This window comes from Pipistrellus hanaki (assembly GCF_964339955.1).
Source record: "Pipistrellus hanaki genome assembly, chromosome: 8".
In the NCBI taxonomy this organism is placed as follows: Eukaryota; Metazoa; Chordata; class Mammalia; order Chiroptera; family Vespertilionidae; genus Pipistrellus; species Pipistrellus hanaki.
The window spans coordinates 20040323-20110250 of NC_140510.1; the positions used below are offsets into that span (position 1 = coordinate 20040323).

General features: G+C 37.9%; 1 protein-coding gene across 3 annotated transcripts; it reads left to right on the forward strand.

Moving 5' to 3' along the window:
* The first annotated feature begins 13221 nt into the window (after positions 1-13221).
* Positions 13222-59738, forward strand: SPOPL (speckle type BTB/POZ protein like). 3 transcript variants are annotated; one of them, XR_014795795.1, is made up of 12 exons: positions 13223-13512; positions 39115-39251; positions 39430-39551; positions 39790-39941; positions 42407-42534; positions 47924-48101; positions 48182-48237; positions 50177-50299; positions 54468-54610; positions 54696-54749; positions 55550-55840; positions 56799-59738. XR_014795795.1 is itself a non-coding variant. In XM_084892848.1 (11 exons), the coding sequence occupies exons 2-11, from the start codon at positions 39174-39176 to the stop codon at positions 55692-55694; spliced, it is 1092 nt and encodes a 363-aa protein (XP_084748974.1). In that variant the 5' UTR covers positions 13222-13512; positions 39115-39173; the 3' UTR covers positions 55695-59738. The 3 variants fall into 3 exon arrangements, 2 of the variants coding, with proteins under 2 accessions (XP_084748974.1, XP_084748973.1); XM_084892848.1 differs by having other exon boundaries at positions 13222-13512; positions 47924-48014; positions 55550-59738; XM_084892847.1 differs by having other exon boundaries at positions 55550-59738.
* The last annotated feature ends 10190 nt before the right edge of the window (positions 59739-69928 follow it).

The window sequence follows — 69928 nt, forward strand, 5'->3', positions numbered from 1 at the left end:
TGGAAAGAATGATCAAAGAAAGGACAAAAATAATGTATACTTTCTTTTCCTCAAAGAGCATGAAAAATCTTTTCTACCCACCTTTCATTATCCTTTGAAATAAGTTGTAGGAGAATAAAAGCAGATGTTTGGAGAAGTCATCAAGAAAAACCACAAATCAAAAAGAGATTTCAAACAGAAATGTTTTTAATGAACTGGCTGAAGGTTTTGTGTGTTTTTCCCTCGTTCCATCCCAATTGATCTGAATGTTAGTGGGAGGGTGTTCTATCAATCAGTACTTTTCCAAATCTAAATGTGCTGTCCTTCTACTAGTACTTTCTTTCAGGAGAGAAGACTTTCTTCTGCAATCCAGGCCTGCTGCTTTCCTTTTAGTCCACAGTGCAGCAACCTGGAGCTGGAAAACTTGGAATAAATCCTTGGCCATCCTTCTGTTACATTTGTAAGGAAAAAATATGGTGTCGTGCCTTTCAAGAGCTGTCTTAACTCACAAAACATTAACTCCTTGGCTCTTCTTTCCTTTCCTTCCTTCCTTCTTTTCTTCCTTCATTCCTTCCTTTCTTCTTTCTTTCTCTTTTCTGGAGTCATGGTATTTAACAATGAAAGTAAAAAGATCTTTTGGTGGCTTTGATACTTTTTTTTAAATTTCCTTTTAGAAGGATAGGTTTTTGTTTTGTTTTTAAATCTAGCTAGTGGTTTCAGATAAATAGACATATTATTTCAGGACAAACAGGTCTCTACCCAAAAAAGACAAGTTATTTCTACAACTTTCAATTCTTAATATGAGTGACCCTGATTCTAAATCAGCCAATGGTTTTAGTGTTAGAAGGGACCTGAAGCCTGGCCAGCCTGGCTCAGTGGTTGGACATCATGGTTCCATTCCCAGGCAGGGCACATTCTCAATGATTTTCTCTCATCATTGATGTTTCTCTCTCTCTCTCTCTCTCTCTCTCTCTCTCTCTCTCTCTCTCTCTCTCCCTCCCTCCCTCCCTTCCTCTCTGAAATCAATAAAAATATATTTTTTAAAAAGAAGGAAACTGCCGGGACTGGTTTGGCTCAGTGGATAGAGCATCAGCCTGCAGACTGAAAGGTCCTGGGTTCGATTCCGGTCAAGGGCATGTACCTTGGTTGCGGGCACATCCCCAGTAGGGAGTGTGCAAGAGGCAGCTGATCGATGACTCTCTCTCATCGATGTTTCTAACTCTCTATCCCTCTCTCTTCCTCTCTGTGAAAAATCAATAAAATATATATTTTTTTAAAAGTAAAAAAATAGAAGGAACCTGAAGATATCATCTTGCCCTCTCTTCTGTGTTTCAACCAATAAAATGTAGTGATGTCATTGTCTTAATTTTATGGAGTGAAGTTCAATGTTATGCTGAGGTCTCACTGATATTCAGAGGGCATGAGGTTCAGGACAACTGCCTCTCCTGGAGAGCCTTGATCTAGCACCACACCATGCTGTTTCTCTTCTGGAACAGTGGCTGATTTAAGCCATATTATTATAAACTAGGTCATGGACATTAATTTAGTAATTCAGTTCTGTGACATTTGCAAGCTAGATGACGATGATTAAAGAGTATCTTCACAATAATAGCTTCATATTTAAAAGAAACAATGGTTTCATAGAATATTGTGGCAATAAAACACATCTTTTTCTTTTAAGAAAATAGTAAATAATGTTAAGAAGCATTCTTGGTAATTATTAGATTCTCATACCAATGCATAAAATTATAGAATTCCTTTGTGTCATAGTGAATCTATCCTGAGTGAAAATTCTAGAATCAAGACTTGTAAACAAAGAAATAGAAAAATGAAACAGCATACAGAAAGATGTGGTAGCACACGCTGGTGCGATATGGGAAAAATTTGCTGTTGCCCCTGTGTCCCTTGTTGAATGGGTCTAGAAGGGGTGGATAATGAAGGATATGGGAAAGCTAGGATTCAACACATCCAAATAGGGATGATGGGCTTTACACTATTGTTAGTTACCCTTGCTGCAGATAATGCCATCATTCTCAGTCAAAACCCTGGTTTTCCATATAACCACACAAATGCACCAAGAAGAGGGAAGGGATATGTTCACAAATACCCTGAAGAAGGTTGGGTGGCCATCTCCAACTAGCTTTTGAGAAATCTTCATATCCAGTGGAAAATGGGAATATGAAAAATACAGTTTACTATTATAAAACTGCATCTTGTTATAAAACATTAAATTAATTAAAGAATATGTTTCTATATTATGGGTTCAACATTATTTGTAAAACTGGAGATGTGATTATTTGCATGAACTTTGTAGAAAAGGCCTCTATCTGGTAAATTAACACCACCAGCTCCCTGTGCATGTGACCATGTGTATTTCTTTTTTGTTTTAGAATAAAATCTTTGGTTTTAATATTTTTTGTAAAAATGCAAACATTTAAAAAATAAGATTCAGCCTGGCCAGGTTGGCTCAGTGATTGAGTATCGACCTATGAACCAGGAGGTCACAGTTCAATTCTTGGTCAGGACACATGCCTGGGTTGTGTGCTCAATCCCTGGTGGGGGTTGTACAGGAGGCAGCCAATCAATGATTCACTCATCATTGATGTTTCCATCTTTCCCTCTCCCTTCCTCTTTAAAATCAATAAAAATGCTTAATAAATAAATTCATAAATAATATCCAAAAATTGATATTTTAAAATATATATATTTTTTTTCAGAAAAAGGGAGAGGGATAGAGAGTTAGAAACATTGATGAGAGAGAAATATCGATAAGAAGCCTCCTGCACCCTCCAACTGGGAATGTTCCTGTAATCAAGGTACATGCCCTTGACCGGAATTCAACCTGGGTCCCTTCAGTCCACAGGCTGACACTCTATCCACTGAGCCAAACCGGTCAGGGCTGTAGTTATGATATTTTAAAACAAATAAATATAAATTCTATATGATTGCTAGAAATTAATAATTAAGAAATTATTTTTATTTTTTATAAACAATAGTTTTTAAATTTTATACTTACAGGTGAGAATATTTCTGGGCAGCATGTACAGAATATATAGCAAGTATAGAATATACATACAAGCCCCTAAACTAAACTATTTACATTATTGTGCTTTCTCCCTCCCCTTCCCTTTTTCCTTTAAAACTGTTCCAATGACCTATAAAAGCATTTAAAACTAGCATTGATTTTGGCTATTTCAGTTTGTGTTCTCCAAACAATACTTGTTTAAAATAAAATAATTTCAAAAAATCTCTTAAATATGAAAGAATTATAAGAATCTGAATGTAAGACAACATCCTTTTATTCTGAGGCATACTTTGTGTAAAATATTAAGAATTTCTTATATTCTAGGTATTATACTAAGTACTAAAATGAAGATAACACAAAGAGTCAGAGGAGAAATGGAAACTGGGGGTATGGGTAGAGGTGTGTGTGTGTGTGCCATTTTGAACCTGAAGGGAAGGGGCAGCCTCTCTCTTGGTGTGACATGCATGCTGATGGCCAACTGAGGGAGAAATAAATCCTGTGACATATTCCGTTCCAGTCGGAAGGAATGTTAATCACGAAGCACAAAAGCCATAGACACAACCAAGTTCAGCTTGTTCAAGGGTCCGAAAGAAGATTATTCTCTAGACAGAACAATAGAAGATTAGTTCGAAGAAGTAAACTGGATGTGAAGTTTAGATTTAAATGTTCTGAGAGTAGCCCTTGGGGCATTTTTAATAGGGTTGTAGTATGATGTGATTCATATTTTATCAAGGCCACTGTGTCTTGTAGAGAAAGAATGGTATCCAAGAGGCAGGAAGGAAAGCAGAGATTTGGTAGGTTTGGTTGGAGCTGATGGAGCCTTGGTCCAGCAGTGGAGTTAGAGAGAAATAGACAGAAATCCATAAAGGAATTCCAAAGATATACAATGAACTGGAAAAACATTTACACCCAGTAAAGGGTTGATTTTTTACAGCTCAATTAGAAAAAGACTGATAACCTCTAAGAAGTGCAGTTTTCAGAAAATAAAAAAAGGCTTCTATGCATATGTTAAGATTGTCAACTTTACTCCTAATTAAGATAAATTAAAATTACACTGAAATGCTTGTTTAACTAGAAGATTAGAGTTAATTAAAACAGACTTCAGGAGGATATGAAGAAGTAAACACACATTTTTAATATGGATGTAAATTTGTATACTCTATGTGATGGACAATTTGAAGAGGCCTATTGAAATTACAAATATACTTGTCCTCAGACCCTGCAATTCTGTTTATCATATATGTTCTACAGATAAACCTTATTCTACATCCCATTAGTACCCTGCCTATATCCTTCAGATACGCAGTCCTCCATCAATAACTCTCAGATGGTGTGTATCTACCTTAGCTCTTTCACCCTTGAGATTGTGAAGAGTGTGTTTTGTTCTTTTCTTAGGTTTCTCCATTTTTTATTCCCACAAGGTTTTGCTCCAGTTACCCACTCTTGGTTGACTCCTTTTCCATAGATCATTTTCCTCTTCCTTCACTAGTTTCCCCAGCACCTCAATATAAACTACTTACAATCAATGCTGTTTTCTCTAGGCACCTGACTAAGAGAACCCTCAGCCTCTTCTCTCAAAGTGCCTTCCACCTTTAGCTTCCCTGTGTGTATTCTATTTACATTTGTCCCTCCCTTTTGGGACTTTTATCACATCCCTCTTACCTCGACACTAATTCTCTATAGCTTTCAAGTCACTAGTCATTGTGACAACCTAAAACTTAGTCCATGCATTTCCACATGCCCCTATCTCTTCCCTGGAAAGCAGCTTCCCCTGTAGTCCTCACAAGTAGAGTGAATTTCTCTCTCGGGTGTCTCATAACACTGGGCCTGGTGGGGACCTAAGTGTCTTCCTGACTGTTCTTTATGGCTTCTAGATCTTTTTTATTTTGCCTTTTTTACCCAAAAGTTCAGCTTTGAATCTCATATCTCTCACCATAATACCACTATCCCTCATTGTAGGGATACCCCTTGAAGATTTCTTCTTATTCTATGTAAATTCCAAATGGGAAATACCTTTGTTGTTAAATTTTAAAATTACATGTTTCAAAAAAAAAGGTAACTAGTCTTAGTTACTATTTTTAAGTAATAACCTTTTACATTCTTTTTTTTATTTTAATATAGTAGTAGACCTTTTTTTAAAAAAAAATATATTTTATTTATTTTTTACAGAGAGAAAGAGAGAGGGATAGAGAGTTAGAAACATCGATGAGAGAGAATCATCGATCAGCTGCCTCTTGCACACCCCTCATTGGGGATGTGCCCGCAACCAAGGTACATGCCCTTGACCGGAATCAAACCTGGGACATTTCAGTCCGCAGGCCAACGCTCTATCCACTGAGCCAAACCAGTTTCGGCAACCTCTTACATTCTTACTGTTTTATCATTTACAAAATCCTTTCATGTGCTCTATTCTCATTTGTTGCTCATTTTTTTCTTGGTTTACTCTCAAAGGCACTGGTGTGCAGGAAGAGGCTCGGTGATTCAAGCAAGGTCACACAGGCTCAAATTCTGGATGGAAAATCTAGTGACTTTGTTGCTATCCCACAGTTGTGATATTCTTGTTAGAACATTATATAAAAATGGTTTTGAATTTCTTTTAAGTAAATTATTTTGGGTCTGTGGGATATGACTAGAGAAGACAGATGCCATTTGCTCTAAGGATGATGAGTGGGAGAGGGCAGGCCATAGGTTGGGTATTATGGGAGGAAGAAGCAAGTATGGGAGGTAAGGAGCAGAAAGAACAATGACAGTCAAGTCATATGGAGAAACATAGATCCCTAAGTTTAAAGTGACTACTTCCCTGTGAAAAATCATTTCTTCCCCTTTAAACAGGAAAAGACCCTATGAAAATATAAAATGTGCTGAGTCCAAGCAGAAAAACAGAAACCACATGCATTACTTGCAACTGAGAATTTGAGAGAAGGAATCTATTGCACAGGGGATGGGAACACTGAGAAGAATTAGGTTTCAGCAACGACAGGAAGCTAGTACACTTTTAAGGAGGCTGAAGGAAGGAGGTGATACTGCTAGGATTCAGGGCTGATTCCCTGCAGGAGATGGAGCCTGAGAGCAGACACAGCTACTACTGGAGATGGTGCCTAAAGCAGAAAGAAAGCAGAAGAAATAAACACTCTGGCTTTTCCCTCCCTTCACCTTCCAGGTTCCAGACAGTGCTTTCTACTAGCCTGGCCCAGCTGGAGCCCAGAAAACAGCCTGTAGGAGCTGGCTGAGATGTGAAGCAGAGGAGAAGGCAGGGATGGATCTAAAGGCAAACAGGCTCAGAACCATCACATGCCCTGGGACAGTGGTCGGCAAACTCATTAGTCAACAGAGCCAAATATCAACAGTACAACGATTGGAATTTCTTTTGAGAGCCACAATTTTTAAACTTAAACTTCTTCTAATACAACTTCTTCAAAATAGATTCACCCAGGCCATGGTATTTTGTGGAAGAGCCACACTCAATGGGGCCAAAGAGCAGCGTGTGGCTCGTGAGGCACAGATTGCTGGGACATTATGCTAATGGAAGGACATTGTGAATTAGCTCAAAGCATCAAGTGACTATTCCAGGACTTAAATCAAAGAAAACATGTCTTAAGTCTATCCTGGACCAAACAAATAAATAAGTAAAACAGCCTTGAGTCAGTAGCTCAGTTGGTTAGAGCATTGTCCTTATACCCCAAGGTTGTGGGTTTGATGCCATCAGGATGTATGCAAGAATCAACCAATGAATGCGTAAATAAGTGGAACAACAAATCAATGTTTCTCTTTCTCCCTCCATTCCTCTCTCTAAACTCAATAATAAATAAATAAATAAATAAATAAATAAATTCATTAAATAAAAATAAAACTCAGAAGACAGAAGAAATTTGACAAATGAAGCATAATGATATGTTGTGTAAATATCCAGACTTTTGCCTGGCCAGCATGGCTCAGTGGTTGAGAGTCTACCTAAGAACCAGGATGTCACAGCTCGACCCGGTCAGGGCACATGCCTGGGTTGTGGGATGTGCAGGAGGCAGTCAATCAATGATTCTCCCTCGTTATTGATGTTGCTCACACTCTCTCCCTCTACCTTCCTCTCTGAAATCAATAAAAATATATTTTTAAAAATATCCAGACCTTGTATGATTAAGTGATTACAACTGAGAGAAATAAGAAAAGAGAGAAAACAGCTCTTAATAGATATTCAGAAAGGAAGTTGAAAGTTTGTGACATGCTTTGCACACAATAGGCTCCACATTCAAAATAGAAGCAAATTCTTGCTGAGCTCTTGACAACATAAAAATAATTTTAAAAATAATTTAAAAATCCCCACAAACATTCATTACCCTTTCTCTCAAAACTGTAGACTATAACCTGGCTGGCAAAGTTCAGGTCATGGACCAGGAGGTAAAAAAACTGTAGGCTGTAGCAGAACACAATTTGTAAAAGCTTGCCTAATTTTCTTTCTGGGAGGAAAAAAATGAAAAGGGAGACAAAGAGACAATAACATATTGCTATAGATTCCCTCTTAACTTGCTAACTCTTGTGCTCTGAATATGCATAATTCATTTCTTAAAAAGTATTTTGAAATTGTAGAACCACTAGTGTAAAAACTGGAAATCCTGGAAAGTAAAAGCCAAACTTCCAATGGTTCTTTCAACTAAGTAATGGTTAATATTTAAAGAGAAGTAATCTGGGGTAATTTCTGGGACATTTTTGTTTTCTTGTGTATATCCAATTTGCATAATGAGTGATCAGGAGAATGTCCAGAGAAGTGTATCAGCAATGCTATGTGTAACTAGGCTTAAAGGGCCTCCTTTACAGAAGGAGACACCCAGAGCTCAGAGAAATGTGAGCAGGCACTTAAGTAGGAAAATGTAAAGTGTGACTTCTGGCAGCTGTCTTGCTTCGGACACAAGTGAGCTTTGTGGGTTAGTCCCAGCAGATAAGGTAAGAAGGAAGCCTCCAAAATACAGGATTGGACCTGAACTGGAGGTGGGGTGGGGGATGGGCAGAGAGCTTGCTGCAGCTGCAGACTTACCAGAGCCCAGTGTGTGGAGCACATCATGATATCTACAGGGTCAAGCAAACAAATACCTTAGTCCGAAGCTGCAGTCTCCTGGCGATAAGAGGCTTGAAGGCAATAACCCTTTAATTTTTATAAGGCACAGGTTTTCACTACAGGCACAGTGCCAGAGGCCCGTAAGCTTTTCCAGGTTTTATCAAATTGCTTAAAAAGAAAACATCTTGGCTCTCAAATACAAAGAAAACTGTAAAATGAAACTAATAAATATTTCAAGAGAAACATTATATAAACCTTTCATTTTACATAACAAAGCATTGTATTTTTCTTGTGAAATATGGTTACGTTTTCCAATGTTTGTTATTATGTGAGAGGAGGCCTCATATCCGAGGTTTATATGGCCTTGAGCTGGCCCTTCTCCAGCCTGGCATAGTTCAGACAGAGAAGGTCAAGAGTGTGCTAAACTTTTGTCAAGGATGGGCGGGTCAGGAGGGGAAGCCAAAACCCAAACCACCAAGGACAGCAAAGTGAGGGAGGGAGGAGGAGGCTTGGGGGATGGGTGCCAGAGGTTGGGCTTTACCAGGTGCTGGGAGGTGCAGAGGCAGTGTCTCCAGAGATGGCACAGTCCCGTGTCTAATTTTGGAAATGGCCATACCAGGGTGTCCAATCCAGCAGGCGCGCTGGCAGCAAAGGGCTCTGAATAGCAGAGAGAACCATGTGGAGACAGGTGGCCTCTCAGCTTTGTGTTGGGGTATGAGTGCAGGACTGGCAACAGCTAGACAGCAGGGCTTAGTTTCCAAAGCCAGCAAGTGGCAGAAAGGGAGGGAGGGCTGAGCCGGAGAATTCAGGTTTTCTGAGGCAGCAGAGTGGGAAGTCAGGGAGATAAGGTCCCCTAAGGCACAGATGTTCCAAGAATCGCAGGTTCACTTAGTATCTGATTGGCTGCAGGGCCATCCCAGGTGCTGGTCTGAGAGCAAGGGGCCCAGTCTATATGCCTCCCCTTGGGGAGGAGGGGTGTCTTAGTCTGAGTGAAACAGAAGGTCATCTGTTATGCTGCAGGCAGGGCCCCTTTATGTGACCAGAGAAAACAGCCACAGAGTTGCCATTTCTTTTTTTTTTATTCTTTTTTTAAAATATGAACTCATTTTATTTTTATTTCTTTTAGTCCTCATCCAAGGATAGAGGGAAAAAAAAACAAAACACACACACACACTGATGTGAGAGAGCCACATTAACTGGTTGCCTCCCACATGTCCCTGGACTGGGGCCAGGGATGGAACCTGCAACACATGCCCTTGACCGGGAATTGAACCCGAGATCCTTAGGTCCCAGGGCCAACGCTCTGAACCACTGAGCCAAACCAGCCAGGGTGGAGTTGCCATTTCTTGAGTCAAGGTCAGAGGGTAGTGGAATGGAGTGACACCAATTTTTAGGGAGAAGAAGAATAAAGAGACAGGTAACCACCCTGTGGGCTTGCAAGGTCAGATCTTTGAATTAAATCCTCTGGCCAGAAATTGCCCTGCTAGGCAGAGGGTGTGTCTCTCTGGGAGGGGACCAAAGCCCCTGACCCAGAGACATTGTGATGACTGAGCAGAGATAAAAGAGGAGGAGGCTGAGTAGCTGCACCTCCTGAGCCCTGTGGGGCTGCTGCAGAGGCTGGTGACCTCTGGCTGAAGAACACAGTGGAGAGCTCTAGACTTGCCCTGGGACTCTTTCCAGGGTCCAGAATCAGCAGAAATGGCTCGGGTTACTTGAGTACACCGAAGGGGCAGGTCCAGGGCACCAGCAGAGAGAGCTAGCTGGCCAACTTAAAGTAGAGGTCATCAGAGACTACTAGATCATGGCAACAACGGCGGATCCTGGCACAGTAAAAGACTTCCAGCAACTGTAAGTGACCTTGAATGAGAGTTCTCAGGGCATGGCTGGAGAGATGCAGGACTTTGGATAGTCTTTTCATAGAAGAGATCATTTTTGTGGTTTTCTCCTATTATATATATAAAAGCCCAGCAACTGAACAGCAGAACAACCAGAACAACCAGTCAACCAGTTGCTATTACGCACACTGACCACCTGGAGGCAGATGCTCAATGCAGGAGCTGCCCCTTGGTGGTCAATGAGTTCCCACAGTGGGAGTGCTGCTCAGCTGACCAGAATGAGCAGCACTCCTACAGCGGGCCAATCCCCGCAGGCCATGCCCTCCACCAGTGCATGAATTCAGTGGGAAGGTCTGTTGGCTCTTCAGACAGAGCCTCATAGGGTTGAGCCAAGAAGATCCAAAGTGTGGTCCTCATCGGAGCTCATTAAGCTCAGACAATGGCTTTTCTGATCTTTCCTAACTGCCAACCTATTAATTATAATAAAGTAAAACTCCCAAATCAGCCACATACATTGAGGAGTCTGAATGGTTTCCTATAGAAAATTGACAAAGGAGCAGCAAAATGAGTATCATAGTTTCTTGATGTCTAAGGAGTTAGTTGGGTGATTATAATGCTAATGCCTTAAGTGATTTAAGCCTGATACAGGACAAGTGGAAGTACACTATGCTGTACACCCATGATAAAGCTCTTGTTTTTATAGTAGCAATAAACTAAAGCCTATTATAATAGTCTAGTTTACTGAACCACTCCCTGACTAGAACTCAGACAAGTGTCAAGGGTCATCAGTACCACTCATTCCTTAACTCCCAATTGGAAATCTACTTAAAGGTTTATGATAGTTTGATTCCTTGAGTGTTTTACATTTACTAGTGCCTAATGGTTGGCCAGTGGGAGAGAGAGCAGGGTATAATGTTAAGGGATTGAAATAATTAAAAGGCCTAGGCAAAAATTACATGTACTAATTTTTGCTGTTTCTGTCACATATCATGACGTTAACAAAGGCCCACATGAGTATAGCAAATAACTTTAATTGTTCTTTCTTCATGTTTGGAGAATGTGAATTTTTACACTAATATTTTTCTCTCCCCATCAAGTCACCAGCATGCCAGTGCTGTTTTTTTTGTTTTAATATATTTTATTGATTTTGTACTGAGAGGAAGGGAGAGAAATAGAGAGTTAGAAACATCGATGAGTCATCAATCAGCTGCCTCTTGCACACCCCCTACTGGGGATATGCCCGCAACCAAGGTACATGCCCTTGACCGGAATCGAACCCGGGACCCCTCAGTTCCCAAGCCAACGCTCTATCCATTGAGCCAAACCGGTCTCGGCACCACTTCTGTTTTTAAACTCTTGGCCTAAGACAACTTTGACCTCTATGGCTGATCTTATCTTTATCTGCTATTTTTATTTATTTTTTAAAATATATTTTTATTGATTTCAGAGAGAAAGGGAGAGATAGGTGGACCCTCAACCATTGAATAACACCGGCAGGGCATTTTACTGCTATTTTTAAACACACGTTTTGTATATTAAATATGTAAGATTGCCAATGTATTGATAGTATTAATTTGAGCGAGGGAGATCTTCAAATTTCAGTAAACTTGGGATTGTTACTGACGAAATTTGGAGATCTCGGTTCTTGTCTTCTTAGGAAAATATTTCAATCAAAAGACAAAGTGTAGAAAAGAAAGCAATAATTTATTGACCACAGCAAAAATATACTTAGGACCATGAAACAAGCAAGGGCATAGAAGCAGCTACAAGAGAGCTTAGGCTGAGCTGCTTTGGCTCTCTGGGAAGTGGGAGAAAAGGGGGCCTTGGAGACAGGTTCAGAGGGTTAGCCTACTGCTAGTTGTCCCTGCAGTAGACTAACCCTCTGAGCTCCCTAGGGTGCCTTAGAGGTTAGGGGGGAAGGGACCCGTGGGGGAAGGAGTGGGGGATGGAAATGGCACTTGCCTGCTGAGATGTGCTGGGACCTTCATTTTCAGGAGTTTTGAAGGCTGGGCCTTAAGGAGAGAATAGGACATTCATCAGCTTTATGCTGATTCACCAAAATGAGACTTATTCTCTTCGTTTGTCTGTCCTTGGTTGGCAAATGGCACCTAATTAGACTTCAGTTATCTGTCTCCCTGAGTAGGGTGGTTTAAGCTATTTATCCTTGGTTGGGGAGGAGAAATGCAGACCATTTACTCTTAAATGTCCTTGGTTTAGGGAAGACAGGGTTTAGTAGGTGGCTGCAAACTGCTGTTTATCTGTCCTAGTTTCCCTATTCCATTTGTCCTGCAATTTCCTTAACTTCATTTGGATGAGTTATTCTTTCTGCTTTTCAGTTGCTTGAACTGTGAGATGAGAAGGATTTCTATCAGGAAGTTATAAAGTTGAGGGGGTTAAAAAAAAGATCATACGAGTCGCTTACAGTAGTAAAATAATACGTACTCTCCCCCCTCCCTCCACTTTCCCCCATTCTCTTCTTGGAAAATCCACCTAAGCAATCAGCTGAGTGATGCCCAGTTGCGGTGGCATGACTCGGGGGTCCTTACATGATACTCATGCCTGCTCTGGCAAGTCCCTCAAGCCTCTTTAATGAGGATCTTCTAGGCAATTGGATCAATCATCTTTTGCCCATTATTTGAATAAAGTTGTTCTTTACCACCCATTTCTTTAAACTCCAGGTTGGTAACGTAAACTTGAAGCAAACGTCTCAAGAGATGAGGTTGGTGAAGTTGTCTTTGCCAAAGTCCCATCTGGGGAGGCCGCCAGCCCCCTGGTTACCCCTCGGCGGGCGGACCCCTCCCTCCTGCCATCGGACGGAGCTCATCATCCAACCAAACTCATCCCGCAGGGCGCAGGCTGCTCTCCTTGGAGACCCCAGGCCGCTGTTTCTGTTTGTGCAGTTTGTACCGTGCTGAGCTCGCACCTGGGCCCTTCTCTCCGGGCAGCCCCAAGGAAATGGAGCGCAGAAACTGCTTTGGCCTTTCGTACCCTACGTGGCTCAGCCAGACAGTGAGGTTTCAGGGGAGGAAAGGTTCAGGCTGGGCCCAAGCGGGGTCCCCCAAGGCCAGGTCCCTCCGCCTCCTCTCCCAGGCGGCCCGCCGGCTGGGAACCCGGGCCCCGCCCGCGGCCGCGGCTACTTCCAAAACCCGGAGGTGAATCCGGGCTGGACCGGAAGTGCCCGGCGCCGCCGCGGCTACTTCCAAAACCCGGCAGTAGATCCGGGCTGGACCGGAAGTCCCGGCGCGGAGAGGAGGGAGGAAGCGCCTCGCGAGCCCCTACAACGTCGCCGCGGCCGCCGCGCGCACGCGCCCTCGCGGGCTGGGCTGGGTCGGGAGTCGCCGCTCGGAAGCCAGAGCCCGGCCGGGCCGGGGCGGGGGGTGGGGGGGCGGCGGGGGCGGGAGCGGCGCAGGCGGCCGCCCCTGGCGGCGGGTTTGTTTATCCCAGGGAAGAAGTTTGGGACCGGGAGATAGGGAAGGAGGGCGGGCCGGGAGGAGGGATGCGGTTCGGCGGAGGCGGCCGCCACAGGGACTCGCCGCCATCACCTTTGCCTCCGCGGCCGCCGCAGCCGCCGCCGCAGCGGAAAGGAGCCGCCGCCAGGACTGCCCGCCGCCGCCCCGCGCGCCCGGGTAGGTGCCCTCCCCGCCGGGGCCCCCGCCGCGGCCCTGGCCGCTCGCCTGCGTCCTCCCGGCGCTGGAGCCGGCCTCCTCCTCCTCCCTCTCCTACCCCCCCCCCCACCGCGCCCCTTCCCATTGGTGGGGGTCCCCGCTTCTGCGGCCTGCCCCCCCTTTCTCAGGCTGGTCTCCCTCCCCCGCCCCTCGGCCCCACCCTCCGCCCCCCACCCTCCCCCGGGCGAGGCTCCCTTCCCCTAGGACTCCCCCTCTCCGCCCCGCCTCCCGGGAGCCCCCAGACTTCCCTCCGCCGGCCTGGCCCCCCTCCTCCCGGTCTCCATCCTCCTCCGGCCCCTCCGTCCGTTTGTACCTGCCTCTCCCACCCGCCAGCGTCCACATCTGTGCCTCCCCAGCTCAACTGCGGACACTCGGAACTGTCACCCCGGTTACCCATCTTGGGGTGAATGCCCCCGCCCCAGCCAGCACCCCCCCCCCCCCCCCCGCCAGCGGCCCTGCCCTCCGCCCCCTGACACCCCCGCCCCCCCCCAGCCCTGCCTTCGCCTCTGCCTTCACCGGGGCCCAGGCTCACTGAGGGTCTGGGCCGGGTCCTCACTTTTCCTCATTCCACTCCCTCCTGCCGTCCTTTCTCCCGGTTCCCCCAAGAGGGAAGGGGGTGGTAGGCTTTTCTCCCTCAAAGCAGAAATAAGATTTGTTTTTGTTGTTGTTGTTGTTGTTTGTTTTTGTTCACCACAACTCTTTTTGGCTCCTTTCTCTATGAATGCTGTCCTTCTGCTGCACTTTGGGGTCTTCTGATGCTTTGTCTGCATCGGAGTAAGCCCGGGCCTGGATTGCTCCACTGTAATACCCACCTTACCCGTTTTAACTTACCGCCGAGTCCACCGTTTGTTTCTTAAGAGGGGAAACTTGAGTAGTGAAAGGTTCAAGCCTTGAAAAAATTATCTCTCTCCTGCCATATTGGGAAAGGTGGAGTATATTTCAAATGTTACCCTGTTCTTCTTGAGAGAATGGTGCCCGGGTCAGGCTCTAGCTAAACTGCCAGAACCTAACCCACTGCCTAGCCACCTACCAGCGCTGGCCTCGGACCAGACATTGAATCGCTCTGGGCCTCAGGGTCCTTACAGCTGTAGAAGGGGGGTGGGGGTACACTTCCTAAGAAGGTGGTGGTAATTGCTTGACTTAAGGCAGGTAAAGTGCAGCTTGGCGCATGGTAGACATCCAGTAATGTTCTTTAGTATTGTCTCTTGTCTTGGTTTTACTATTGATAACTTAACTTTGAGAGAGGAAGGTAGGAATCGAAAGCTGGGGCTTTTTGCTCTTTTTCATTTAATACCCTTTTTGATATAGATAGGATTCATATTTTGTAATTGTATAAAATAAGTCCTTCTGGTGTGAAAAATAATAGAGTTTTAGCTCCCTGGTTTCAGGTAAGGTACCAGGCTACAAGCAGGTCAGCCCCAATTTCAGTTACCTGCTTAGAAATTTTAAAATTTTACCTTTGAGAGTAAATGAAGTTGAACTATTTAGCAGAAATATTGCAGTGGAAAATGAGGATTTTATAGATATGAGTTTTAGTACTACAAATTAAATACTCAAAATTGGTGAGATTCTTCACGTTCATCTGTCCTTTACGTTGACTTGCTACTCAAGGTAGAGCTTTGGCTTCATTCAGGAGACTGGTGGCTTTCCTCTCTAAACATGTTATGCTCATTCACATGACCATTCCTTGATGTTTCCCAAATTTTATTCTTTAAAACCCTGACAATTTTTGTGCTATTTGCTGACCTCCTGTGTATTATTTTCTTAATACGTTTTTTGAAACAACTCACTTAAAAAATATCAAATATGTTCTGGTTAGTGTTATAAATAGTAAAATTTTGAAATCTCAAATTGTTGTCCTAATTACACATAAAATTATGTGCATATGCAACTGCCAGCAAACAGATGTTTGCCCATGTGTAGCTTAATATCACTTTTGTGTCAGGTGGAATGTACTCCAAACTTTAGGTGACACGGCCTTTGCTTAAGCTATTTCCTGGCGTAGAATAACCTTTGCCCTTTCCCTGCATATCCAAATTCTCCCCACCTTTTACCTCTTACTATTTCCACGTGGTTCCTCCAACATTGGGTTTTTTTCTTGGCTTTTCTACTTTCTGTATTTTGTATTTTTGGCTTTGAATAATACCAGCAGGTCTCATTCAAGAAGAAATGACTCCTCTGGAATCAGACATTTAAAGTTTTTGGGAACTTTGAAGGCATTTGCATCTAATCTGTGCTAAGCACTATTCTTTGGTTTTGTAAATATTTATTCTTGCCAAAAATATTTAATGAGCACCTTCTTCATGCCAGACATTGGGGATACACAAGGGCAGCCCTTCCCAACCAGTGTTCAGTGAATATCAAGCCCTAATGCTTTAGGCATCCAAACTACTAATGAAGTAACTCCTTTCCTGTGCACCTAAAATGGTACTAGCTATATACCATACTTGAGAGAAAGAACTGAGGAAATAGTTACTTAGTTCAGTTTCTGTAGGGTTTAATTCTTACAGAACCTTGGTTGACAAAAGCTTTGTCAGAGAATAATAATACAGGGAATACCAGTTATATTAAAGATAATGATAATCTGTAACATTGATAAAACACTATGCCAAGCCCTGTTTCAAATATTTATATATATTAACTTGTTTAAACATCATAACAATCTTTTGAAGAAGGCTTTATTATATCTCTGTCTCACACATGAGGAATTGAGAAACAGAGAGATTACTTAATTTCCACAGAATCATACAGCTAAGTCAGCAGCAGAGCCAGGAAACATGGTTGTAGAGCCTATCACCTCTCAGACCTTCCAGTTCCATGTTAGTTACTTTAGACAGGGTTCATCTTCCTGAAAAATCTTTTTTCTTTTTTCTTTTTTCTTTCTTATATATCTATTTTTAATAGGTTTCTCTATTTTTAGATTGTTTAGGAAACTAAAAAAAAAAAAAAAAAAAGATTTGTTTGTAAAGCGCCTATACACAGACTTATCCTAAGTGTAATATATGACTAGATATTGAAAGCATTTACCTTTGATGGTGCTACTCACTGTTTTGTTTCCTGACTTGGATTTATTCACTTTTATTGAACAACTGATTTTGTGCCAGGCACTGTGCTAGGCGCTGGTGACACATGCAAATGGAGTGTACCTATTTTCATGGAGGCAAAAGTCTGTTGGGGAATAAAGAAACTAAACAAATAATTACAAAAATTACAATTACAGTTAAGATAACTGCTACAAAGGAAAAATTATTGTAAACAGTGAAAGCCTGCTAATGTATTAAGGAAAGCTTCTCTGAAGAAAGGGCTTTTAGACTGAAACTTACCCAAGTATTGCTGGTGATTTCAGCTCTCTAGAACTGAAGAGTCCTGTTGGGGCTGGACCTCAGCACGGGAGGCTGGGTGATGTGAAATGAGACTGGAACAGGTCACACTGGTCAGTTATTGCTAAGCATTTTGTACTTAAGAGAAATGGGAAGCACTGGAGAATGTTAAACAGCTGAGTAAGTTACTTAGATTTTCATTTTAAAAACACTTGGCTCCTCTGCGGAGGACAGATTGGAGAGGCAACTGTAAAAACCAAGACCAATTGGGCCAGTGCTACTCAAAATTATCTGGTTAAGGACCTGTTTTGTTTTGTTTTAGTTTCTAATACATACTGATACCTTAATAACAATAAAATGAATGTTGTGGCAGTGTCAAATTACTATTAAAAATTTCTAAATGCTCTCCTTTAGTTTTTACCTTGTAATAATAGTTCGTGAAATAGTGTTGGTCCATAAACCACTTTGAGTAGAATTGAGTTTGGCTTTATAGCAGTTTAGGCAAGAGATGATGGAATCTTGGTCAAGTATAGCAGTGATAGAGATAAAGCAGCTAGATTTGACAAATATTTGCAAAGTAATATTGATAGGATTTGATGATGGTTTAGATTTGGGGTCCAGGGAGAGGAGAAGGCTGGTTTCTGGGTAAGCGGTTCTTGTATCTAGCATTGGGAATATTGGGAAAATACCAGTTTTTTTTGTTTGTTAGTTTTTGGGAAGAGGTGAGTATTGATCATAATACAGTGGGAATAGTCAGTATAGCTTATAATTGATGTTATAGTGTGGGTGGTGGGGGTGAGATTGCCTAAGAGGAAAGTATATAGAGAGAAGATACAGAGAAATAGTCCCCTATGAATCTTCAATATTTAAACGTGGGGAAAAAGAAATGGAGCAAAGGAGACTGAGAAAGTGTAGCAGGGGTTGGGGAAAATTTTCCTTGGCATCAGTAAGGCCAAGGCAGTAGACTTTGAAAAAGGAGGGAGTGGCTAATGAACCATGTTGAATGAAGTTGAAAAATCAATTAAGTTGGGAATTAAAATGTACACATATTTAGCAACATGAACAAAATTATGTATTTCTTAGTAGGCCATCTATAAACTATTTGATGGTGAATTTTGTTTTAATCTGCCAAAGCAACAGTCCTAAATTTAGAACTAACTGAAATCTGTAGAATCACCTGTACCTTCTTGAGCTCAGATTCATTTTTATTTATCAACATCTAGATATACTTATATGGATCTCAACTCATTCAAGACATATTCAAACAGAAAATGTATTTTAAGTACTATTTATCAGGCATTGAATACTAGACTTTTGGAATATCATTAGAGCTCGGAGACTATGAGCAATGAACAATTAAATATTGTTATTATAGTGTGATCAAAGCTGTCATAGCAGTTTACTCAGGTTGCCTTGGAAGCACAGAGAAAAGGTGCATTAGGGAAGGTTTTTAAAGAAAATGACATTTCCGCAGTGTTTCCAAAGGACTAGTGGAGAGGTGGAGACAGCAGTGCAGTGGTAGAAGAGTTTAAAGAAATTATGTTCTAGGTATTTTGAAAGCATGCAAATGCAAGGAATTGTGGCTATAGCATATGGATGGTATATTAGTGAGGTTGGCCATGCCATTCAAAAGTTTTTCTCTTGAACTTGTACCTCTTTTCTGTTTCAATTAATATCACATTCATAGTCACCCAACATGGAGATATCTTTTGAATGTCTTCAAAAATTAAATATTACCTTTGTTGTGGCATTTGTTGTCTAAGGTGGTATTTTATTTTGGCTGGTTAGCTTTATATTTTATATATTACACCTATGCTTATAAAATTATTGAGTAACCAATAGTATTACTTAAATAGTATTTCAGTTATGCTTCAGTTATATTTTTTTAAATGGGAGAAATCTTATGCATATAATTTTTTCTCCAATTTAGAGAGTTAAATGAGTGCCTTGTTAATCAGCTTAACAATAACCCACAACCTTCCGACCAACTTAAATGAGTGCCTTGTTAAGAGTGGACTGCTAAACTTCAGATACATGGTCCGTGATGGCGCTTTGAGGCTCAGTAGTATAATAATCCTTTGATACCTTAAATGCTATTTTAGTTAGTTGTCGCAACATCTCAACATCCTTAGAATTATCTTTTCCAACATAATGAAAACAATTCATCTGTAGGGATTTCTGAAGAAAACTATAATTGGCAAAACCTTAATTGGCAAGATCAAAGTTTCATAAAAATAGTGTTAGAAGGGAAAATGATAGTAAAATGGATTTTGAAAACACAGTAAATAAAGATTCTAGGAGACATCTGCTTTAAAATAAAAGGGGATAGGTTAGATCAAAACTTTGGATATACGTTTCTTGTGTTATTGTAGAAACATCTACTAAGGTAGTCTTCCTTAAATTTTATACTAAGAAAATTATAACTTTGAAAATTTATTTTTATTCTTACTGGCTTTAATATTTTTTTCACTCTTGCTTTCTCCCTGGTTTTTAGTTTTTTAAATATAACTAAGTTCTTCTGTAAGAACTGTATATGCTTTTTATGTATTACTAGTGGCCCAGTGCATGGATTTGTGCACATTGAAAGGGAAATAATTAGAAGAAATCTATAATAATAAAAGGGTAATATGCTAATTAGACTGGAAGTCTTTTGGAAGTCATTCCAGATGTCCTTCCTGACTAAGCCTGGGCCGGAGGGAAGCCAGCCTCGGTCCTGTGTGCCAGAGGGAAGCCTGTGCTGGCAGCCAGGCCTACTCTTGCACGAATTTTCATGCATTGGATCTCTAGTATTTTAATTCTGCTATTTGCCCTTTCTCTGTAATGGACGCTAGTCACCATCTGCGGGGAGATAGGAGCCGCTTGGCTCCCTCAGTGTCTGGGAGTTGGGCGGCAGCCTTCACCCACACCGCCACTGTTGGTTGTCATCTGCAGGGTGATTGGGCCCAACTTGCACCCGCCTTGGCCTGGCACTGCCTGCTCACCTGCTCTACCATCCTACTGTGGTCCCGCTCTTGACAGGGCCTCCATTGCCGCCAGATGCCAGCACTGTGTCACTGACGCCTACCATGTTCTGCACCACCTCTTGGTGGTCAGCACACATCATAGCGAACTCCCAGTTGAGGGAGTAATTTGCATATTAGGCCCTTTATTATATAGGATTATGGTTTTTAAAAACAGGCTTTCTTTTCTATAATAATTATCAGCTTTATATTCTGAATTGTGTTGTGAAACAGAACTTTACATATGTAAAGATAGATTTAAAATTTTATCTACAAATATAAAATTTCATTACCATCAAACTTTGGTTGGGATAGGTTGTTTATATACCTGAAGCAAAAGTATGGAGGGAATACTGTAATTCATCTGTGCAATATGATGTGCTTAGAAGATACCCCACACAGACATGCACAAATTTCTTTGGAGTTTTCATATTTGCTTTCATCCTTTATTATATATAGGAGTAAAAATAATTGGAAATAACAATTCAAAATGAAAAAAGAAGGGTTTCACTCATGTATTAGTAATACAAGATTTCAAAGATTGTAGTAAAACTGAAAACTAGTATGAAGCTTTTAAAATATTATTTGAGATTTCTTAAGAAAAAATTGTTTTCTGTTTGGGTATGGTTTCTTTTAAAAAACACACACACACACACACACACACATTTTTATTGATTTCAGAGAAGAGAGAGGGGAGAAAAATAACAATGATGAGAGAGAATCCTTGATTGGCTGCATCCTGTGCGCCCCCTACTGGAGATCAGTGTGCAACCTGGGCATGTGCTCTTGACCAGAATCGAATCTGGGGGGACCCTTTATTCCCCAGGCTGATGCTCTATCTCTAAACCAAACCAGCTAGGTCTAGATATGGTTTCTGAGACAAATTTAAGTTTTTTTTATTGTGTAAAATATACTTGTATTCCTCCTTCCCTGTGTTGTCTCTGCCACTCAGATAATTGATTTTTAAGGTAAAGAGTGCAGTTGTCTCAGGCATTTTTTTTTTCATTGTGATTTGGATACAATTTTTGGTGTTTTTGCAGTGGGAAACTCCCCTAAAAGTAAATAGTTTTCATCCTATAATACAAAAACAAAATCAGACACAAAATTTAATATAATTTCATCCTGAAATCATCAAGGCAAACATCAATACAAGAAGCTATCAAATACTTAAGTAAATTGAATTTTATTTTTTTAAATATATTTTTATTGATTTCAGAGAGGAAGGAAGGAGGGGGAGAGAGAGAAATATCAATGATGAGAGCGAATCATTGACCAGCTGAAGGGATCGAGTCCATAACCCAGACTGTACCCTGACTGGCAATCGAACTATGACCTCCTGGTTCGTAGATCAATACTCAACCACTGAGCAACACTGGCCAGGCTAAATTGGATTTTATTTAGTTATTTTTTTGTTGTTGTTGGCAACTCTTTGGATCAGTTTGAACCTTTATTAACCAGTTATTCGACATGGCAGTTCAGTTATGTCTAGTTTTGCTAGAGAAGCTCAGGTGGGATATAGGCACTCACTAAACAGATTTGGTCATTTTTGATGGTATTCCAAGTGTATTTTTGAAAACATGAAACATTTTTTCTTGTAAATATTTTATCAATGACATTTGAGAACTGGCTTGAACCAAGTGATATTTTGGGATATCTTGATTTATGCTTCACTGTCGATTCTTTTATTTCCTCAAGTGTTTTATTTCCATTGTTCTTTTGTTTATCTTCCTCGCCCCAACCCCCACCCCAAGTCCTTTATAAAAATTTTTTTTTCTTCATCAAATTGTGTAATGATACCAGTATTTTTCCTATTGGAATGTAAGCAGGATTATTTAAACATGGACCTGAGTAACTGACAACTTACTCTTGTGTAAAATAGCTTTAATAGAATTTCCTCATAGGTCATTTTGGCTTAAAGGGATGAACTACCCTCTTTAAGGCACTTATACCAGACAGTATCAAGTATCTTAGTTTTATTTCATTTCATTTACTTCTTATTACTAACCCATGAGGTGTAGATAATATAAATTTTCAATGGCACTTGTCATTAATTACCATATGCTCCATTATTTTAGATTGGAGAGGGCACTATCAATTACAATTGTAAAATGCCATCGATTTCAGAAATGTTGAAATATGGAACATAAAATGGGTTTCTTAGAATTAAAGAAATGTGGCATTAGTGCTGCATTGTTTTATGGTTATCACCCAGTGTCATCAAAATAGCTAACCTCCCAACATCAAGTCAGAATAAATTTTGTACTGTTTTATTTCAGAGCTCTTCAGACAGCTTAACATAGAGGCTAAGAGTATGTATCCATCTACTATTTAAAGCTTTAGTTTTGTGACTTTAGGCAAGTTACTTAGCATTTCTATGTCAATGTACTCATTTGTAAAATAGAAATGACAACAGTGTCTATCTCAAGCTGTTTTAAGAACTGAATGAGTTACATTTACAAGTTAGAGTAGTGTTTTCCACATAGTTTAGAGCTTTGTCTAAATGTTGATTAATGAAAAATAGTAATGCTGTATCTGATCTAAGATAGATCAGCAAATGATGTGTTTAAAGTGGAGGGGGAAAGGGCCTTATCAAGTCATTCATTGATATTTTGTGCACAGCTGAATGTTAAGGTATTTCATTGATTTGTCTTTGAAAACTAATGTAAGATTGCAGTCTTGACAATTTTGATATTTAAATTGCATTTCTATTTTCATAAAAATACTTATGAAGATTCAGCTGAAATCTGCTTTTCTTTCATCTGTTATGACATATTTAGTCAGAATATTGATGTGCTGTGGTGAATGTCTTAAAAATAACTAATATACTTATGATTCCTTCAACTTCATAAAGAATTAATTCATAAATATTTTAAAGAGTTTCAATATTAAAGAAACATGTTTTAATTTTAGTTAAAACATCCCAATTTTCCATTGTGAAGTATATGGAAGAAAAGTAATACTGAGGCGTTTTTTTGTTTATTTTAATGGTTTTATGTGTATATGATTTTATTGCTTTGTGTTGAGATTTAAAAATCTTGTTATATGCCCTGATAACAAAAATAGGTTGTGACCTTTTGAACATGCTTTTATCCTCATTCCCACTTTTGCCTTGTTTTCTTCCTGTTTTGAGCTCACGTCATTCATTTACCATACTCCACAAATAGTTATTGACCCAACTATTAAATCCCAGGTTTTGTGTCTACAATGATGAATTAGAAATAGAATTGGAAGGCTTACTATTTGGGATTTATTAATCCATCTGATCATTGAGTGCTTATGTTCAGTGTTAAAATCTTTACATATTTTTTTAAAAAAAATTTTATTGATTGATTTTAGAGAGATGGAGTGGAGGAGGGGAGAGAGAGAAAGAGAGAGGAGGAGAGAGGGAGAGAGAGATCCACTTATTTATGTATTCACTGGTTGATTCTTGTATGTGCCCTGACGGATTTCGAATCCACAGCCTTGGCATATAAGGACGATGCTCTAACCAACTGGGCTACACTTTAAAAAAAAAATCCTCATAACTACCCTGTTAGGGTAGGCCATTACTTTTCAAATGTAACTACTAAATATCAGGTGAACCTGATTTAGTATATGTTATCTAGTACTTTCCAAAGTGGTTGTACCAATTTATATAGTCTCATTAGTAGGGAATCAGAGTTCTATTTGTTCCAACTACTCTGCAACATTTGCTTAATATTGTCTCATTAATTTAGCTATTCTGGTGAGTGTAAAGAGTATTGCATTGTGGATAGGCTAGTTTTTAAAAATAAACATAATTCCTTTCTCCACTCTTACCCATCGCATGTGCTCACCAAGGGAAAGTAATAGAGACATGTTTATTTTTACAAAAACCATTGGATAATTCTGGTTGCTTTGTTACTGTATAGTCCATTGGCTTTCTGACAAATGGTGCATTTCTGCCTAACTATTGCTAAACATGGAAAAGGGTTTAAGATTTTGCAAGTTTTATAGGCTCTTTTATTGAGTGGGTTTGCAACATTGATCTGAAGCTTTAATTACACAATGCTGAAATGTACTTGCTTTTACTTGAGTCTCTACCTAGATTGTAATTTGTATTCATTATTTTGTGAGGTTTGCTACTACTTAAATGAGGGAAATACTGTATACGTAATAGAGCTTATTCAGTTTTCAGAACTTGAAAGTAAAATTGAGAAAATTTTACCATAAGTATACCCACAGCATGCAGTGGTTTTGTATTTTATTTTTTGTTACTTATGGATTTTTTTCCTTGTGTCACAGGGGCAGTGTTGCTAATATGTGTTTCTCAGATCAAATTGTGTAGTGAAAACAAGAATGCAAAAAAAAAAAATTTGTGCTTGTGTATTCTTTTCAGTGTTAGGATTTTGATTAGTCTCCACATTCCTCAATGAATGTAAATTGTTAGGATCACATATAGGGAATCACCGTTCTTGTACCTTTTGAGCATCATAAAATTAAGTTGTTGATTTCATTTGTTAAAACACACATATAGACTCATAACTACAGATAAGCCCATAGTTTTTTCTTTTCAATATTTTATATGCCTTTTTGTAGCTAATACTTTTATATCTGACTTAATTTCTTACTGCTGCAAAGTACTATTTCAAGGTAGAATGGCTGTTTGATTAATACTTGTGTTCTGTATATTCATATTAATTTACTGTTTATTGCTACTCATAAGAATCTTGGAATTATTATTTTTGTTAATTTATCTTTTTTGTTGAAAGTATTGCAGTTGTCCCCTTAGATAGAATCTTGGAATTATTAACTCATCAGCACAGGACCTGAGATGGCATTCATGTCCTTAAAAAGTTTCTGTGAGGTACAAGAACAATTCATTTTGTTTACAAAACATTTCTTTGTGAGAGAGATAGAGCTGGTAGTTAGATGGCAATAGCTTCCTTTAATTAAGTCTAATTTGACTATGTGTTACTTCATTTTAGAATAGATTGGATTAAAATCCAGGGTCCCCTTACACATTGCTCTTCCTGGATCATATGGCTTTGTTGCTTTCTTTTTCTCTTTTCATTTCTTTGTCTTTTTTTTCTATAAACTATGCAGCTATATGGCAAAATTTATTCTTTAGGAAAAATGAAGCTATTTTAATGCTAATGATATAGGCATATAGATTGATTCCCTACTACTGTTTACCCTAATGCATGCTATTTGTCAATTTTTTCTCAGATTTTATAATTTTAAGGTGGAAAACATAGTAATTCCTGTTGTCTTTTTTAAGCATAATGGTTTATCCTGATTTTGCCTAGGATAGTCCTAGTTTATGTCTGTTTTCCAATAACCTTTTTTTGATTTAGCATTTATAATATACTTTAAGCTTATTTATTTATCTATTTATTTATTTATTTATTTATTTATTTATTTATTTATTTTAGAGAAAGGAAGGCAGAGGGAGAAAGGAAAACATTGATGTGAGAGTGAAACACTGATTGGCTGCCACTGCATGCCCCCTACCGGGGATCAAGCTTGCAACTGGTATATGCCCTGACCAGACAATCAGCCCACAACCTTTTATGCACTGGATGACACCCAACCAATCTAGCCACACTGGCCAGGATTATAATAGATAATTTAGAAAAAAGCAACACTATTATTAATAGTTGCATTAAAATGAACCTGGGTAGTTTGCTAGATTTTTATGTCCAGCTATTGTCATGCTATAGTCTAGCAATAGGTGAGATACAAGTGCATTAATGAGTTTCTTTTTTTTTGCTTTTTTTTTTTGCTTTTGATTTTGTTGATTTTTTGGTGCACCTATCATGGAAGTACTGTAATACCAGGTCAATGTGTGGAAAGGAGGGAGCAAGCTTCTATTCCATCTTCTAGTTCCAAAAATTCATGTAAAATATTTTCCTCGAATAGAGGACGTATCAGATATTAAACTAATAACAGATACTACACTCGATCTTAGCAAAAACGCTGAGAAGTGGTAAGTTCTATCTTTAACAAATGTTAAAATCTGAAAGGAACTAAAGTACACCTCTCTTCCAACACTTTCCTTTAATGACAGTATTGGGATTCAAAGTGGGCCAGGACACAAATGATTAGAGGCAACTAACTTCTTTAGTCTTAAGTGATGGTAAGAGAGATTTGATGCCACTGCTCTATTGTCCACTTTGGTACCAGCCTATTGTTTTGTGTTAATGCTGCAGCTTGCAAGAATCATGAAGTCACAAAGATGGCAGTAGGTGGTGTCAGTGGGAAAATAGAGGTTATGTGAGCTGAAATGTGTCTGAGCAGGCCTGCCATATAATGTGTAGAGCAGCATTATCTAATAAAGCTTTGTGCATTGATGGAAATGTCTTGTAATCTCCACTTTCTGTTATGGTAGCCATTAGCCGCTTATGTTTCTGTGGCATTTAAAATGACTCTAGTACAACTGAGAAACTGAATTTCTAATTTAATTTATTTGGTAGGACTTTTTTTCAACAAACCCCTTAGTTAAAAAACAGAAGTATGTATTTAATGAAAGTATACACTTAAGAAGATGTTGCTATGTTGATTTTTTAAAAGGTTTTCTACAACATTGCTCAGCAGTGAAAATAAAGGAGAAGACAGTAGGTAATTAATTACATTGATGAAGAGTGAAGGGTTTATAGAATGGTTGTGGTTAAAAAAAAAAAAAAGCGAAATGTTAAGCATACTTGCTAGAGAGTATTTGAAATGATGCATTTTGGGTTTTGAGATGATATGGAAGTGAAGCCATAATGGGGATAATGGCTTAAGAAGAACGGAAGCCCTGGCTAGTATGGCTTCTTGGCCTGCACACTGAAGGATCTCAATTTGATTTCCAGACAAGGGCATGTACCTGGGTTGCAGATTCAATCCCAGGCCTCAGTTGGGGTATATACAGAAGGCAATCAGTTGATGTGTCTCTCTCACATAGATGTTTTTCTCTCCCATTCCACTGACTCTAAAATCAATGAAGAAAATATCCTTGGTTGAGGATTAACTGCCCCCTCCCCCCCAAAACAATTAAAAAATAGAGAAGAATGGGAAAGATTCAGTGAAGTGTTGGTAATAGAGATATTAGGGATTAAATTGATAACATCAGGAATTAGTTATAATATACTGAAGTTTATTTTCATAGTGGGTCAAACTATTCCAGGTAATAAGCTCCAAGTCATAATCTTTGAAAAGGGATTGCTAATATGTTAAGTGGGTGAGATCAATCATTCACAAAGGTCAAGGAACTGTGCTGGTATGGTAGGCCAAAAGTCCGCAAAAGTGAAATTATACAAGATGATGGATGGTAGGAATAGTGAAGAAGACAATGGAGCAGGTGCTGAAGTCCTCCTTAAGGGAGCCTCACTGGAAGAGAGGGCAGGTGAAAGCAAAGGGAAGACATTAAGAGAATATAATGTTGGACTCATACAGTTGCCAAATAGATGGAAAAGTGATCTGGAAAAACAGCATAAGAAAAGAATATTATTTTAGTAGTTCTACTTTTTCTGCTTTGGTTAGGTAGTTGCCTCTCTAAGCTTTGCTTTGGGATTTGTGTGTGTGTGTGTGTTTTAATATATTGATTTTTTACAGAGAGGAAGAGAGAGAGAGAGAAACATCGATGAGAGAGAAACAGCGATCAGCTGCCTCCTGCACACCCCCCACTGGGGATGTGCCCGCAACCAAGGTACATGCCCTTGACTGGAATCGAACCTGGGACATTTCAGTCCACAGGCCGACGCTCTATCCACTGAGCCAAACCGGTTTTGGCTAAGCTTTGCTTTGTTTGTCTAGACCAGTGTTTCCCAAACTTCTCTCATGATGAGAATCACCTGGTGGAGTTGTTAAAACACAGATTCCTGAATCCCAACTAAGAAGTGCTAAACTAGAATTTTTGGGAACATATAGGTAAAATTGCATACCTAACTTAGTGCTCTGTATATAAAATCTGTCTTAGAGCACTAGTTAAGTTAGGTATGCAATTTTACCTATATGTTCCCAAAAATTCTAGTTTAGCACTTCTTAGTTGGGATTCAGGAATCTGTGTTTTAACAACTCCACCAGGTGATTCTCATCATGAGAGAAGTTTGGGAAACACTGGTCTAGACCCTAACCTGTGTAGATATCTAATAAATGTTCAGTAAATGCTAGACAAATGTGAAATTGTTCCAGTGTTCTGGAATTTTAGAACAAGAGTATTGCTTAAATACTATAAAAAAGTGATTTGAGCCCTGGCTGGTGGCTCAGTGGTTAGAGTGTCTAACCACACATTGAAGGCTCATGGGTTCAATTCCTGGTCAAGGGCTGCAGGTTTGATCCCCGGTTTGGGGGAAGCAATCAGTCAATATCTCTGACCCTGTCTCTCTCCTTTCCCCCTTCCACTCTTTAAAAATCAATGGAAAAATATATTTGGGTGAGGATTAAAAAAAAAAAGTGATTTGAAAATTAGTAAAATGAACTGTTAATTTAATACAATTGTGTTTTCAAAGTATGGATTTAATTACTCAAATTTTAATGTAGCCGAAACCAGTTTGGCTCAGTGGATAGAGTGTTGGCCTACGGACTGAAAGGTCCCTGGTTCGATTCAGGTCAAGGGCATGTACCTTGGTTGCGGGCACATCCCCAGTAGGGGGTGTACAAGAGGCAGCTGATCGATGATTCTAACTCTATCCCTCTCTCTTCCTCTCTGTAAAAAAATCTATAAAAATATATATTTTTTAAAAATTTTAATGTATTTTAAAGGGTAATATAGGAAATGAACTATATAACCTTTAACATAAATTGGTAGATGATCATTTCTTAATGGGTCATTTAAGCTAACTAGGATATTTGGGGACTATTCTTGATTCTTAGAGGCTATTGAGGGTAATGCAAAATTGATAGATATCTTTCAGACTTCTTCAGTGATTATTATAACTCTAATCTCTGGCAACTTTTTTTTTTTTAATGTTTTTTAAAAATATACTTTTATTGATTTCAGAGAGGAAGGGAGAGGGAAAGAGATAAAACATCAGTATTGAGAGAATCATTGATCGGTTTCCTCCTGCCTGGCCCTCACCAGGGATTGAGCTCGTAACCCGGATATGTGCCCTGACCGGGAATTGAACCTGCAACCTCTTAGTGCATGGGTGGACACTCAACCAGTGAGCCACATTGGCCGGGCTGGCAACTAGTTATTTTGCTTTTTCTTTTCATTAGCACATTTGGCTTTTGAGGAAGGAATTGTAGCAGGTTAACTTTGGGCAGGATAGGTAAGAAGTCTCCAGTGATTTAAGGTAAAAATTTCTAGATATTGCTAAATGAGCAGGAGGTGGAGAATGAAAGCAAAAGATTTGACTTTGGTAAAACAAAAACAAAAAAAACTTATGGGGGCAAAGTTTTAAACAAATGTTAGCCATAATTTTCTAAAACAAAAGTGGTTGGGAGAGGGAGAGAATACAGCTTTTGTTTTGGGTGAATGTTTTTAGGACTCAGGTGAATTTGGAAAAATGCCTAGGATTAATATTAGTGGATCCAGAATTGGCAGCTAACTATGCAGACACTATAAGTATGTTACAGACCTTATCTCCTTTAAACTCACTATAATCTTGTTATTTTTTGTTAATCCTCACCCAAGGATATTTTTCTCATTGATTTTTTTTTTTTTTTTTTTTTTTTTTTTTTCCCCTTAGACTAGAGAATGGAAGGGAGGGGGAAAGACACAGAGAGAGAAACATCGATGTGAGGGAGACACATTGATTGTTTGCCTCCAGCATGCACTTCTTCCTTCAGGGCCAGGACCAAGCCTACAGTGGAGGTATGGGGTGCCCTTAACCAGAATTAAGCCCCAGATCATTCATGCTGCAGGCCAACGCTCTAACCACTGAGCAAAAACGCCTGGGGCTACTCACTGTGATCTTTTCTTTTTTTCAAATAAAAACAAAAGTTTATTTAATTTAGAAAGTCAGAGGTAGAAAAAGTGAGCCAGCTCGGCTGCATGGGTTCAGGAAACAAGTTACAGAGGCAAAAGAAGGGCCCTTGGAACTTAGGAGAAAGAAAGCAAGGATGTATTGGGCTTAGGGAAAGGAGATTGGGAAAGACTGGAGCGTGCTTCAGAGAGAGAAAATGCTGTGGAAAGAAGGAAGTAGGAGAGGCATGGGCCTATTCCAGAGAGCGGGAGAGAGAACAAATGCCTCACTATAATCTTTTTGAGTAAGGAATTATTCTCTTTTTAAAGATGAGGAAGCTAAGGGTCAGGAAAGGAAATTAACTTGTTCAAGAGTTACAAAACCTAAAAAGTAAAATAATTTTGCATTGTTTTATACACAAACCTTACATTTCAATAGTTTTAACAGAGGTATTCACCTGTGTAACAACAGCTCAGTGAAGATATAGATCATTTCCATTAATTCCAGAAAGTTCCCTTGAAGGTTATACAAGTCCTTAGACATTTTGGACATCAGTCTGTCTTTTTCCAACTACACCTCTACATTATTTGCATGAAAAAGGAGATGGAATCTGTTAGAGATAAGCAATCTGTGAGCAACAGAGCTAATAGCTAATGTGTAATAACTGATGCAAAGCCAAGTTTTCCAGGTTGAAAAAGTAAAACCTCAAAAGACATATTTAGGCAGATTTAACTTCGTTCTCCTTCATAATTCATTGAGATTATTACTGCATTGTAAACTAGTTTTATCTTTGAATTTTATTTTAGTACTCATACATATTAAGACGGTTTACTAAATGCTTTCTATGTACCAGACACTGTGATTGGTGTCTTCCATATATTCCCATTTAATATATCAGTTATTTGGGATAATTCCCTTTATTATTCTCATTTTACAAATAAGAAAACTAAGTCTCAGAGAACTCACACAGCTTTAGGATTTGCACCTACGTCCAATATTAGAAACGAAATTCTTAATCTGATGATTTTTTTCTGGATCATTTTATAATACTAAATTATATTTGGTACTTTGATTTTTTAGAAGGCAATACACTTGCTATCTAGTAAATATGTAATATTTTTTCAGCTGTTGTCTTCAAACCCAGTCAGTATGTCTTTGCTTACTCTCTGCCAAGTTCTATACTAGGCAGTGGTTACATAAAGATGAAAATAGCCCAGCCTGTGTTACTCAGAGATTGAGCTTTGACCTGTGAACCAGTAGGTCAGGGTTTGATTCCCATTCAGGGCACATGCCCAGGGTGTGGGCTCAGTCCCTAGTGTGGGGTATGCAGGAGTCAGCCAGTCAATAATTGTTTCTCATCATTGGTGTTTCTGTCTCTCCCTCTCCCTTCCTCTCTGAAATCAATGATGATTTTTTTTTTTAAGACAAAAATATAATAATCTCAAGGAGATTTGATGAATTGGAAAACTAATAGTATTTTCTTTTGACATTCAATATTTATTAAATTCAGGTATACAGCATAGTGCACATGTGTCAAACACAAGGCCCGCGGGCCAAATCCAGCCCGCCAGGCCTTGCAATGTGGCCCGCACCGCGCTGTCATCACTGCACTCCGCTGTCAGTTTATGACATTGTCAGTTTATGACTGTTCAGTAAACCATTCGGCCCGCGATTTAGGCTGGATTTTAGATTTTGGCCCCTTCTCTGATTGAGTTCGACACCCCTAGCATAGTGGTTAAACAGTTATGTAATTTACAAAGTGATCCCCTCAGTAATTCAATTATTCATGTGGCAGCATACATAGTTATTAAAATATTATTGACTATATTCCCTGTGTTGAACTTTACATCCCTATGACTATTCTGTAACTACCAATTTATACTTTTTAATCCCTTCACTTTTTTCACCTATTCCTCAAACTCCTCTGACAGCCTTCAGTTTTCTGTATCTATAAGTCTGTTTCTGTTTTGATCTTCACATATAAATGGCATTTATCTTTCTCTGTTTGACTTATTTCACCTTAGCACAATGCCCTCTAGGGTCCATTCATGTTGTCACAGATAGTAAGATTTCATTATTTTTTCTTAATCATCATCCAAGGATATATTTATTGATTAGAGAGAGAAATACAGATTGGTTGCCTCCTGTACATTCCCTGACCAGGATTGAACCAAAAACCTAGGCATGTGTCCTAATAGAGAATCAAACCTTTTAGTGTACAGGACAATGCTCCAACCAACTGAGCTACGTGGGCAAGGCAAGATTTCTTTTTCTTTCTTTTTTATGGCCGAATACTATTCTATTATATATGCCACAACGTTTTATTCACTCATCTATTAATGGGCACTGGTGTTGCTTTCATGTCTTGGCTATATATACTATATATATATATATATATATATATGATTCAGCAACTGTTCGACCATTTGACTGGTAGCTATGATGAGCACTGACCACCAGGGGGCAGATGCTCAACACACAGGCATGGAAACATGGAACAGACTAATGAATCTCAGAGGGAAGGGGAGAGGGCAGGAAGAGATTAAACTAAAGACCTGTATGCATACTAGAGGCCTGGTGCACGGATTCATGCACTGGAGCGTTCCTTTGGCCTGGCCTGCGTCCTCTCGCAACTGCCAGCCTGGGGAAAGGGAAAGACCCCTACTTTTCACCGATAGCCCAGCTGCTGTTTCTAAAATTATTAACCTGATGATCTCCACTTGCCCCTTTTCTGCTGTTTATATTTGATGAAGACACTTCTTTTTAACCATTCATTCATTCATTCATTCAGGTTCTTCTTTGGGCCTCCATGAAAAAACTATGGATAGATACCTATAGTATCTTGGATTGTGATTTTCTTTCTTAATTTCTCTGCTAATTTGCTCACACCTGATTGATTTCTATGCTAATTTGTTTCTATATATCTGCCTTGAATTTCTCACTTTCTGATCACCAATATCACCTTTATATTCCAACCCTTTTATGCCTTCATTCTTTTTTAAAAATATAATTTTACTAATTTCAGAGAGGAAGGGAGGAGGATGAGAGAGAATCATTGATTGGCTGCTTCCTGCACGCCCCACTCTGAGGATCAAGCCCGCAACCCTGGCATGTGCCCTGACTGAGAATTGAACTTGACCTGGTTCATAGATCGATGCTCAACCACTAAGCCATGCTGGCTGGGCACCTTCATTCTTTTGTAAATGGTTCGTTGTCATCTCATTGTTACGTTGGGAAATAAAAGAAACAGATAAGTGTTCTCACTTCACTGCCTTGAGCAGTGGACTGTTTTCAAAGTTCCATCTTGGGTACAATATCTGATCCAGTGATATATATTAATTATATATATATTTGTTTGTATCATGAGTTTAGAAGAGCGAATAATCCCCCTTGTTAAACATTTTTTAAAATGAGGTGTTTTGTGTGTGTTTTTGGCCAGGGGGTTTACTAACATGCTAGAAAGGGTATCTTTAATAACATACATGTCTTCATGTAAGATTAGGCTGAAATCCAGGCAGGCATTGCTATATTTCAGTGTTATAATCTTGGGCAGGTTACATAGCCTTTTGTACTCTAGTTTATGCATCTATAGTATTGGCAAAAGCACTTATAACCTTCTTCATAGAGTTATTTTGGGAATCAAATTATACTTAAGACTGGCATATAGGAAGTCTTTAAAACATATTTACTCTTGGTCTTATTAAATTGCTTCTATTCAGAAAAATGTTAGTTATACATTTTAGATAGCTCTTTCCTTACAAAACAGATAAGTTTCTTCAATATTGGCTATGCAGTAGCTGATTATAAAATAAAATTTTGTTTTACAAGTTGGGAAATTTCTTATCATTAATATCATTAAGTTCAAAATATTTTCTGATTCCCATGTGATTCCATTTTTTACCCAAGATTATTTAGTAAGCTATTGTTTAATTTCTGGGGACTTGGGTATTTTCTTGTTATCTTTTCTTTATGGATTTTACTTTAGTTTCACTGTGATTTCAATGATCTTAAATTTGTTTGCAAGGTTTTCTTTATCATGAAATAATATATTTAATCAGTTTGGGTAGATGTTTTCTGTGCAGTTGGGGATAACTTGCATATACTCTTACTGTATGTATTGCTTAAGAAATATTTGCCTACTCCGGAATTATAAAGACAGATGGCCCAGTTCCTTTAGAGTTTAGAGGATAATTCTTGGGCTTTGGTTTGATGGTAAAAGCCACAGCTGCCATGCTTGGGGGAGGCTGAGAGGAGGGCCCTACATTTCTCAGGTAGCCCAAATGTCGTTTTTAAGATTATTAACCTGGTGATCACCATTTGCTCTTTTTCTACTGTTTATATTTGTAGAGAATGGTTCTGTTTTGGAGACACTTCTTCAACTCTTAGTCCAGTTACAGTTTTGCCCATTAGTCTTAACTTTCTATTTGCTTGGTATTTTAATGGTCAGCCAAGTTGATAGTTTAGGGTCTTCTCACATATTTTTCAAGTATGTGATTGGTCCCAGGTATGCACATAGCCTTCTCGTTTTTCTAGTGTGGGAACTTTTCAAATCTCCTTTTCCCTAACTTTATTTCTCAGCTTCTTTCTTCCCAGGCTTTCCTGTTTAGCTGTTGCCAATCCTAACACTTACTCCTTGTGCTAATACATTTGCCTTTAATTGCTTTTAACAAATACTGCTGTCCAGAAGTGCTTTGCCCCTGCGGAAGCTCCAGGGAAGGTGAAACAAAGCTAAAACCTTGAACTGAATCTTTAGGGACTTACCAGACTAGAAAAAGCACACAACCACACCGTTCTTTTCGATTAGATCTAATATGTGTGTAGTTCCCGCTGGTAACAGCAGTCTGCACCAGGCCGAAGTCTTCATGACTGTTGCCGAATTGGGGAGGGGAGCCTGGTAAGTGAGTATGTTAAATACCAGTTTTACCCTAAAAATCTGCAGCTGCATTCTTCATTAAGCAATTCCTAGATTGTAAGTGTTGATTTGATTCTGGAGTTCCAAAAAACTGATTCTGATAGTTACTGTCAGCATATTCATTGCTTTTGTGAAAGAATGGAGTTTTAGAATTCCCCACTTTGCCATTTTTATTGAATTCTATGTGCATATACTTTATAACATATCTGTGAACTTCTTTCTCTACAGTGTAGGATTCACAGAAAAATAATAAGAATATGAAAGAATTCATTGAGATTTTTACCACCCCATCTCATAGAGTTGCTAAAGAATAAACTGTGGTGGTACATAATGTCATTGGTGTAACAAATTCAGGATATAGATAACTTCTGGTAGGGGAGAAGATTTGATGATAGTGGTAGGGTTGGATATACAAGAATGGTGAAAAGATGGCTCTTTGACAGATTCTTTATATGTTTTCTGAATATTTGAAATTCTTATAATTTCTATAGCTATGGATGTGTCTATGATGTGCTTATAGAACATTAATTCTGACATGCAAATATTTTGTTAAAAAATTACATGGAAGAATCCTTTACTTATTTGGTAATTGGTATAGATTGCTTATTTTATAGCCTCTAGATCTTATTTTGGTTGTTCTCTCTCTTTCTGCAAGCTTTTCTGTAGGAACAAGAATAAGAAATCTTGAGTATCCTCATTGTAGTGGATATTCTACTATCTTTTTTTTTTTTTTTTCTTTTGTAGAAAAGGAAAAAATAGAATACTGGAAGTAGCACTGAAATGAATATTGGGACATCTTTTTCTCCTAATTATCTAAGTGTAAGCATGGACAGTTTATTTTTCTAGTCTAACCTATTTTTCATCTTTATCCTCATCTATTAATTAAGAGTGGCACTAGATAGTTAAGGGCTATTTTAGCTCAATAACATTAGAAGATTTAACATGATTCTGTGGAAAAGTATAGAGTTTAGAGCCAGATAAATTTGTGTTCAGTTACTTTCTGGTTAAAGTGTAAAGTAAGCTAGCCAATCTAATAATTTTCTCATGGTTAAGATGAGATTATTACCACCCCATCTCATAGAGTTGCTGAAGAATAAACAGTGTTGGTACATAATGCCTTGTAAGTGATAACTGATGCAGTCTGCTCACTAGCGTTCTCCATGTCTCCATCCCACAACTATACATTTGAAGGAGTAGCTGGAATGAAAACAATTTTTTTACCTTTTATTTTATTTGCTTTTATATATGAACTAGGGCTCAGTGCACAAATTCATGTACCTTGAAAGGAACTGTGGGCCGTACGTAGGCTGTGGTGGGCACAGGGGCAGGTCTCGGCCCATTCTCTGCACTCCCACTCAGCCCCTCCCCTCAAGGCCCCCAATCACCTGTCTTTTAGCAGCCCTGCTTCTGCCAAAGCAGATCCCTCGCACCTGTTGACGGCATAGAGCGATTGGGGCTGGCGCTGGCAGTGGGTGTGAGCAGCGGCTCTGGCTCCGGCAGTGGGTGCAAGTGGGGCCACCACCAGCAGCAGTTGTGAGTGCTGGGTGGGACCACAGCACACAGGAACAAAGAATTCAGTAACTAGCAGAAGCTTGCCCCACTGATAGCGACCAGCGCCCACCTTGGTGTGGTGCCCTCACTCACCTGCTCCACCATCCTGCCATGGCTGACACCTGCCATTTATTCATGCTCTGCCACCTGCTGCTGGCGCCAACCATGTTCTGTGTGTGCCCCAGGTGGCCAGCACACATCATACTGACCAGTTATTCAGTTGTTCGTTGTTCTGCCGTTTGGTCTATTTGCATATTAGCCTTTTCTAAGCCATCAGTAGACATCCTTAGCATTGCCATAGAGGCGGGAGAGGCTCCCACCACTGCCCTTGTGCTCGCCAGCCATGAGCATGGCTTCTGGCTGGGTAGCGCTCCCTCTGTGGGAGCACACTGACCACCAGGGGGCAGCTCCTGTGTTGAGCATCTACCACTGCTGGTCAGTTTGTGTCATAGTGACCAGTCATTCCGCCAATCATTCCGCTGTTTGGTCGATTTGCTTATTAGCAAATTAGAATTTGCTTAAGAGAAATATCCAACTCATATTTCTACTCCTATTTCCAGTTTTACCAGCCTGGGGCTAGGCAGAAAAACCAAGTATCTTTGCTGCCAGATAGGTGAATTGGATTTGGGTCTGCTGGTGGGGAAACTATGCCTTTGTCAGCTAAAAGTAGCAAACCAGATCTGAAGGAAAGGGGACAGACAGCCAAAAGCTTTACTGATCAGACGAGACCTCTTTGCTTGTCTTAGACTTAGAGCTTTGGCCTGAGGGGCAGGCCTTACATTTGGCACAGGTCTAGTGTCCTAAATAGCTGCTTTCAAGGATTATAGATTCTGCACACCTCTTGGTGTTCTCCCTCTGCCTTGCTCCAGAAAAAAAGCTTTTATAAGTATCTGGAGCCCTTATTTTTGCAATTGCCACCAGGGGACACCTCCAGATCACCTGGCTCTGATGGATAGCAGGGTCCCACAGACTATATATTTGCATACTTTTAAAAGCTGCTTTCTGAGAGCATGGCTGCCAGTCATCCTGTATCTAGGTGCTTACATCCTCCCATTTGGGACAATGACAAGTATTGGCAAATACTTCACTACTGGGAACTATCTATAATAATAAAAGCATAATATGCTAATTAGACTGGATGATCTTCCCAATGAAGCCGAGGCTGCAAGGGAAACCCGGGTCCCGGGTGCCTGCCAGAGGGAAGCCCAGGTCCTAGGTGCCGGAGGGAAGCTGGTGCCGGCAGCCATGGACAGGAAGGCCTACCCTTGCATGAATTTTGTGCATTGGGCCTCTAGTTAAAAAATAATAGGCTCTTTGGACAAGCACAAAGCTTTGCGAAACATCAAGAGATCGGGCAGGTTTCAACAAGGTTCATCTGCTTCATGAGGCCACAACTTCAAGTCTAGTGCATATTTTTAACATCTTCATTTGTAGTTTTACAAACACACACACACACACACACATATTTATTGATTGATTTCAGATAGAGGAAGGGAGAGAAAGAAATATCAATGATGAGAGAGAATCATTGATTGGCTGCCTTCTGCACACCCCACACTGGAGATCGAGCCCACAACCCAGGATGTACCCCGACTGGGAATTGAACCATGACCTCCTGATTCATATGTTGACACTCAATAACTGAGCCAACCAGCTGATTCTGTGTATATTTCAGGTGGCTTTCTTCAATCTTTGTTTCCTCATTTTACACTGTTATTTCTTTGGGTATAGACATATAGCAAATACTTTCTTCTCCATTTTGGTTGAAATTCTCCCCTTTCTCACCCTACACTCCTCCCCCCCCCCCAATAATTTATTTTTATTTTTATAGGACTCATGAGGTTTTCTTTCCTTATTAATTATTCTTAAATGAAAAGAGGGTTCTCCAGATTTGAGTTTCTATGTTAGAATGTAATTGTCACACCACCACCACCCCCACTACCACCACCTTGACCACTGCAAAGTTACATATGCAGCTCCTTCATAGACTTTCCAAGATACAAAGCAAAATCATCTAGACATTAATGTCCTGGCTAGGTTATCAGGAAATAATTATGCATCCAAATGGATATAGTATGAGAATAGCTAACTGGGAGGAAATTCTATGATATGATACATAGTCTTTAATAGCAAACAAATTGATAGTAATGGAATTTTATTCTGAAATAAAATTAGACTTTTGTGGAAATCTATGTATTTCTTACTGCACAGCATTATAATTATGTCCCATCTGTGTTTCATTGGTCAAAATTTTGGCATCTACCAGATGAGTAGATCAATATTTATAATTTCCAAAGCTCTTCTGACTTTAGAACCCTTTGGATTTTTGCAAATATGTCAATAAAAAGATGAAGGAAGGTGAATCAAATATTGTTTCCATATTATTTTGTGATTTTGTATTTATGATCATGCTATTAAGCTATATAATTTTTGATTAATGATATTTTGGTAAGTTTACCTTTATAAAATAACTAGAGACCCGTTGCAGGAAGATTCCTGCAAGAATAGGGCTTCCTATGGCCAGAGCTAAGCAGAGAAGGGAACTCTCCCATCTCTACTGCCCCACTTGCCTCTCTGCAGCATTGTTCCCTTTTGCAGAGCTTGGCTTCCTTCTATGCTGTCTTCAGTCTTTGCTCAGTGCCTGCAAATGCAAATTAACTGCTATCTTTGTTGGGTTAGTTTGCATACTTGCTCTGATTGGCTGGTGGGCATAGCGGAGGGATGGTCAATTTGCATGTTTCTCTTATTAGTGTATACGGTATATCTTATCTACAAATATTAGCTTTGTTTATGTTTCTAGTGTTATGTTAAAATCATAAAAATAATGAAATACATGTTCCCATATAATTGTTTTATGATTGTTTAAATATTTCTTCCCTGAATTTAGTCAGGTAAGCTTTTTGATCAGTAAATAAAACTTTTTTCCTTTGTAGTAAAATACTCAGCTGTATGGGATAGTGCATAAATCTTGGAAGACTACAATAAAGCGGCAATGTCTCGGGAACCCACCCCACCTCTCCCTGGAGATATGTCTACTGCTCCTATAGCAGAAAGCTGGTGTTATACACAGGTACATGTTGTAAAAATGCCTCACTTTATGTTACTTACAAATTTTATAGTATTTTGAAACTATTATGAAGTACTTTGGTATAGTTATTAGAAATGTTAAAAGACAGGGTCATTTAGCATGTGACAGGATGTTTAACATGTTACAGTTAATTATGAAAGTGTTTTTTTTACTCTCTTAGGTTAAAGTAGTAAAATTTTCCTACATGTGGACCATTAATAACTTCAGTTTTTGTCGAGAAGAAATGGGTGAAGTGTTAAAAAGTTCAACGTTCTCATCTAGCCCAAGTGACAAAATGAAATGGTAAGATTTTTGTTTGCTTAGAGTTTAGATATTATCATTGGCTACTTTATTGTTTTGTTGTTACTGTTCCTGAATAGATATTAGTCTATTTTATCTTAGATTTCTAAGAATAGTATAGAGAATTGTAAAGAACTGGGGGGTATTGTTGGGATATTAACAAATGATTTCAGTATTGCCTCTCTTTTCTGAATGTTTCAAGTATTATATTCCTCCATGTAAGTCTGTTGTTTTATTTTAGGTGCCTGAGGGTAAATCCAAAAGGATTAGATGATGAAAGTAAAGACTACTTGTCCTTATATTTACTTTTAGTCAGCTGCCCAAAAAGTGAAGTTCGAGCAAAATTCAAATTTTCCCTTCTGAACGCTAAAAGGGAAGAAACAAAAGCAATGGGTAAGTGATTTGCAAACTGAACAAGACTCTGTAACTACCTGCTGTGACTTCTGCATGTTTGCCTGCAAAACTTAGGATATTTTTTCCCAATGAGGTCTGCTTAACCTGAAACATTTAATTTGGCTATTAATTAATTTTAAATACCAGGGTAGAGCTGTAGTTTTTGTAGTAAGTTTTAGACTTCATAGACATGTAAAATTACTTAAAATAATGTTAAAAATTTAATTTTCTCATGTTCTAAAATGACATTCACTTGTCACTTGGAAACACAGTTGCTGGTTCCATGCCTGGCATGTGTAATAGGTGCTCAGGAAATATTTCTCTTCTCCCTTGCTATTTTTGTTAGATAAAATCTGAAGAATATTGGAAAGATTTTTAATGTCTTGCTATTTTGTCTCTAAATTTTTTAAAAAAAAATAGTAACTAGAACATTGACTGAAAGGAAGTCAGTTTTTCTTAGCCTTAAGACTTGTTCCCATATGTAACCTGCTAAAATCATGTACCTGGAGTTTCAAAAGAAGATGTATAATGTGCATAGTAGGACAACATGTCATAACTGCCACATTTTAAGTGTTTTCACAGAATCAAATTAACATCACGAAATAACCTCCTCTAAATACATACTATTTAATAATATATTTTATTGCCAAAGTAATACAGTTTCACATGTATTCTCACATTATCTGGCATTTAAGACAGTGGGAGTGTCTTAGTCCAGGCTGTCATGACAAAATACAACGGACTGGATAGCTTATAAACAATAGAAATTTATTTCTCACTGATCTAGAGGCTGGGAGTCCAAAATCAGGGTGCCACCGTGGTCCGATTCTGATGAAGATCCTTTTTTGGGTTGTGGACTACCCATGTTTTCACATAATGGAAGCAGTTAGGGAGCTTTGTGAGGTCTTTTATTAGAGCAGCATTCCCATTCATGAGGACTCCACCCTCATGGACTTATCTAGTTCTAATCACTGATCTCCTAACTATGACCATCACATTGGGAGGGATTGTTATAGGCACCTCTCACCAACTCCAGAGAGCTGTCCCGACAGCACCCTGAGTCAGGAGGAGAGGGCTGTTCCCAACTTCAATCCTTGTCTCCATATAAATGAATTTATACGAGAGACCTTGACTGTATTGTGAAAAGCCCATTTTAAAGCATGCCACCTTTATTAAAGAAGCAAAGCAAGCAAACCCATATACATCTGGCTATGAAGCACCGATGGGCACTCAGCTATTCTGAAGAGCAAGTTGGGAGGGGGTCCAAGGCTTATATACCTTCTTGTCTGTAGGTTTCAAAATACCTTTGCTTAATATTTTGGTACAGGTTAATTCTCAAGGTCCTTTTTTTTTACTTTATTGTGGTCTTCCTAGAAATCATGAGAAGCAACAGGCAACTTTGTCTTCCTAAGCCTTCAGACTGCTGGCTTCTCTACTTAGGGAGTAAAACTGCCCTTTTCTCCTTTCTCTCCCCTCCTCCTCCCCCCTCCCCCCATCTGCATTCTCTCCTAAGGGGAGGTATTTGTTGTGGTTTTTTTTAACTATTTGCTCTCCTGTCCTTGGCTGGGGAAGATAATGGCTTGTTAGTTACAAGCTGGCTGCAAAATTGGCTTTGTTTTAACTTTTCTCTCTCAGTTTCCCTATTCTTCCAGCCCAGGAATCATGTAACAGTATGGCTTCATCATAAGAATTTTGATGGGATACACACATAACATAGTGTGTTTTAATTATATTTACTACTGGTTACACCTCCAATTAATTTTTTGTGTAACAGATAGTGAATACTTAACTGTAGAGGATCTTGTTTATTTCAGAGTATACAGTTATTATATACTACTATGATAGGTATTTGAAACATTTACTACAGACATTTATTAAATTATACTAAAAACCGTCTTTTAGACTATTATGAAAATTGTTTTTAGGGGATTATGTCTAAAGACCCGGGAATGATAAATGACATTATTTAGCTTTTCACCACTTAATTGGTGTCTTCTGGTTCAGTAAACTTAAGTCAGTGGGATGGATGCCCCAGAAAAGCTTAAGCTTAAAGGATTTCCTGATGACTAGAGCATCTGCTTTTAAAGGGAGAAGAAGGAAATGAGTGTTGTGTTTGTAATCAGGTGCTGATGGTAGATGATGAACAATATGCCCATGCCAGTGTATTTTGATCTTACTTTATTATTATAGGGCCTACATCTTTCTTATCCATAAGATTTGATCTGCATTTTCTTCTACCTAGAGATTCAGGAATCTGAAAGTGAGCTCATTTGATGGCCAAAATTTGAGTAGTGCTGAGGAATGATTTGGCTCTACCTGATATAACTCTGATGACACATTTTATTTATGAAAACAAATATCTGTACTTCTTACTATTTTTTTCATATTTACTTAACGTGTTATCATTTACAAAAATGTCTCTTGGATATTTGTTTTATTTAAACTTCTATTCTGTTTCCTACCAGAAAGCCAAAGAGCATATCGATTTGTACAAGGAAAGGACTGGGGTTTTAAAAAATTCATTCGAAGGGATTTTTTGCTTGATGAAGCTAATGGTCTTTTACCAGATGACAAGCTTACATTATTTTGTGAGGTGGGTACATTTTTTTATTTCAAGGAACTTTTTGGTTATTTTTAGCGATGAAGCAAAATTATAAACCACAACAATATTGGCTATATTATAAAAAATAACTGGGATAATTGATAAGGTTTCATTTGAAAATATTTTACCAGGAAAAGCTGACTAGATTGTCTTAGAAATCAGTATAGTAGCCCACTATGAAAAAATTTGGTCATATCTCTTCTTGTAAGTTATATATATGCAGTTATACTAATACATACTAAACATTTCTTATAGGAAGACAATGGGTGTGTATATCTTTATTTGAAAAATGTAAATACCTTCATCACTATGAATAATTCTGACGTAGATGCTGAATATTTTTTGCCATATTCAGATTGGACATATTAAACATTAAAACATTATTAGTAATTTATCAGTTTGAAACCATACTTGAACAGTGAACTGCTTGAAAAAAGATTGGGAAGTTTGTTATTCATTCAAGTAGTATGGTTCATTTAATAAAATAATGTTTTTATCAATAGCTTCTCAAATTTTTAAGTATGCCCATGTCTGCATGTTATCATTATTTAGTTTTATATATACAAATGGTTGAGATTTGGAGTGAATTCTAGAATTATGTTACCTGTAGAGTTTATAAAGAATATGCATTGATTACATAATTTTATTGAAAAATTTTAAAGTAGTTGATAAATTTTCAAAGAAGTGTCAGTTAATAGGTTATAATCAAGTAAACTCAGTATTAAATATATTTCAATAGGTTATTGTAGGCAGATGAGTGTTTTGGAAACTTAGTAACTTCCTTAACTACTACTAAGTTAGCTTTAATTTCTTCATAGAAAATGTGTAAATTTTCTTGGCAAGATTGCAAACTAATTGTATGCCATTATACTGTTAGAAGAATAATTGAAACATGGCCCCAGAGACGATATAGTGCAAATATGGTACATCTTATTTTCACTTAGACGAGTTAAGTGAACTGTGTGATGAGTTATGAATACAATTATTTGGTTGATAAAGTACATACCACAAATGTCTTGAGCAGAAATGATTATTAAATAATTTTAAAAAATAACTAGTTATTATCAATAGAGATTCTAAGAAGAATTTTAAATAAATGTCATATTATTTTAAAATTGTAGCATCCTTAATATAAAATTTGTAAGTATCTTAGTAGTTATCTTGAATTTTAGCATATTAATTTTTTTTAAATCTTATAATCTTAGAGTTTAAAAAACCTTAAAAGTCATGTAATCCAATTAAAAACTACTATAGCTAAAAGTCTTTTTGTAAAGACTTTTACGATTAACTTTTAATGTTAACTTTTTGAGGTAATATTTCTTCTTTTAGAATTGAAATATTATTTACAGTATTGTTCTTAAGCATGTTTTATTGGAACCTAGACAATGAAGAAATTCAGAATAAAGGCTGAAATTAAAAATATACTTTTTTTGAGGTATATTTTTTATCTGCTAGATTGTGCACGCTAGTGACCTTAAAATAGAACCCACTACAACATACATTATGCATACTAGTGACCTTAAAATAGAACCCACTGTGATATACATTTTAAGTTGGCAGATTCCAGTTTGGATACTGTAATTAAGTACGCTTTTATCAGTGTAGACATTTATACCCTGGGCACCATATTAGGCATAGGAAGGCAAAAAGTACTTTGAACAAACATTCCTCATGCCCTCCACCATTTCTTTACACCTCTCATTGATGCCCTTCCTTCTACAGCATCTCCAGCACTGCTTGCAGAAGAGGAGGAAGCATTGCACTGCCCTACGTAAAGAACTGCCTCCTCCCCCTCCCCTGCAAGTGGTGCTGTAGACAGGTAAGGCAGTTTGGTGCTACTTCTTTTGTGCAAGACATAACTTAATCTTGCAAGTTCCATACTGTAAATCAAGTAGCCAGGGGTAGAAATTCGTAGCTGTGTAACAGCTCTGTGCCTTCTCTCCCAAAGTGATACAAAGGGCAGGAATTGAGGAACAAGTTGGGGAAAAAAAGGAAATATAAAATATTGTTTAGATTAATTCATTTTTTTAAATCCAAAAGATTTTAAATAAACTTATAGTCTACAGACCCATGCCATTCTATGATACATATTCAGCGGTGAGGGTGAGCTATAGATAGATGATAGATAAATAGATAGAGAGATACATAGATAGAGAGATAGATAGATAGATATAGATAGATAGATAGATATACAGATATAGATATGCACACATAAATACTTTTTGTTGCCAAGATATTCTTTCAGTTTTAAAATATTTTTAATGTTGGCTTTTATTCTCTAAAAAGCTCTTTCATACCAAAATGAAAAGCTGACAACATTGTTTCTGTCACCCAGATTTTAAAAAAGGATACCACCTATTTAGGAAAATCAAAAAATCTAAGACCCACTATTCTAAAAGATGTTGTGAAATCGCATTGTTAAAACTTTCTTACTTTGGAACCAGTGTGAAGGGATGGTTAGGTAGCTAACTCGAGCAGCAAAACTTGCAGTCCTATACACCTTTGTAAATTGCTAGCTCTCAGAATTAACTTAGAGAGTTGAGATTTTTTTTTTTTAAATTGGAGCCAGCCATCACCTAATTCCACACTGAGGAAACCCAGATTTTCAGAGTACTTGTAGTTGAGAAGAGCCTGCACATGTTTCTTTTTAGTCTGAATAGTAGTCTCAGAGTTGAGCCAAAAGCAAATTTGGAAAAGAACTGTCAAATGAGTTTGAGGTTTTGCTTTGCAGCAGTAGTAGTCAATTTTGAGTACTGTGCATTTGTCCTTTTATTTTGAAAGAACAATAATTTAACCTCAGGAAGAATCTCAGCCTTTTTTCTGAATTTTTTACCCTAGGTTCCATTCAGTGAGAATGTTTTATTACCCCTATTTGAATATGTACCAGAGACAAACTAAAATATTAACCAACTTCTTAATATAGATATCAAGAAAATAATTATCAAAATGTAACGCATATCGTTTTTTAATTAGATTATTAACTTCTGTTCCATAAATAGTCCTTTGAATACCTTTTGAAGAATGGAATGTTTTAATTAAAATATGTGGTTGCTATGACAATAGATGTGTATGTCAATAATATAAATTCTTTTGAATTATAATTACATATACAAAATACAAATGTAACATCACGCTCTAGCCTGATAATAATGGCTTTATTTTTTGATGCTTTTATTTCTTCTGTTATCAGATTTTTACATTAAATGTGCTGTTTTGAGTTAGCGTAATAGGCAATGTATAGAATCTAAGAAATCCATTCCTAAATTAAATATCATTACATTTTTATAACTCCTCTGCATACTTTATGCAAGTAATTGAACTGATGGAGTTCCTTCTGTCTAGTAGAAATCTCAAAGAAATGCTTTTTATGAACAAATAAATACTGTGATAAAAAACTGATCCCTAACTAAATCCTGAGTATTAAAACTAACATATTTGGTTTATGTATCATTAAATTATAACAGTGTAACAGGGCAATCAAGTAAAGATTGATGATGCTTTTTTCTATTTTGTAGTTAATAGAATTTTAGAAACTATTTGGATAATTAAAAACTTAATAGACTGGGAAAATTTTTATATACAAAATATTTTGGCACTTATATTTAGGAAAGCATCTAACAAGAGTGTTGTGATAAATCCTTTCTGAATCATAATTGCACTAAAGTAGTACTGTTAATTTTAAAAAAGTATATCTAAAGAAATATTGTGCAGTACAAAGAGTGCTGTAAAAATGGAATCTGGGAATATAGGTCTACTCTCCCTCTGATACTGACTAGCATTGTGATTTAGGACACTTTGGTTACCTTCTCTTGCTCTCACTTTGAAAGCTTTTACCAAATAAGGTGATTGATTAGATGTTTTCTATGACACATGATTCCAAAAGGTTAATAATACAAGTTGAAAAGAAAAAATTATTAATTAAAAATACCTCAATAAAAATTTTCTTTGTAAGTGCCCATTGACATGAGTGAGATACATGTTTATACTAGATGAATGAGAACTTCTGAGATTTAATATTCTCCAGATATTTTATACTGGATTATTATTAAACTTTGTGTTAGCATGTTAGTAGTTTGGTCCAATTTACCTGTTTGTAATTTACATTTTCTACATAGTTTATATGTGTCCTTATTTATATCTATTCTTATTTAATAAAAGCCACTTGAAATGTTTTCAAATGAACATACGTATCTATTGCTGCAGAAAAAACAACAACTCTGTCTGGTTGTTCAGTGGTTAGAGTGTTGGCCCATAGACAGAAGGGTCATAGGTTCAATTTCCTGTCAAGAGTACATACCTCAGTTGCAGGATTCCAGCCCCAGTAGGGGCAAGTGTGTCTCTCTTACATTGATGTTTCTCTCTCTCTCTGTCTTCCCTCCCTTTCATCTCTCTTTCTAGAAATCAATGGAAAAAATATCCTTGGGGGAGGATTAAAAAAAAAAAAAGAAAGAAATGACCACAAAACTTAAAAGTTTAAAAACAATGGCTAATATAGCACTTTTTAAAAAAAAATGATTTATTTACTCTAAAACATATTCGTGTTGAGGTAGTATTTTCTTCAATTTATTAAATGTAATTTGAAATTTCTTATAGTAGAATTCTTTTAAAGTGATATATAAGACTTAATAGTGTTTTAAGATTATATTCAATAGCTGAAACCGGTTTGGCTCAGTGGATAGAGCGTTGGCCTGTGGACTGAAAGGTCCCGGGTTCGATTCCGGTCAAGGGCACATCCCCAGTAGGGGGCGTGCAAGAGGCAGCTGATCCATGACTCTCGTTGATGTTTCTAACTCTTTACTCTGTATCTCTCTCCCTTCTTCTCTGTAAAAAAAAATCAATAAAATATATTAAAAAAAAAAAAGATATTCAGTAGACAGTGGTCATCTGAGAAATAACTTAATCCATATTTTATATTTGAGTTTGTATAAAAGCAATATTGAAATTATATCAGTTTTTATTGATTCGTTAATTAGGTAAATAAAAGGTCTGAAAATCAAACTAAATCATACTTGTATTCTTAATGTTGATTTTTAAAAAAATAAAAGATCCCATGAACTTTTAATAACTATAGTTGCTTTTGTGAGAATTCTTATACTTCAAAATTTAAATCAATTTAACTATATATTTAAATCAGTTTTACCAGAGTTGAAACATGTAGGAATAGCACTTAAAATACTTCCCAAATTGTATATCTTAGACTGTAGCTTTACAACCTTTAAACTGTATCCTTAAATTCAATTATCAGGTATTAGCATCTTTAGCAAGAATGCATTTACTTGTTCAAATAATTTTAATGATAAGAAATTTAAGTATAGTCTTAGTAACTAATTATTGATATTAAATTGTAAAAGTGTTTTTCTTACTGTCCCTTTTTTATTAGGTGAGTGTGGTCCAAGATTCAGTAAATATATCAGGGCATACTAATACAAATACTTTGAAGGTTCCTGAATGTCGACTAGCAGAAGATTTAGGTAATCTCTGGGAAAACACAAGATTTACAGATTGCAGTTTTTTTGTGAGAGGACACGAATTTAGAGCTCATAAATCTGTACTTGCAGGTACTTTCTACTTTTGGGTAATATAGTACATTTCTGTTATAAATGTATGCATTAAATAATGATGCTTAATCTTGTTACAGCTCGATCCCCAGTTTTTAATGCAATGTTTGAACATGAAATGGAAGAAAGCAAAAAGGTAATCATAGTTTAAGGGTTAACAATAAATTGGTGCAAAAGTAGAATAGTGGACTGTACAGTGCATGTTCTCAGTTGTTATGCTATGATTTTAGAAAAAAATAGAAAGATGGGAAAAATGGGTTCTCTAACAGAACAGTCAATGTAACCTAAAGTGGATGAATATTTTAAATAATAGCTATTTGGGTATCCATTTGGTAGAAAAATAAGTAGATATCCAAAAGGGTCGTTATCAAATGACTGTTCGTGGCATAGCTATTTGGGAGTTCTCTGGTTAAGAAGTCTATTTCTTGCCCAGCCGGTGTGAGTCAGTGATTGAGCATCAGCCCATGAACCAAGTGATTCCTGGTTTCATTCCTGGTCAGGGCACATGCCTAGGTTATGGGCTAGACCCCCAGTAGGGGGTGGGCAGGAGGCAGCCAATCAACACCTCTCTCTCTCATTAATGTTTCTATTTGTCTCCCTCTCTCTCTCAAAATCAATAAAAATATATATATATTTAAAAAGTATATTTCTCCTTTCTAGATTTTATAAGTTGATTTTGGAATTTGTTTTCTAGAGCAGAAATAGTGCGTACGTTTTAGCCACTATTATAAGTTGCTATTTCTTAGATTTAACAAAAAATGGCATAAATTACATTATTACAAATTAGCTGTACTCAAAATAATACCCATTTGGTTTTCCCAGGTGTTTCTCTGTTACCTGTCTTTCTTGAAATGCCAGAGTAAAGATCAGAGGTTGATTGTATGCTGGTTGCATTACATGTGAATGATCCTTAGTGCTCTAATTGGACTTACATGGGCTCAGCTTTATTCTTTCTGTAGAACTAGAGGCTGCAACAAAATAGCTGCTTTCTTTCCTTTGATTGTTGGTCTGGGCTGGTAATATGATCAACTTTCTGATCACTTCCAAGCAAGCTACATCAGTGATGTGACAAGTGCTATTGTTAGCAAAGGTTCAGAAAAGTTTGCTATTGTTTACTGTTTGATATTTAGCTTGATTAATCCCAGGAGAGAAACCAAATTTACAAAGATATAGGAATAAAAAAGGAACTAGTCCTCTTTGGACTTGAGCATGTGTTAAGCAAAGAGGTGAGGTGCCAGTAGATAATAGTACATGCCATTTTGCAAAAGGGAGAATTCTGAGGTGTAATGGGTGCTCTGGAATTATCTCATACTAGAGGCCCATTGCTTCCAACACTGGTCCTCCGGGTCCAGGGACCCAGGCTTTCGCTCCAGCCAGAGTCTGCCTTCTTCATCTTTGCTGCAGACTCAGGCTGGTTCATCTTCACTGCTTCCCTGCAGACTCCAGCCGGAGTCTGCCATCTTCGTCTTCACTGCAGACTCCAGTCTGCAGTCTTGTCTTCAATGCGGCACTATGCTCCTTAGCCGCTCCTGCCCTCCCTCTCACCTGGCCACTCCGCACCTGGAGCAGCTAGGCAGCCGCCATCTTTGGCTTTCTAATTTGATACTCACTCTAATTGGCTGTGGGTGTAGCAGAGGTACAGTCAATTTACATAATTGTGTATTACTAGGCAAGATACCTGGTCATTCTTTTGCTTAAAGGTAGTTAGTTACAGGTTCTTAGGCTTTGTATTACAACTTAGGAATTCTGCAAAGAAAAACTTAATAGACATCTTTCTCTAAGATAGAGGTCAGAAACTGCATGCTGGTTTATTTTGGCCTACAGACTTTTGTTTTACTCTTTTAAATTAAGAAATTGGATTTATATTTCTACATGGTAGTCTTTGGTGCATATACTTTCCTCTTAGATTGGTGTTTCACTTTGCCTATATAGCTTACTGAAGATAAATTTTAAAATAATCTATATTTGAGTTGTACAGATTTGGGGCTTTTAAATTACTGTCAAATTTTCTGCTTGGTTTGTATGCGTGCCTGTGTTCTTTAAGTATAACTCTTTTGTGTTGTTTTTAATATCAGAATCGAGTGGAAATAAACGATGTAGACCCCGAGGTTTTTAAAGAAATGATGAGATTCATTTACACAGGGAAAGCACCAAACCTTGACAAAATGGCTGACAACTTGTTGGCAGCTGCAGACAAAGTAAGTAATTAGGTCTTAAAGAGCTGAAAAATGTCCTCAAGCTTCTGATATATCTAGACACTGTCATCAAATGAAAACCCCAAATAATTTGAAATACTGGATCAATTTATACTATTAGGTGGCTCTTGAGGGTATTAAAAATAGCATACAGTGGGATAAATAGGGAAGTGAAATTTTTTTAATAAGACAAAAATATCTTTATATGGAAGAAAGTAAATTTTTTATGGGAGAATAAATTATAAACTCAATAGTTTTAGTGTATCTTTACTATTTTATAAGAACACACACAATAGCATATATAATTAAAGTTTTTTATATTAACTAATTCAGTTCTCTGTGTTTATAGATTGATTTTTTAATGTAATAGTGTAATAAGAGAAAATAATGATAATTTTATGCTCTTTTATGATGGTGATTTTTTTTTTTTTAATGTAGGGAAACAGTGCAGAAATGCCAAATAATTTATAGCCAGTAGTTTTCAATCCTGAGAACACATTGGGAGCTTTCTCCAAAAGTATTTTCATGTGACTTTCATCCATGTATATGCATATGTGAGTGTGTGTGTGTGTGTGTGTGTGTGTGTGTGTGTATGTAAAGTGTTATTGTACTTGTTTTATGGAATGTTAACATTGAGGGGAACTTTCTCACATGTATATAGAATCTATTATGTTGCACAACTGAACATGAATCTATAACTCAATAAAAATTTAAATTAAAAATGTTATTTACATTAGCATCAACTATATTAAATTCATAGGCAAAAATAAATACATAGACAAAAACTGTTCAAGATATGTATACAGAAAATTACAATTAATTTCTAAGTGAAATGCAGTCAGGCCAAAATAATTGGAGAGATAAATCTTGTTTATGGACTGGAAGTTTGAATATTATTCAAATTTTTTGCACTGGCCTTGCTTGCACCCACAGTAGGCGTTGGTGCTGCCACTTGCACCCTCCGCTGGTGCTAGAGCTGCTGCTTGCACCTGCTAACCAGCGCCTGGCACCAGGTCTAATCAGTGGGTGCAAGTACCGTGTTTCCCCGAAAATAAGACATCCTCTGAAAATAAGACCTAGCATATGGAAAAATAAGACATCCCCTGAAAATAAGACCTAGCGCATCTTTGGGAGCAAAAATTAATATAAGACACTGTCTTATTTTCAGGGAAACAGGGTAGCAGGTGCAGGCCCCAATCACCCCTCAGGGCTTCTCCATCTCTTCCTGCTCCTGAGAGGCGATCAGGGCCAGCAGCCCTACTAGCACCCACAGCCAGCACCAGTCACTCCGCGCCGTCAGTGAGTGCGAGCGAGGCTGGTGCCATCAGAACATGGGAGTGGTGGCAGTGGGAGCAGGGCTGCCAGCAGACAGGGGACTGGGGGCCATGGCAGGAGGGGCCGGACAGGGGCAAGGAGGATGCAGTGAGACCCATCCTTGTGCCCACTGCAGCCTCTCAGCCCTTAGTTCCTTTCAAGGTGCATGAATTTGTGCACTGGGCCCCTACCACTACATAAAATTAAAAATTTGATAATTGGACTTCAATACAATTTAAAACTTCTTTCTGCAAAAGTCACAGGAAAGCAAAAAGACTAGTAAAAGATTGAGAGAAAATATTTGGACAGTATGTATTTGATGAATGACTTTTATTCAGAAGATATCTGACAAAGGACTTTATTTCAGATTATATATAGAACTCAAAACTCAATTAAAAAATCAATGTTATTTCTAAAAATAGAAAATATTTGAACAGCCTTTTTCCAAAATAATGTCAATCAATGTCAGAAGATGCTCAACATCATTTGCCATTAGAGAAATGTAAATTGAAAATGTCACACGATTCTTTTACACACATATCATAATAACTAGAAATTACACAGACCAAAGCTGTAGAAGAATTAGGACTGTCATACACTGCTGATGGGAATATAAAGTGGTACAACCATTTTGAAAGACTGGCTGTTCCTTAAAACATTTTACACTTGCCATATGACCCAGTGAACCCACTTTCAGGTTTTTATCCAAGAGAAAAGAAAGCATATGCCCATATAATGACATATATGAAGGTTTATAGAAGCTTTCTTTGTAATAGCTAAAAACTGGAAACACCCAAATGTTCATTAACAGTGAATGGATAAACAAATTGTGGTATGTTTATATACATGGAATATTACTCAGCAATAAAAAGCATTAACCTTTTGATAAACACAGGCAACAACACGCATGAATCTCAAAGTAATTATACTTTGTGGACGAAATTTTAGCAGTAGAAAGCATATGAGGTGTTGGCTTGGGATGGGGTGAAAGAGAAGGATTACAAAGGTATAGGAGGAAACTTGGGATGATTAATATGTTCACTATCTTGATTTAATGGTGATTATATGTCTATAAACTTATCAAAGTATAAACTTCAATAAGTATGGTTTACTGTATGTTAATTAGTCTTCAATAAAGCTACTAAAGATGTTATAACATATACACTAAAGATTTTTAGTGGTTATGAATATGATTTCTTTAGCTTTGTAATTCTTTAGGATTGGATTGTGACACATGCAGTGAGTATACTGGTTGGTACACTCATGTTCATTATATTAGGTCTAGTAATAATTAATGTCGTTTTCTAATACTTTTTAAAATCGAATTTATTTAAACAATACAACAAAATTTAATCAACAATATAGTTGCCGTTGTTTTCTACTACTTGTGCTCAACACTCAGGAAGCATTTTAATCCCTCTGTTGTAAAATTCTTGTGATTTTGATGCAAAAAATTCGGTCAATGCATTTTTGAGGCATTCTTCATTATTAAATTTTTTTCCAAGAAAAAGTTTTGCAAAGAACGAAACAAATGGTAATCGGAAGGGGCAATATCAGGAGAATATGCAGGTTGAGGGAGAACTTCCCATTCCAACTGGCGCAGTTTTTCAGCAGTGATTCTTGCAGTATGCGGTCATGCGTTATCGTGGTGAAGAATTATGCCCTTCCGATTAATCAGCGCGGGTTCTTTTTCTCTTAAAGCTTGGGCTCCAATTGGGCACTATACACTGCACTTTAATGGTTTGGTTAGATGGTAAAAGTTCATAATGAAGAATTCCTTTAAAATTCCACCAAACACACAACATCACTTTTTTCGCATGCAAGTCAGGTTTTGGCGTGGGCTGCGGAGCCTCATTTTTGTCCAACCATTGAGGCCGCCTTTTCAAATTAACATACAGCACCCATTGTTCATCTCCGGTAACAATTTGCTCTAAAAACGGCAAACGGTTTTGACGAGAGAGGAGCGAACTGCAAATTGTGACTCTTTGATTACGGTTGTTGTCGGTCAACTCATGAGGAACCCATTTTCCAAACTTTTGGACTTTGCCAAGTGCACGCAATTGATTGGAAATTGTTTTTTTGTGAACAATTTAAAGTTGTCGCAAGCTCTTGTTGGGTAATTTGAGGATTTTGCACCAAAAGAGCTTGAAGAGCTTCTTGATCAAAATTGGACACACGGCCTCGACCACTCTTGTCATCTAACAAAAAATTTCCCTTGCGAAATTTCTCAAACCAACGCTGGCATTTTCTGGCGCTAACTGCATCTTGACCAAGAGCACTACAGATGTTTTTTGCAGCCTCACTTGCTTTTCTTCCTAATTGGAACTCGTAAAGCATGCAGTGCCGAATATGCTCTTCATCCGCCATCTTCTTAGCCCTAGTTCTGCAACAAAAACCAAACCAAACACAAACTTTTTCAAGCAAAACTTGTTAATTGCACTTCACACGTTCTGTAGATACCACGTGTTTAAAGGTTATGTCAATACAAGTCAATGCCAAGCAAGATTTTAAACGAATGTTAAAAAACGACATTAATAATTACTAGACCCAATAATAGAGAAGTAATTAGAAGTGTTGAGTAATAAGGTGAATGTAATTTTTAAGAATAAAACTGTATTTTAAAATATATAATATTTTACACTTATAGAAATTGAAATTTCCTAAAGAAATTGTTCTTTCTCGAATATATTCATTAATATTTTCTTCATATTAGGTTAAAAATAATTTAAAGACTTTTAAAATACTCTTAGTTCAAAGTATAATGTGCTTTAACTTTATTTTCTAAGTCCAACTATCATGTATTTAAAACTTGTTATTTTCAATAAATGTTTAATGGTTATGTTTTCCTTTTGAATAGTATGCACTGGAACGGCTGAAGGTCCTGTGTGAAGAAGCTTTGTGTAGTAACCTCTCAGTGGAAAATGTTGCTGATACCCTTGTCCTTGCAGATTTGCACAGTGCAGAACAGTTGAAAGCACAAGCCATAGACTTTATTAATAGGTAAGCTATGCTTGTATTTCAGCAGCATGACACCTTCAACATTTTTCACCGGACTTTTTTAAGTGTGTTTAAATCTTCAATGTAGGTGCAGTGTACTTCGACAGCTTGGGTGTAAAGATGGGAAAAACTGGAACAACAAGTAAGATGACATCAGTATTTTACTTAAAGTTGATCTGCCTACATAGAATTAAGTGTTTGCATAAGCCTTTTGTTCATCTACAATAAGTCCGAATCCAGATATTAGTTATATGGAGTAAACTGCTGGTTATTAAAAAAAAAAAATTTTTTTTCACTAATTTAGTGGATTCTTGAAGCTATGCCCCCTTGGAGATCAGCGGCTAATGTGAACTGAGAGGATGGTGGAAGCATTAGCTGACTGGAAATGACAGAGGAAGAGTTTGGGGTTAGGGGAGATATGTTGAATTCTTCTTATCTAACAATGCTGAATTTTTAGAACTTGAAACACATCCAAGTAAAGAGAACAAGTGGTTGGGAATGAACCTTGTGGGAGACTTGGGATTTAGCAAATCAGTAGTTGTCACTATTGAATATAATAGTTAAAATTGCAATGAATGGATACGGTAGGATGAATAATGAATATTAAAAGAGTAGAGGGCAAAAGTTGCAACTCTAGAAAAAAAAACCTGAGTGTAAGCCAGGGAAAAGAGCTCTTGAAAGAGCCACTTCAGAAATGGTAACAATGGGAAAAATTGTGGGGACAGGTGACACATGCTTCAGGATAATCGAGTTTCCAGGAAATTCTAATAGTTTCAATTGTTACAGAAATACTACTAAGATATTTTGTGAATGAGATTTTAATGAATTCAAGTGGTTTAAATACATACAGAGACAGTGTTAAAATCTGTAAATTTAAAAAATTGACAACAATGCATTTTGAAAAGTATTCTTTAACAAGTATCTCTTAATTTTATTTTTCAGCCAAGCAACGGACATAATGGAAACATCAGGGTGGAAGTCCATGATTCAGTCTCACCCTCATTTAGTAGCAGAAGCCTTCCGAGCACTAGCATCTGCACAGTGTCCACAGTTTGGCATTCCACGCAAACGGCTAAAACAGTCCTGAAATCTTCCATGAATTGTAGAAAAATGGAATTGACTTTTATTCCTCCAGGTCCAGAAGAATTCTAATAGACAAACCATAAGCAAGAGTTGTTTCTGTTGTCTTGTCCACAGAACAGAAGCTGAAAAAGCGTATGGCTTGCATTTCAGGTGGATAATTTATGGTTTATTCTTCAGCTTTAAATTAGACTGACTATACTCTAACTCACTGCAAGGCCTTAAATTATCTCCAGTGACTTCTCTTGTTCATATGATACTTTAATTTTTTTATTGTGCCTTGTCATTTTGACCAAGGCTATGCAGGATTGCACTAGCTCCATAATGCAGTAATATTGACAACTGAAGATATTAAGTTTCAAAAGGATCTTCCATTAGCTTCAGAAAAGCAAAATTAATTTTCTAGGGTTTGTGCTATGCTATCTCAAAGTTTAAGACTAGTTTCTTAAAAGCACTTGTATTGGAGATAACTGTTAATGTCTCCAGCCTGAGTTCTATAAATACAGGAGAACCTGCTTACCTTCAAGGTAAGTTATGGCAATACACTGCTTCAGTTCTAATTTATTTTCATTTCAGGGGCAATTATGCAATGAGTTGGCCCAAATTTTTAGTAGAATTTGTGATGTTTATATGTTAACTGTCTAGAAAACTAAGAAGCATAACAAACCTTTGCTTGTGTTTCTTTGTGGGTTTATCCAAGTTTACAATTATTGAGAACTGATTGAAGATAAGATTTCAATAAGAAGAAAGCATGTTTTGTGCTGAATTAATTTTTTTTTAATTTATAGTGGCCTACATTTATATGAAGAATTCTGTACATGTTAAAAGTAAGGATGACCAAATGTAAATTCAATGAGTGGGCCAATTAAGAGAGAGATATATGCACTTTTAATGTGTAACTTTTGTATGCTGAATGGTACATATATTTTTTTGCTTTTGAGGGAATTAATAAGGTATAGTTAATTGTGTCTTAACTTTTGAAATAATTTTTTAAGACAGATGGAGGTAACTGGCTGTTTGTGATATAATAGATAAAGATATCCTTCATTGTAGTTAAATTGGTTTCCATTTCAATTAAATTCACTCTTTTTTTTATCACACATTGGAAAAGGCATCTGAACAATACGTGAATCCTGGACGGTCTACTCTCCTAAAATCAACAAACAGATACTATTTGCAGACTAAAGGAGAGAACCCTCAGAAACTTGTCAGGCCACATTCTGAACCTTCCGCATCCCCTTAGTTTTTCCTTTTCTGTTTCAGTTACTGTATTAACATTGTGGTGGATGATACTGAAATTCTGCATAATGTGAACAGGATAAACTATTTATAAACTGCTTTTCATGGGCCAGTTCTTTATTATAAATGAATTTCAGCTTTAAACACATACACATGCTCAGTGTTGGATAGCTCTGTTCACAGTGGAGGTCTGTTCCACATCTGGTCTCCTGAACTAGGGCAGCGTGCTTCTTAGGCAAGATTGATGTTGGACCACAAGGGGAAAAGTGTGTCACTGGAAAAAAAATGCACATACCTATATATTTGCATACATAACTATTCTCCAGATTAAAATTTGTATAATTTGTTTATTTAGTTTTTTAATGTAGTACAAAAGGAAAATAATCCTGAAGTCTTAAAAGGTTTTTTTTTGTTATTTCTTTGTTAGATTCTCACCGAGCAATTCTAATACATCAAGAGTGATTCATATTTACATTGAACAACACTTTCAAATACACATTTGTTGTCCATAACTAACGAGTTTGAAAGATCTTATTTCTTCAGATATCTTTATTTTGCTCTTTGTAATTTCATTGAGTCTTTGTTATGTTAACTTAAGTTTTAAATTGGAAGAATACCTTGGGATAGAAGAAAGATTCTTACATATTCATCAGTGCTATAGTAAGCAGAAATTCACTTTCTTAACTTTGCTATAAGATTGAATTCATTAAATTTGCAATGTACAATTTAAAAAAATACATACCCACATACATATATACTAAGATTTTAATTTATATTTTGCCTGGGTCTTATAAGAAAACAAAAACTCCTCCCTTGGGCTATAGAATTTTGTTGTCATAAAAAAAAAAAAGCTGGTATACCAATGTATATCAAATGCACAAAGGCACATTGTGAATTAATTCACTGTGTGAATCTACATTTCTAACTATAGTGACTTCACTAATACCATATAATGAACATTTCAGATTTCCCTCACTTGTTTTCATGTTTATTGAAAATCTTAAGGTTTTTATTATAAGTATTATTTTAGTTTGGTAGAACATTTTGTACCAAAAACGTCAAACACTGTGCTGTAAGAAGATCCATGTTTGTAGAAATGTCCACTTTTCAGATAATATAATGCCTACCTTTATACTAACAGAACCATATAGTAGCTGATTTATTTTTTTTATTTATTATGTATATTTTTGGTATTGTGTGGGTTCTTGAGGCTGTGATAGAAAACTGTTAATGTATTCTGAAATAAGTGCTCTAATAGCCTTTTTTTGTTATTAAAATTCATTGTTTTCAGTAGGCATTGATTCTGTCCAGAGCAGTCTTGCCTTTTGATTATCAGCCTGCTCCTGTTTCTCTTTTGTCATCCAAACAGAACTTGTTTTAAAAAGTAGTTTTAAACATTACATAAATACAAAAGTAAACATTGGAAAACTGTTCTTTAGCTTCAGATAGGGAAACACTATATTTGTGCCTTTTTTGTTTTTGAATTTTAATGTGTATTGGTATTTGGAGCACAAATATGAAGGTGCCATAATATTATGGCTGCCATTGTTACCTCCTTGAATATTCGTGTGTCGTTGTCTTAAAATAGTAATTGGAGAACCTTGCATGTATTATGTGGTTATTTAGGCATCTCTGTGCACGCTTGCGTGCATGTGTGTGCGTGAGTGTACATGTACTTGTTTTCACTTGGACTTGTGTGTGATATATTCAAAAGAGTGAATTTTTGAAAATAGGACTCAAGTTAAACATTGAAAGTTCAAGCTAGTTGAAATATATCATTTAAAAGTGCTTTACTTGGGACAGTTGATTGATAGTTTCTCAAAAGTGTGACTAATTTATTGCATGACAAACAGTGCCTTTTTAGGACATCATTAATTCTAAAATTAAGTTTAAAATATTAATGGTCTCTTAAAATGTCATGAATATTATTGGCTTTTAAAAAACTATACCTAAGTTAGAGCTTAAATTGCCAAAAGTATAATTACTAATTTACTTACCCATTTAAGTTTTGTGCATAAATTTTAAAACCTAAGCAGAATTCTTTATAAAATTGTGAATCATAGATGCTACCCAATGTTACTAAAATATAACCCTGGGGACTTCAGTAAGTTGTTTTGTTATATTCACAAGCTTTTTTCATAGCCAAGTATACTTCAAGTATTGAATTATTCCAAGTTGGACTTCCATGCTCTTTGTTGAATAAAATAAAAATATTCAATATATTCTTGCAAAATAAGGTGGGCGGGTGGGTTTTAGTGTTTTCAGATTATAAAGACAGCACTTTCACACACAGGAGTATTTTGCAAACCTCTTTTATACAGATTATGAGCTCTGCTTTATTTAAGTGTTCATGGAATGATGTAAATTTTAGGTCCATTTGAATAAATATAGAGTGCCTACCATATGCAAGACTTCCTTTTCACTAGGAATTAAATCATCACACCGTGTTTTCTGCTTGCAGTATGTGGACTTAATGTTTGAAAAGGAATTCTTATATTTAAATTTTTCTGTTAGAGTTTATCATTGAATACTGTAACCCAGATAATTGTGCATTCAGGTTTTTAGAATGAAGATAAAATTTAAGTGAGTCCCACTTTTGAAGATAAAATTCTGCTAAAGTTATTTAAATTTTAGTTCTGGGGGAAATTGATATTCAAGTTTCAAATGTATAAAGACTTATATCGAACTTTTCAGCCTCATTTTTAATCAGCTCATGTTGATGAGATACACACTTTTGGTATCTTGTTGCTGAAAATATTTTTGGCATTTCAGCACTTTGCGTTAAAATAAAGTTGTTACTACTTATTCAGAATTAATTGGTCTATTTTGTGTTTATTTGAAAATATAAACTTATATTTTATCATGAAAACCATTGTTTCTTGTATTTTGTCTCTTGTTTTTGATTTTGGTTATTATAAGTGGGTGGATAAATCTAGTACCTGTAACTACATCTCTACAGTATAGCTTTTCTTAGCCAGAGATAAAAGAAAGGACTCTGAAACGGCACATTATCAATGTCATCCCTTAGTAATGATGAGAATAGAGAATTTGTCTCAGATCTTATATGTAAACAAATGTGTATATATTCGTTTCTCAGATCTTAAAAAAACACATGAGGCAAACACTGATACCTCAAATGTATTCTAAAAAAATAAAATTTTACCTGGGAATACTCATACTCTGGAATGCTAGCCCAAGCTTTGTCCTGGTGGAGTTTACAAATTCAAATGTTAAAACAGGGATCTGATAGAATGAAAGTTGCAGACCAGATATATGTGATGAACTGGGGAAATGACAGTCAGTGTAGTGGTGGGCCTTGTCTAGTCATGCAGGCTCAGTAGTATAACAGCAAATAAGAGGATCCTAACTTTCTGGCCCAACTTAATGGCACTGTCTGCACCCTAAACTCCTACCTACCTCAACCAAAACAAAGCAATCCTATCTAATAAAGGAGTAATATGCAAATTGACTGTCACTACACAGATGGCTGCCCCAATGTGGTCAAAGATGGCTGCCACAAGGTGTTCAGCAGGGGAGGGCTGTTGGAAGGGGGCAAGCCTGCAAGGGAGGGAGGGCAGTTGGGGCAATCAAGCCTGCAGGGGAGGGCAGTTAGGTTAGGGGGTGACCAGGTTGGCATAGGAGGGAAGTTGGGGGTGACTGGGCCTGCAGGGAAGGGCAGTTTGTGGGGGAACCCCAGCCTGCAGGGGAGAGCAGTTGGGGGGTACCAGGCCTGTAAGGGAGGGCAGTTAGGGGCAATTGGGCTGGCAGGGGAGCAGTTAGGCATTAATCAGGCTGGCATGGTAGGGGTTAGGGGATCAGGCTGGCAGGCAGAAGCAGTTAGTGGCAATTAGGAAGGAAGGCAGTTGAGAGTCATCAGTCCTGGATTGTGAGAGGGGTCCCAGATTGCAGAGGGTGCAGGCTGGGCTAAGGGACACTCCCCACCCCTGCACGAATTTTGTGCACCAGGCCTATAGTGTGTAATATTAATAACTAAAGTGGAATTATTAATGTTAAGTCCTTCGAAGAGGGCCCATAATCCCCCAAAGAAAGATTAACCAGGAGAATGCAAAATCATAGATGAGGAAATGAGTCCAATTCTCCTGAAGCAGTATTTTTTCTATAGCCTTAGAGATGTGTGTTCACTAAGTTACAGTACACATGTAAAGGATATAATACATCTCTACTGTATTCCCAGCAAAAGTAGTCCTTTGCTACAACCTGCTTCTGTTTTGCAATATGCTTTGGTCAATATTTTCTTGTTCTTTAAGAAATTGAGTTTATTGGGTGACAGTGGTTAATATAATTATGGGTTTCCAGTGTGTGTGTGTGTGTATAGCTAATATGTGTCCTTCTAACTGACCGGTCGTTATGATGTGCACAGACTACGAGGGAGCAGATGCTCAACACAGAAACTGCTGTGACTTGCACTGGCCATTTACAAAGAAATGGCACCACAGACCTGGTGCCAACAAAGCAACACTCGGCTTCCCTTCAGTGGGACACAGGCACTGTAACCACCCTGGAGCAACACCCCATCAAATCGTAGCCAACGCTGCCAACACCCCATGGTGCAAAATGCAGCCTAGCCCAGAAATAGTCACTGTGGACACCAGGTAATTATGTCACGTAGCAACACTCGGCTTCCTCTCCATAGTGACTAGCCTCCTTTGAGTTTCTTCAGCCCAGGAACATGACTTGCTTTATAACCAGGTGCAAACATTTTACACTAACCAAATGTCTGTGAAGCGTTTTCTGTGCCTCATTTGATCCTCACAGAAGTCCTGAAATAAGTAGATAGGATACTCTATAGAATCCTATTTTCATTAGCCAGAAAATTGAAATTTAGAAAATTTAGAAACTTGACCTGAATAGAAGTAAGAAATTGTGGAACTTGAAAATTACTTCACGTTTTCTCACTGCACAGAATATAGTCAAACACTGCTGCAGTTAAATATTTTGCCCTTTGTTCTCCCTGTGTAATCCACAATAATAATCTGCTTCATGTTGATATTTACTGCTGTGTTGCTGGCGGTTACCTGAAAGAAGTTGGGTGCTTCATTTGGCTGGAAAAATTTAAGTCAGAAAGGTCTAATTAAGCAAGTTTGTACTAATTAAAGAGTAATATGCTAATTAGGGTGGACATATTCTGGATGACCTTCCAGACATCCTTCCGGACAAAGCCGCAGCAGCTGTGAAGGGCCCAGGCTTAGGCAGCCAGGGCAGCCTGGTGCACCCTTGGCTTTGCTCCAGGCAGCTCCAGGCACCCCAGGATGGGTGGGCGTCCCACTTGCTCAGCCGAGGGTCCCCAAAGGCCCTGTGGACCCCTCTGCTGCCTCCCATCTCCACCCTGATTCTGGGAGCTCCAGGGCCCACAGGAAGGAAGTGTGCACCTGTGGGCACTATAGATGGGGCAGCAGCAGGTTTGGGGAACCCTGGGGAGGCCTCCTAGCCACCGATACCCGATTCTGTTCTGGACCCGGGGCTGCACTCTCAGCCGCCAATGTCTAACTACCAAGGAGAGGGGAATGTGTCCACCAAAAAGTAGGACCATGCAGCTGTTCACAGTCTCAGTGCAGGCACAGGTCTGTGGCTGAGGGGGTGGATGCCAGATCAAAACAAAACAGCAGAAACAACCTGCTCACCTCGGCAGGTGCAGCTGCAGTCCACACGGGGCTGGACAGTGTAGAAAGTGCTACCTTCTTCCGGGTCCTGTGCTGGCACCGCCGCCTCAAAAGTAGTCTACAGGTACAGACCCAGAATATCTGAGTCATATTCTGAAATATATGCTTCTACTAATAATTAGTCTGAATTTCCTTGCCATAAATGACATCAAAAGATATCAACATAATGAGATAAAAAGTATTAGTGGGTTTTTTTCAATACCTACTAAAAAAAAAATAACAGAAGTATTAATTGTGTAAAGAAAACCCATCCTTTTTAAAAAAATATATTTTATTGATTTTTTACAGAGAGGAAGGGAGACGGATAGAGAGCTAGAAACATTGATGAGAGAGACATCGACCAGCTGCCTCCTGCACAACCCCTACTGGGGATGTACTCGCAACCAATGTACATGCCCTTGACCGGAATCGAATTTGGGACCTTTCAGTCTATCCACTGAGCCAAACCAGTTTCGGCAAGAAAGCCCATCTTGGTTGGGCAGTCCAACCACACTACTCAGCAAGAAAATTAGTCTCTTCAACATACTTCATAGCACACATCACTACTGGCTTAATAACCACTGACTTTTACTGGGTTTGTGGGTTCATGGGTCTCTAAGAGGTTATGTTTATTACTGAGCTGCATTTTTAAAAGATTGTTTCCAAAGTATTTTTTTTAAGCCCAACTCAAAAAAAAAAAAGAAAAAGAAAATTAAAATGAGGTGCCATGTTTTCAAATAGCAAGTTTGATTAGATAAGTGTTTCTCAACCTGGGGTGCTTTTGTTCCTCTCTTTCTCCCAGGGGACAGTTGGCAATGTTTAGAAATGTTTTGTTTGTCAAACTGAGGAAGAGGGTGTTGGTATTAGCAAATAAAGAGAGAGATTCCACTAAACATTTTACAATGAACAGGGTAGACCCATACAACAAAGAATTATTATCCAGGCCCAGATGTCAGTAGAACTAAGACTGAGAAATCCTGTTTTAGATGAAGGCTATGGGATGCCATTAAACTTCAGTATAAATTGCAAATGAGAAAAACTTTTGCTGCTAACTTTTAAAATTACATTTGTGCCAAGAAAAAATAACTACTGTTAAACCTTGAGTCTCAAATGTCTCCCATCTGGAACAATTCAGTTCTGGGCCTGACAACCCTTTCATGCTGAAACAGCCTGAAAACAAGCATCTCTCAGGCCACCAAAGAGAGAGTGTGCCAGTATGAATCATTTTACCGCTAACCCTGGCATTAACATCTCAGGAAATTGTGCTGTGACTATTTTGTTTTGTTTTGTTGATCCTCACCAGAGGATATTTCTCCATTTATTATATTTTTAGAGAGAGTGGAAGGGGAGGGGAGAGAGAGAGAAACATCGATGTGAGAGAAACACATTGATTGGTTGTCTCCCACACACACCCCGACAGAGTCTGGGAATAGAGCCTGCAACAGAGGTATGTGCCCTTGACAGGAATTGAACCCATGACCCTTCAGACCTCAGGCCAATGCTCTAATCACTGAGAAAACGGGCTAGGGCATGAATATTGTCTTTTTCTTTTCTTTTTTTTCTTTTTTCTTTTTTTTTTTTTTTTTTTTTTTTTTTTTTTTTTGCATTTGTTGCTGGTGAAATGGGCTATTAGTACAATTTAAATACTTTTTTAAAGAGTCATTAAGAGTATTATTATTGCTAAGGGTGTGAAAGAAACAATGATCTCAGGCAGTTGAAGAGGGAGAGAAGCAGTTGTTGGTTTGGAGAAAGGAAAAGCAGCTGGTGACAGCATTTTTGGAGGCAGTGCTATGTGAAAAAGCAAAGATGCTGCATACTGACCTGAAAGACACCCCTGAAACAAGTGCTGAAAATTATCTTCTTAAGGCTAGAAGGGGGTGTTTAGATAAATTTAACAAGAGTATATGTTTATAGACTAAACAGTACATTAGACATATCTATAATAATAAAAAGGTTAATATGCTAATTGGACTGGATGTCATTCTGGATGAAGCTGGGGCCGGAGGGGAGCCTGGGTCCTGGGTGCCAGAGGGAAGCGGTGCCAGCAGCTGGGGGAAGGAAGGCCTAGTCTTGCATGAATTCTGTGCATCGGGCCTCTAGTACTGTATATAAGAAAGACTAAAACAGAATTATTTGGGGGTCTGGAACAAATTAATTCAATTTACATTATTTATAATGGGGGAAATGATTCAGTTTTCAGACAAATCACTTCTCAAACAGCTTTCCAGAACACATTAAGCTTGAGAACCCAGGTTCCACTGTAGTGCTATTTACTACATTTATTTATTTATTTATTTATTTATTTATTTATTTATTTATTTTTAATCCTCACCTAAGGATAGTTTTCTGCTGGTTTTTAGAGACAGTAGAAGAGAGAGAAATCCTTTCATATGCTTTTTTTCTCATTTGCTGCTCATAGCTCTGATGAAACCATCTTTTATTCCCGTTTTACTATCAAAGGCACTGGTGTGCAGGGAGAGGCTCAGTAAATCAAGCAAGGTCACATAGATTCAAATTCTGGGTGGAAAAATCCAGCGACCATTTTGCTATCCTACAGTTGGAATTTTTTTTGTTTTGTTTTATTTAAGGTTAATCCTCACCCAAGGATATTTTTTCTATTTATTTTTAGGGAGAGTGGAAGAGAGGGACGGAGGGAGGGAGAAAGAAAGAGACACAGCAATTGTTTGCCTTCACACACACCCTAACTGGAACCAGGATCGAATCTGCAACCCAGCTACTTCCAAATCTTGGCTATTGTCCTTGACATTGCAATGCATATTGAGTGCATATATTATTTCTAATTAGTGTTTCTTCAGATAAATTCCCAGAATTGGAATTGCTGTGTATTAAGTCAGTTCCATTTTTAATTCTGAGGAAAACTCCATAGTGCTTTCCACAATGGAGGCACCAATCTGCATTCCCAACAACAGTGAATGAGGGCTCCCCTTTCTCCACACCCTCCCCATCCCTTGCCTTTTGATGTATTGATGATAGCCATTCTGACAGGTGTGAAGTGATATTGTGATTTGAATTTTCATTTCCATGATGATTAGGGACATTGAGAATCTTTTCATATGTCTATTGGCCACCTGTATGTCCTCTTTGAAGAAGTGTGTATTCAGGTCCTTTGCCCATTTTTAAATTGGATTGTTTGTTGTTTTGGTGTTGAGTTGTATAAGTTCTTTATAAATTTTGTATGTTAACATTTTAATGATGTTAATTCTTCCTATTCACAAACAGCACATGCTTCCCCTTATTTGTATCTTCTTCAGTGTCTTACTAGTATAAGTTTTCAAGTACAGGTCTGTTACATCCTTGGTTAAATTTATTTCTTGGTTAAATTTACATCCTTGGTTAAATTTATTTCTAGGTCATTTTTTTTTGAAACAATTTTGAATGGTATTGTTTCCTTAGTTTCCATTTCTGATAATTCATTATTGGCATATAAAAATGGTTTCTGGATATCTGTTTTGTACTCTGCTACTTTACTGAATCCATTTACATTTTTAACTATGGTAGGCTGGTGGGAAGAGGTGCCATGGTCCAAAGCTGAAACATCACATTTATAAGAGAAAAGAAATTTGACAAATGAAGCACAATAATATTGAACTCTTCTTTTTTAGATTACTATGATACTTTGCAAAAAAGCCATGAATTTTATATGGTAACTTAAAATTGTGCATAGCCACATTTTTTGAAACCTACTAAAGACTTAGGTATTACACATGTATTTACTTTAACATATGCATCAGTATTAAGGAGTTATGTTAATGCCATGTAATTTTAATGTAGCATTTAAAAATCACCTTTCCTGAGTCTTCCCTGCCCCTTTTTAATTTCAACTAAACACTTGATAATTTGCTGTTCTCAAAAAGAACAGATTTGAGGCAATACATTCCTAGACCAGCCTAGTAACAGTAACACATTTACTGCTGAAAAGTGATAGCCAAAGTGGCAAGAGAAATACACAATGGAAAACCTTTCATATACCCAATAGGAATATACACATGTACATTTTATTATTATTCTTGGAATAATAAAAGAAAGGTGGAAAAATGTAAGAATATTGTCTATGTGATTATAGTTAAACTGGAGGCCTGGTACACAAAGTCATGCACTAGTGGGATCCCTCAGCCTGGCCTGTGGGATTGGGCCAAAACTGGCTCTCTGACATCCTTTGAGGGGTCCCAGATTGTGAGAGGGTGCAGGCCAGGCCAAGGACCTCACTGGTACATGATAGGGGCTGGGGAGGGACATAGGAGGTTGGCCAGCCAGGGAGGGACTGTGGAATGGCTGCAGTGTGTATCTGGCCCATCTCGTTCAGTCCCCATTGGCCAGATGCCATCAGCAAGCTAAACTACTGGTTGGAGCATCTGCCCCCTGGCGGTCAGTGCACATTATAGTGAGCAGTTGAGCAGCCTTAGCATATCATTAGCATATTATGCTTTGATTGGTTGAACGAAGGCCCAGAGGACTGGACACTATATAGGATAGGACAAGTGGTCATATATTATAAACTTAAAATGAACTATTTAACCTTATCCCTTCTACTTTGAAGCAATCAGCACCCTTAATCATTTAATTTAGAATATTGGAAAGTTGTGTTGTCTCCATTCACCACCTCAGAATCATTTGTTTCTAAGAGAAGGCTAGGAGGGATTTATTTTGATCACTGTTTTAAAATAGAACCTGTGTTGGGCCGGGATCAGTTTGGCTCAGTGGATAGAGCGTCGGCCTGCGGACTGAAAGGTCCCGGGTTTGATTCTGGTCAAGGGCATGTACCTTGGTTGTGGGCACATCCCCAGTAGGGGGTGTGCCAGAGGCAGCTGATCGATGATTCTCTCTCATCGATGTTTCTAGCTCTCTATCCCTCTCTCTTCCTCTCTGTGAAAAATCAATAAAATATTAAAAAAAAAAAAAAAAAAAGAACCTGTCTTGGTAGAAATCTTACACATCATAGGTTGTGGCTACTTTTTTCTCTCTCGGTAACAGGGAGGCTTGCATGCATCTGCAGTGGGTAGTGGCAAAAGAAAGTTTGTCATTCCTCTAAGGAGAGCTTCCTTTTTCACCTCTCCTTCTGCCTCTTGCCTTCCACTGTTAGTCCTTTTTGTAAAGGATTCAGGTGTAATCCTGTGAATAACAGCCAAACAATTCCTATAGTTTCTAATCTTCCCCTTTTGCTTGCCCTAACTCAAGGCAGGCCTTAATAGATATGGTCAAAGAAAGAAAAAAAAATATGGGATTTAGAAATACTAATTACAGCACCAAAAACAAAACAAAAGAGCAGTTTGCATGCTGATGACTGCTTTTCACTTTGCTCTGAAATAGATTTGCTGCCACAACAGAAAGCTTTAAAATACATACTTTTAGAGTGGTAAAAAGATATCAGGACATTATAAAAATTGGGTGAAAATGAGGAAAATGAAAATAACATTCAATTAAAAAGAGTAGTAAAATTAGATGCTTTAAATTTGATAATTACTGGAGATGGTAACGGAAGTTTGAGTCAGTAGAAGACAAGGTTCAGAAATGCTCCCAGATTACAAGGACAAGAATAGAGCAAGAATAGAGAGTTGAAAATAAAGGCGATTCAGCTTAACTTCTAGCAATAATGAATTAAATGGAATGCCAGCACTGTGCTGAACATGTTTACAGTGATAAACAAGGTACAGATATTCCATATCCTCATGAAATCTACACTCTTTCTTAAAAATATGTTTTTTATTGTTTTCAGAGAGGAAGAGAAAGAAAGAGAGAGGTAGAAGCATCAATGATGTTTGCCTCCTGAATTGCCCCTTACTGGGGATCAAGCCCACAACCTGGGAATGTGCCCTGACCAGGAGTTGAACCAGTGACTTCCTGGTTCATAGGCTGGTGCTCAACCACTGAGCTACAGAAACTGGGCGAAATCTACATTCTTGAAGAAAGCACAACCATTCAATTCAGCATGTGAATTGTACTACACACATAAGAGCTTCGGCCTTGGGGTGGCGATGGAGATCCCACATGGCCTCCTGATGAAACGCTGTCTAAGTTGAGACCATGGAAGTCAGGCGCCCAGTGGGAGCATTGTCCAGCTCCTTGTGTAAAGCCTGAGAATTTGACCAAGGATTATGTGGAGCACTTATAGGAGTGAGAGAAACATGGCTATATCCCACTGTGTGAAGAGAGAAGACTAAACCAGTCAGTGAAGGTCATGCATTTTTAAGGCCTTTATTAGCGGAGTCACACTTTAACTATGAGTGCTCAGGGATTTTAAGTGAGGTTCTATTATGATAATCTTAAGGGGAGAAAATGGGGGGATGGGAATTAAAAAAAAACACACCTTGATCTTCAGATGGATTGTAGGAGGCTCAAAGAGGGCAGGGAGGCCCTTTGAAGAGGTGAAGAATGGTAGTGCTTTGTGCTGTGCTAGAAGCATGGGACTGGACAAAGGAGAGATCTGAGAGGAGATACTGAGAGAGTCTGGAAATTAACCAACTGCACGTGTTAGAAGGGAGAGAGGAATCAATGTGATCCGAAATTTTTAATTTGAGAAACTGGATGGAGAATAGGACGGGTCACTGACATAGGAGAACAAGGGGGACCACGGTTTGGGGAGGAGAGAATTATTTTTATTTGGAGCCTGTTGAGTTTTCAGATCCTACTGAGCATTTGGTTGGCTATGTGAATCTCCAATGTGGAACTGATCTGGGTTATGAAGTCAGGAACCCTCGGTATACGGGTGATAACCATGTGTGTAGGCTCAGGTGAAGAGAAGGCAAGGCAAGGCAGGGAACAATAGGAGCAGCAGCTTGGAAAAAAAAAGGGTGAATGATCTCAAAAGTAAAACCAGAAGAGTATCCACCTCAGGTGTTGGAAGAGGGGATGTTTCAAGAGGAGGAATGGCCAATAGTGTCAAATGCTGTTGAGCAGCCAAATAGGAAGCTAAAATACAAATTTAATTTTTGAGAGTGGAAAGGACAGGAGTCTTTGGAGTGGGAAAGAAGTAGGATTAGAGTAAGGAAATGGATGCTGAAAATATGAAACATGGGGCATTGGCTAAGATGGCAAAGAGGAATTGTAGCAATGGACAGAGTTTAGGACCGGTTTCTTGTTTTGGTTTGTTTTTCTTTATGGAGGGAGAAGTGTCAGGAAGTGAAGGTAATGATAAGGTAACGATAACTAGAAGGTAATGATAAGAAAAATAGAAAGCAGAAGGAATTAGTGAGGTCCTAGTCAGGAGAGAAGAGAAATGGAATCAGATGCCAGACAAGTTTGTCCCTAATGTGTGAGGGAGAAATTCATGAATGCAGAATTACATTTATACATACATATTTTTTTTTTTTTTGCCTGAAAGCTG

Bases quoted from the DNA above. Each gene is read 5' to 3' on its own strand.
- SPOPL (XM_084892847.1), top strand. From the start codon at position 39,174: ATGTCTCGGGAACCCACCCCACCTCTCCCTGGAGATATGTCTACTGCT. The intron at 39,252-39,429 runs GTACATGTTGTA...TTACTCTCTTAG, and splicing joins AAAGCTGGTGTTATACACAG to GTTAAAGTAGTAAAATTTTC. The intron at 54,611-54,695 runs GTAAGCTATGCT...TCTTCAATGTAG, and splicing joins GCCATAGACTTTATTAATAG to GTGCAGTGTACTTCGACAGC.